This window comes from Gossypium hirsutum, chromosome A11 (assembly GCF_007990345.1).
Source record: "Gossypium hirsutum isolate 1008001.06 chromosome A11, Gossypium_hirsutum_v2.1, whole genome shotgun sequence".
Classification (NCBI taxonomy): Eukaryota; Viridiplantae; Streptophyta; class Magnoliopsida; order Malvales; family Malvaceae; genus Gossypium; species Gossypium hirsutum.
The window spans coordinates 954,575-1,022,583 of NC_053434.1; the positions used below are offsets into that span (position 1 = coordinate 954,575).

Below are 68,009 nucleotides of genomic sequence, written 5' to 3' on the forward strand. Positions count from 1 at the left end.
TTTTTGGTTGATATTAGGTTAAAGGAGGAAAAGGTGAACGAAATGAAGTCCGGTAAATTTGCTCGTAACAGGCAGAATGCCAGCAGTAGGGGGGTAGAAGGAAGGAAGGATAAGAGGGTGAAAGTGACTTAAGGAGAAGAAGATCACTGTTGTCTCCTTCTCTCATATGCTTATATCTGGTAGAGACACCTCCATCTTTTAACATGTGAAATAATAAAATTGTACAAGATTTTAATTTTGTAATGTATAAAATTACATTTTGATCATAAAAATTATAAAATTTTAATTTAATAATTTAAAAATGATAAAGATATAAGTTATTAAAATTATAAAATTACATTGTAGCTCTCGTAAAATTATATTTTGACTCCAAAAATTCTTTTTAACTTCACTCTTGATATAGAAGGTCATCCCTTGTTTCATAGTGTCACAAGGCAAGTTGTACGGTTGTGCAAACGATGTTAATAATGATTGATTTTGGATTAGAATTTCACAAACTTGATTCTTACCATGCTTACTTACACATGCATGAGTTCTCGATCCAAATTTTATTTTGTATTTGAGTCCTTCCACGTGTGGATCCTGTCAAGATTTATTCTAATATATATTCTAATATATGATTAAATATATTCCCATTAATACTTTGAAATAATTTAATTCATACAAATGCATAATTTGAAAATGTGTTTAAACATCTTTGAAAACGTCAGTTAGAAACTTTGGTCCTACAATTTTCTTTTACCTTCAAAAAATATTTAATTTAATTTTCGCTTATAAACGACTAATTTGCTAAGAGTTGGACAATTTTCATGGATTTACATTTTTGTTGAACCTTAGCCTATTAGTATTGGGCTATAGTTTGGTATATCATTTACTATTGATTTTTCAGAAATTCTAAAAAGGAGTTGGATTTGTTGAAAGATTAAGTTATCTCATTTTGAAAATCTATTTTTTTCATTGAGATGATTAAAAAAATAAATTTAGATAATTAGGTTCTAATTATATTCGACAATATTTAAAATTACTGATGCGGTCGTTGAGAGCACCAAAAATATCCTATTCCCTGTAAAATAATGAAAAAGAAATAGTAAATGGGAAGTAAGGTCGAATCCTCAGGGACCGGATTATATGAATGCTTGTCTCTCGAAATCCTGGGCAGAATCGTGCCCAAGAAAACCTGCGTTCCTGGAAAAAAAAATAAAAAACAGAATTTAAGAATTGATTTTGGAAGCGAAAATAAAATAAAAACAGAATTTAAAGTTTACTGAAATTATGATTACGAAAATAATAAAAATAATAAAGAGAGTTTTAAGAGAAAAGAAATTCTTATAGGAAAGTTCCAGCCTCCGGTTGTCTCATTCCGCCTTGGGCTCAATCCTTGGCTTTTGGATGATCCTTCTCGACTCAAGTAAGCCAGTTATAGTGGAAGAGGACGCCTACGACCACCAGCTCCAAAGATTAGATTTACGATTTTTAGGGAACCTGACTTTAGCCAGTAATCTATGCTAGATCAACGCTTCTCAATGGCGAATCCCACGCCATCTTGTCTCTTTGGCTCGCCAACCTCTGACGCAGTAAGTTAACGAACCGACTACGCAGTCCTTCCAAAACATACAAAGCTGCCGCCTTTGCATATGCAGAAAAGCTTACTTCTTAAGGGCTATGGACGGAAGCGTCAGCCCGTAGTGCGGAGAAACGAAGAATACTTGGCGAGAAGGCTAAGTACGGATTCTAGGCCTCAAGAACCCTTTTTGGGGAAATATTGTCAACTTTTGGCTAGAAGGGTTTTTTAGTGGCTCATGATAATGGAGGGAAAGCAAATAAATAAAAATATGGAAAAAGAAATTTTATTGAAAAGAAATATGAAAGAACAAAAGACTTTTGGGGGAGAGTGTTGACAGAAAAAGATGCTCCAAATAGAGTCACTTCACCCCCTATTTATAGTGCTAGGGAGATAGTCTAATTGAACTTAAATTCTAAAAAGATAAATACATTTAATTAAAGATAAATAAAGATAATTAAAATAAAATCCTAAAATTAAATAATCCTAATATTTATCTTAATATTAATTATCCTAATATAAATAAAATAAAATAAAATAGAGTCTTCCAAAATAAAATCTCTTCTATTTGCTTTTAAGTCCTTGTGCCTTCCATGTTCGCACTTTTGGCACCATATTTGTCCCACGTTGCATATTGGCCCATTTAATCTCCAAATTGACGCTTTTTCCTTTGAATTTACTTTTTGCCTCCAATTAGTCCCTAAAAGATAAAAAGACATAAATAACTCGAATTAGTAGGCTCAAGCTCAAAATAAACACATGATTAATATATAAAAACACGCCATTTTAGAATATTATCAAATTCCCCCTACTTAGCCCATGCTTGCCCTCAAGTATGGTTCCTATTCACTGTGAAAGTTAGATTCTGCCATAAAAGAAATACCACTCCAAAGTTTCATAAAAATTAGTTAAAAACACATATGAAAAATAAAGAGACCTCTAAGCTTGCTTTAAGTAAAATAGAAAAAGTATTCCAATTATTTCACACAAAAATTAAGATCGACTTGAGTTATGCCATTTAGGTAAATTACCAAACCTACTAAGACACCTTAATTATTTCCTCCTTTAGTCCCCGAAGTGCAACTTTATTAGTACTTATTTTTTTCTTCTCTTATTTTTTTCCTTTTTTGATTTTTTTGATTTTTTTTAAATTTTATTATTATTTATTTACTTAGGAATATATTAAACCTTTTGACGCGAAGAGAGATGACAACCCAAGCACCCCACCCCGGTTACTCAGCCCAACATACTCCTAAAATTATTTATTTCCGGTTAGCGGAGTTTTACCCAACACGTCACACAACCTTTTGACGCGAAGTAGAATGACAACCCAAGCACCCTACTCCGGTTACTCAGTCAGTCACGATCTAAGCTGTACTCATAACCATGGAAAACATTTATTAAAAATTAAACGATATTTAAAATTCTTGAGAACTCAGGAAAGAAAAAAATTTAAGTGTCAAAAATAAGTTTCAATAATCACCTAATAGCCATGAACATTAATTAAGCATGCAATCATTTTAAGTGTTCACTTTATATTAAACTTGATTAATTTTACGAAAAGCAAGATAGAATTAACCCTATTAATCACAATTATTTTTAGCCTAATAAAAATAAAACAGTGGAGATAGAATCAATTATGGGAAAAATCATAACTTCCTTAGAAGGTAAGAATCATGCATGAAAGTCAAACACTAGGCAAGTATCGGTAAAATCTTGGGCATGAAAAGCAGCAGGATATTCTTAAAATAAATAGGCAGAAACGAGCACAAAACAACAGCAACAACAATATGACAGCAAAAATAGCAAATAATAACAGTAACAACGAAGAATGCCTCCCCCCACTTAAAACACATAGTCCTCGATGTGAAAGTAAAAGGAAAACAAATAGGTGGAGAAAAAAAAAGTTTAGAAAAACTCCCCATGTAGTTACCGTCGGTTGGCTCACACGGTGGAGAAGAAGATGGCGAAGCGGCAAGAGGTGGAGACGGGGTGGGTGACGTGTGCAATGTTGGTTCGGCTTCGGGTTCTCACCATGGTGGCTAAGAAATCGGCGGTGGGGAGGAGAAAGGAGTCGGCGGTTATGGAGAAATTTGGGGGAAAAAATGTAAGGTTTGGGGGTTTTATTTGCTGAAAAGGGGTGTTTGGCTGCAGGTTTTGGGGATTCTAAGGCTGGAATAGGACTGTTTGGCTGCAGAGATATGGCATTCTGGGCTGGAATAGAACTGTTTGGCAGCATGGATAGGGTTGTTTTGGTGCACACCTCGGTTGAGAATAAGCTTTCGTCGGGGAACTCATCCTTTATGGGATCATCATCAAATGGAGTTTTTATCCTACTCAAGTGGTCGGCCACCAGGTTTTCACACCCCTTTTTGTCACGAATCTCGATGTCAAATTCTTGGAGCAGTAAAATCCACCTAATGAGCATTGGCTTTGCTTCCTTCTTTGCGATTAAGTACCTAAGAGCTGCATGGTCAGAAAAAATAATCACCTTAGATCCCAGTAAATATTATCGAAATTTATCTAAAGCAAACACAATAGCTAAAAGTTCTTTTTCTGTGGTTGTGTAGTTGTTTTGTGCAGCATCTAGGGTCTTTGAGGCGTAACAGATAACATGAGGCTCTTTCGCTATCTTTTGTCCCAATACGGCTCCCACGCTACGTTCGCTTGCATCGCACATAATTTCAAAGGGATAGTTCTAGTCTGGTGCTTGTACTATAGGGGTGGTTACCAACTTTTGCTTAAGTGTATCAAAAGCCTCCTTGCATTTTGAGTCAAACTCAAATTTTTTGTCTTTCTGCAACAATTCGCACAATGGTTCAGCTATTTTTGAGAAGTTTTTTATAAAACGCCTGTAAAATCCTGCATGGCCAAGAAAAGAACGTATCTCTCTAACAGTAGAAGGATATGGCAAAGAATTTATAATGTCAATTTTGGCCTTATCAACCTCAATTCCCTTAGATGAGACTATATGACCTAGAATCAAACCTTTGTCTACCATAAAATGACACTTTTCATAGTTCAAGACAAGATTAAATTCTATGCACCTGTTCAAAATTATTGTAAAGTTTTCAAGGCATTCAGTAAAACAGTTTCCATACACGGTAAAATCATCCATAAAAACTTCAATAATTTTTTCTACATATTCAGAAAATATACTCATCATGCATCTCTGGAAGGTAGCTGGTGCGTTGCAAAGTCCAAATGGCATCCTCCTGTATGCAAACGTGTAACGACCCGAACTTTAAGGTTATCGAAAAATGTATTTTCGGGTCTCCGTTTTTGGAAAATTGATTAGTAAATATTTAAATATATATATTTATGAAGTTAGTAGAGTGGTTAATTAGAGTTTAATTAAGTGAATTTAGCTTAATTAAGAGTAATTCGGAAAATGACTAAATTGAATAAAGGATAAAAGTTGAATTGTAGATTAAAAGAAAATAAAAAGGACCAAAATGGAAAATAGACCATTTAGTATAGTTGAGGCGGCAAACAATGAAAAATCTAAAGATTTTTCTAGATTATTGTTGAATTATAAATTATAAATTATTATTAACTATTATTATTAAATAAATTTAAAAAAAGAAAAGTGACAAATGTATGGTTTTAAATAAATACACATGTATTAATAATATACACATGTATAAATAATAAATAAGTATTACTTATTATTTAAGTATAAATAATATTATATATATATGTATATAAAACAAAAGAAAAAAAAAAGAGAAGAAGGGAAGAAACAGAATAGTAGAAACGAAACAGAGAGGGAATGAAGGAAAGAAAGAAAAGAAAGAAAAAAAGGGAAAATATAAGGTTTGAAGCTTGAAGTTTAATTTGGTAAGTCAATTAAGTCATTTCCTCTTAAATTTGATGTTTTAGAAGCTTTAAAACAAGGTTTTATTGAAATTAAGTTGATATTTTGAGAGTTTATAGATTTTCAAGTATAGTTCATGTTGAATAAAATAATGAATCAAGGGTTTAATTGAGTGAATTTCAAGTTAGAATTGATAATAGGATCAAATTGTAAAGTTAGTTATAAGTTTTATGTTGTAGGAACTAAATTGATGAAATTTTGAAATTAGGAAAATATGCTGGAAATTTAATATTTAAATGAGAGTATGGATGAAATTTGAATAGAAATAGAATGTGAATTGAATTAGAAACGTAAGTGAAAATTAGTTAAGATTAAATTGAAATTAAAGTAGAAAATTGAATAGAAAATTCAATTAATTAGATATAAATTAGTAGTGAATTAATGAATATGAATTGTTTTAATTTCTGTAGCTAACGTTGTCTCGAGAAGTTTCGGCTAAGTAAGGAAATAGCAAAGTCGACGAGGAAAAGGTTGGAAAAGCTCGAAAAATACGGTTTGTATTTCTATAATCCGAACTCAGTCATTATTTGTTATATTTATATACATATGACAATTGTTAGTGTTAGAATTATGATGTTTTACAATTGAAATGGATTGATTTTGGTATGTGATGAATTTATCAAATTTATATTGATTGAAATCATTTTGATTGAATTTATATTGATTGAAATTATAATATATATATATATGATCTATGTAAAAATTTGAATATTGAATGAATGTTATATTGAAAAATTATATTGATTGGAAATATGAGTGAATTGATATGAATATATGAGATTTGTGATAATTGAATATTTGATATTGAAAAGTGAATTGAGTTGTATTGGATTATGAATTAATGTGAATAATTGAAATATATTTGTTGAATTGAATAAAAATGTATGAAATTGTGAAAATGTGTGAATATATGTGATTATTAGAATGGTATATTCATGAAAGATTCATTAAATTGAGAAAGTGAATCAAATACCCTATTAACAGTATTGGACCAGATTGGATACAAATGGCATGCCATTGGGTTTGTGATGTGATGAGGAGATTTGTAGTTCGGCCGAGAAGATGTTTCTGTTATTATATACTTCGGTTTATCCGAAGAGGCATTTAATGCCTTATTGGTGTGTTTGGGAGGATATGATATACTGGTGTGTTATGGAGGATTTATAATATTCTGGGTGTGTTTGGGTTGGATATTCTGGTGTGTTTGGGAGGAATCCGCGTATCTATCAGAGTCCGAGTCTTGTTAATAGGGGTAAATAACTGAAAAGATAAATCGAGTGAATTTGATTGATTGAGCTATTAGAATGAAATGAGAAATTGAATTGAGAATTGAAATTGAGATATGAGATTGGAAACATGAACCAAAAGGTTCATGAAATGAGTGAAGTTCAAATGGATGATGATTGATGTTAGAATGAATTAAAATGGTATATTGTTAAGAAGTAAAGTGTGAATACAAGTGAATTGTGAATATATTGTATAGAATTTATACGGTAAGTAAATGAAATTCATCTATAAAATAAATAAATGAATACTTATAATTGTTATTGTGATTTTAAGTTTAATTGTTATATTATTAAGTGTTCGGATTATGAAAATACCACTGAGTATACCATACTCAGCGTACGGTTTGTTTCCGTGCGCAGGTTAAGTAAAGATAGAACGTTGAATCAGCATCCCAGGCCGATCCCAAATTCAATGAGGTAAAGTGTGTTAATTATGGGTAATGGCATGTACCTAGGATGCCTTATGTGTGTGTCATTTTGAAATTGTAAATGTAAGGATGAAATAAATAAATTTAAGGTTTGGTTATGGTATAAAATAGGATTTGAATAATTTGGTATGAATTTGAATTTTTATGAGACAATGTCAGATTGATTTCGGATTCCCTATTCTGAATTGGGAAAGTCATTAAAAATTGTATAAAAATAATTATGGGCTATAATTTATATTCTTAGAATCCTTAATGAGTCTATTTTCAAGATAAATAAACAGGAACATCACCCGAGTCCTGTGCTATGGGATAATCAAATTTTAGTAAAGAAAGGTCGAAGCTGTCAAATAGCAGACCAGGGGTAACTTTGAGGAATAAACTGTACTAATTGGCTAAACCAAAAATTCTTAAATTTTTATGGTAGAAAGGTATATGAGTCTAGTTTCAAGGAAAATTAACGGAACTTAATTTGGAGCTTCGTAGCTCCAGATATAAATATTTTAGTGACTGTTGCTCAAGAAGACAGCTTTGAATGAACATAAGAAAATAATGGAATTGTGTGTAATTATTCTGTAAACTCCGGTAATGCTCCATAACTCTCTTCCGGTGATGGTTTAGGGTTAGGGGGTGTTACTAAACGTGCATAATGGGTATTATAATGGGTAAGGTATTACCTTTTCCTAAAAATGCATACTTGAGATGCGCGGGAAGTGGTTTCAATTCCAAATCTGGAGCCTGTACAACAGAAGATAGAAGTTTAGTTTCTGATGGTGATAATAATGTCTTAACAAATTCATAATCATCATATCTATATTCAGATTCGTCTTCATAAGTTGACTCAAAAGTCTCGTCCACTAATGAGTCAATCAGGTCGACGCGGTTTACGCTCAAGATTTCGCTTGGATGGCTAATGGCATCGTAAACATTGAATTTCACGGTCTCTATATCAAATTCCATCGTAAGAGTGCCGCTTCGGACATCGATCTTGGTGCTAGCAGTACTAAGGAAGGGTCGGCCCAACAGGAGGTCTGAAGATCCAGCAGTGTTGTCCTCCTCCATCTTAATTACGTAGAAATCTGCAGGGAAAATAAGTTCATTAACTTTTACCAAGACGTCCTCGAGGACTCCTTCGGGATGCACAATAGACCTGTCTGCCAATTGAATAATAACACATGTCTTTGTCAAAAAACCCGCGTTAAGTGATTCATAAATAGAATAAGGCATTACATTTATTGAGGCCCCTAGATCACACATAGCCTTCTTAATTCCCAAATGGCCAATTTTGCATGGAATAGCGAACATACCCCTATCTTTGCATTTAAACGGCATTTTTCACTGTAGAACTGCGGAAACATTCTCACCAACACTTACCTTTTCATTACCTGTTAGTTTTCGTTTGTTGGTGCAAAGTTCTTTGAGGAACTTGGCATACCGCGGAATCTGTCTAATGGCATCTAACAGTGGTAAGTTGATCTCAACATTCCTGAATGTTTCAAGGATCTCCTTGTCTTCCTTACTTTTTCGACACTGATTTAATCGTCCTGGGAATGGAGGTTGGATTTTCGACAGTGGGGGTTTCGCTCAGATCTGTTTGTCGTTTCCTGGAGTTTCCTGGGCGATTTCTTGACCAAGATTCTTGCCAGGAACTAGTTCTAGGATCTTTCTGCTTCGTAACATTACTGCATTCGCATTCTGCCTCGGGTTTGGTTCTATTTGTGATGGCAGTTTCCCTTGAGAGTTTAATTTCTCAATTGATGTGGTCAACTCCCTTATGGATGCTTCAGTTTTCTGCTGAAAACCCTTCATTTCTCTTTGGAAATTGAGAGTTTGCTGTTGAAAATCAAGGACATTTGTTGCTAATTTATTGACCAAAGTTTCTAAAGAATTACCTGAATCTTGCGACTGTTGTGGGGCTCGATTTTGGTATGACTGTTTATATCGTGGATTAGCCCCATAACTAAAATTAGGGTGGTCCCTCCATCCTGGGTTGTAGGTATTGGCGTAAGGGTCGTATCGTCTTTGTGGTGGCCCAGGAAAATTTCCCACAGCATCTAAATGGGCCATAGAATCGTCACACAGACTAGGGCACGCATCAGTCGTATGTTCAGGTGTAGCACATATTCCACATACTCCGGCTGGTTTCGATTTTTCTATAACAAGGGAATTCACAATATTAGTAAGTCTATCAAGTCTATCTTCAATGGTAGAATTACTTAGCTGGTGAACCCTTTTAGGGGGTTCAGGATTGGCTCGAAATTGCTGGGAATTCGCAGCCATTGTGGAGATTAAGTCTCTTGTTTGTTGTGGAGTCATGTTGACTAACGCTCCTCCACTCGCGACATCTACCATATTCATCTCCATGGGTTTCAAGCCTTCATAAAAGTACTGGAGCAAAGACTGTTCCGTTATACCGTGTTGTGGGCAACTTGCACACAACTTCTTAAATCGCTCCCAATAGTCGTATAGAGTCTCTGCGTCTTTTTGCCTTATGCCCACGATTTCTTTTCTTAACTCAGCCACTCGTGATGCAGGGGAAAACCTGTTAAGGAATAAACGAGATAGATCAGCCCAAGTTGTAATGGATCCAGGAGGTAAATAAAATAACCATTCCTTGGCTGAATCTGTTAGTGAAAAAGGGAAAGCGCGCAATTTAATTTGATCATCAGTTACCCCCTGAGGTTTCATACTCAAACAAATCATATGGAATTCTTTTAAATGCTTGTGTGGGTTTTTATTTTGTAACCCACGGAAAGTTGGCAGTAGCTGAATCAAGCCTGACTTTAATTCAAAATCAGTATCCATAGTAGGATACGCGATGCATAGTAACGGTTGTTCTGTCGGCGCTTCGGCCAGTTGCCGAATTGTCTGAGCCATAAGTTGAAGTGTTAAATTAGGGTTTTCGTCAACCCTAGTGTTCAGCACTTCTTCTTCTTTACTTTCTAACGTTTGAGTAGGGTTTTCGTTAACCCTAGACTCTACTTCGTCGTCGATTCTAATTTCTGGCGGTGGATTGCTTTGAGTTCCAACCACCACTGACTGCTTTTTCCTTGGTTTTGTTTCCTTTCGATTAGCTTTCGCAGTCTTTTCGATTTCTGAATCGAACGCAAGAGTACTTGGAGCAGATATGGTAATAGAAAACAAAGAAAAACAAGATTAGTATGTTACCGATCCCCAGCAACGGCGCCAAAATTTGATGCGGTCGTTGAGAGCACCAAAAATATCCTATTCCTTATAAAATAATGAAAAAGAAATAGTAAAGGGGAAGTAGGGTCGAATCCTCAGGGACCGGATTATACGAATGCTTGTCTCTCGAAATCCTGGGTAGAATCGTGCCCAAGAAAGCCTGCGTTCCTGGAAAAAAAATAAAAAACAGAATTTAAGAATTGATTTTGGAAGCGAAAATAAAATAAAAACAGAATTTAAAGTTTACTGAAATTATGATTACGAAAATAATAAAAATAATAAAGAGAGTTTTAAGAGAAAAGAAATTCTTATAGGAAAGTTCCAGCCTCCGGTTGTCTCATTCCGCCTTGAGCTCAATCATTGGCTTTTGGATGATCCTTCTCGACTCAAGTAAGCCAGTTATAGTGGAAGAGGATGCCTACGACCACCAGCTCCAAAGATTAGATTTACGATTTTTAGGGAACCTGACTCTAGCCAGTAATCTATGCTAGATCAACGCTTCTCAATGGCGAATCCCACGCCATCTTGTCTCTTTGGCTCGCCAACCTCTGACGCAGTAAGTTAACGAACCGACTATGCAGTCCTTCCAAAACATACAAAGCGGTCGCCTTTGCATATGCTGAAAAGCTTACTTCTTAAGGGCTATGGACGAAAGCGTCAGCCCGTAGTGCGGAGAAACGATGAATACTTGGCGAGAAGGCAAAGTACGGATTCTAGGCCTCAAGAACCATTTTTGGGGAAATATTGACAACTTTTGGCTAGAAGGGTTTTTTAGTGGCTCATGATAATGGAGGGAAAGCAAATAAATAAAAATATGGAAAAAGAAATTTTATTAAAAAAAATGAAAGAACAAAAGACTTTTAGGGGAGAGTGTTTACAGAAAAAGATGCTCCAAATAGAGTCACTTCACCCCCTATTTATAGTGCTAGGGAGATAGTCTAATTGAAATTAAATTCTAAAAAGATAAATACATTTAATTAAAGATAAATAAAGATAATTAAAATAAAATCCTAAAATTAAATAATCCTAATATTTATCTTAATATTAATTATCTTGATATAAATAAAATAAAATAAAATAGAGTCTTCCAAAATAAAATCTCTTCTATTTGCTTTTAAGTTCTTGTGCTGTCCATGTTCGCACTTTTGGCACCATATTTGTCCCACGTTGCATATTGGCCCATTTAATCTCCAAATTGACGCTTTTTCCCTTGAATTTACTTTTCGCCTCCAATTAGTCCCTAAAAGATAAAAAGACATAAATAGCTCGAATTAGTAGGTTCAAGCTCAAAATAAACACATGATTAATATATAATTAGGTTCTAATTATATTCGACAATATTTAAAATTACTCATAATAAATCAGAAGATAATACGTTTCATTGCACTAAAATTCACGTTTTTCTACATTGATAACAATGCCATGCCAATTGAGCTAATACTCAATTGATAAATATATAGCATTTATTTTTATATATTAACTAATTTATATTATATAAATATTAAATGCTTTTATAATATTATTTGTAAACATTCTAAAACATGTTGATGTTGTAAAAATAAATGGTAAGTGTTACATGTTTGGTAAAAATAAATTAATATGAATTATTTATATATGAGGGTTACTAAAAATATATACTAAATTCAATTTAATGATACAAACTTTTTTATGTTTTGGTATAATCAGTGTCGTTATTTGTATTATGGTTTGAGTATAATCACCCTAAATAAGTGGTTACTAAAAATATATACTAAAGTAATATGATTGCATTAATATTTGTCATTTTAGTTTTAATTCTAAAAAAATTAATAAATTTGGCCATTAATATTTACAAAATCTATTAATTTAGTCCTAACTCTAAAAATTAAGAAATTATTTTAAAATTTTTATTTTTAACCCTTTATAACCCATCAGCTAAGTCATATGAGATATTAAAAAAAGAAAAAGAAAAAAGAGTAAACTCTTCACATTTGACCAAATCAATTAATTTAAAACCTATCTGGAATAATTGGTTGCATTAATACCCAAACTGATAATATTTTTTAATGGCTTTATTTTTTTTGGATCTTTTTTTTTAACTAAAATGACAAATTTTGTAAATATTGAGGGCTAAATTTGTTGAACTTTTCTAAAAATAAGATCAAATTGATAGAATGTATAACATTAGAGGGCTAATTTTGGTACTAGAACTATCAAAAAAAGTTCATATATGCTCAGAGTGACTAAAATATTTAATTTTGAAAAGTTCAATGACTAAATTGAAAAAAATTATAGTTGGGTGACAAAAATAGAACTAAAGGCATAGTTCTTTCATATATATGGCGCAACCCGATTTGTGTTTTTCAAGTTTATAATTCCTTTTTTTTAATCAAAATTCTAAATGCAAATGAAATAAATGAAATAGAAATATATAAATAATATAAAATTAATATTAATATAATATTCTAATATATTATAAATAAAATATATAAATAAATTTTAGATGACCATTTTAGTTTACCCATTAAAAATTAATTTTCAGCATGTTGACATCATCATTTAATAGAAATAATTTAACAGAGGGACTAATTTTCATATTCGAAATGTATAAGAGCTAATTTATCAGTTTTTTCAATAAAGAGATCCAAATGTAATCACCCTCTAAGTATAGAGGCTTTCTTGATACTTTTAATGTGATATATTATATTTTTATTTATGGTATGAAAAGTTCTAGATTCAAAATTACAAATTACACATAAATTTTAAGATTTATACACCATAATTGACGGGCTCGAAAAAAGAAAGTTGAAATTTGGTCACAAGCCAAAAATTTACTGGAAAATAAAATTTATAAGTCTCGGTTTAATAAAATTTCTAACAAGCAATGATGGAACAGATACATGTTGATGGCTTACGAATTGTATATTTTTCGGTTTAATATATTATTTGGTACTTAAATTTTTTAAAATTTTATCAGGTTTTTTTCAAAATTTACATAAAATTGTTACCAATATAATTTGTTTATTTTTTTAAAACATACTATCAAACAAATCGTTACTAAAAATATACATTTAAAACAATGTGTATAGAAATTATGTATTTAGAATACATGAGTGTATTTAAAAATAACATACAATCAAAATGAAACATATGATTTGAAACTAATTAATAATAACACATGCATCATTTAATTATGATATTAAAATGTAAATATCATATTAAAATAAAATTTTGGTTTAGTAACAAATTAATGTTTTATTGATGTAAATAACACATATTCAAATCCTACCACATTTAATTTTTATTGGTTTTTTTTTAAAGATTAAGCTACCATCAAATAATATAACTTAATTTAATTGCGGAAAAATATTTTCGTAAATTTTCTAATCAAGTTGATATCTAGTTAACTCATGATACTAACTCAATAAAAAATTTAAATAATAACTGTTAACCAATAAAGTGAACAAAGGGAAGAAGATGTTGGTCTAGTTAAGAAAGGAAGGAGTGTGAAGGTTAGAATGAAACTTGGAGATAGTTCAAAAGTTCAGTGAGGGAAGTATATGAGAATAGATCTACATGAGTTGTTTGCGTGATCTTTTTATAGTTGGGGACAAACTTAGTTACATAGTTTAAGATTGTTGAAACGAAAGTCTAATTTGATATCTTAACAAATGTGTTCAGTTCTAGAATTCATCAAGTAATGATTCGTGAACCATTTACTGATTTGCAAACTAATTATAGCTATACAATAAAACCAAAAAAAATTACGAGTCAAAATTCATGAATTTTATTGCATAAAATATAACAATAATATAAATATAAAACTGGATGATAGTAACTTGTAATATGAAACTAAGAAATTAAATATTCAAAACTCATGGATGGATATGTTTAAAATTCTATTGATTACATTCAATTTTTAAATATTTTTTTTATCAATTTAATTTTCCAAATTTAACCAATTATTGACTTTATATACCATACGAAATTGGAAAAAAAAAGAAAGAAAAAAAGAACAAGCTGAAATTTACTGGAAAACAAATTTAAAGTCAAACATATATATTTCTGATATAATAAAATTTCTAGCTAGCAATGATGGAACAAATACGTGTTAGATATCATAGGAATTGGATAATTGTCAGTTTAATATATTATTTGGTATTTAAATTTGATATTTTATACATATTTCTTTTATATTTTATATTTAATATAATATTTATATTTGATAAAAATTATATATGTTGGCATGTAAAAGTAATCGTGTGACTCTTTTAATAATTAATTCAAATTTTAGAATGAACTTGATTTAAATTAACAACTAATATTATTAAATATAATTGAATTGTTATAAATTTTAAAAAAAATAAAGTTAATTATAAAATTTAATTGTTAATTTTATTAATTAATTTAATTAAATTAACCTAAAACTTAAAATCTACAACTTTTTGCCATGATAAATATCATATTAGCTAAAATAAATAAATACAAATACGATATTATAAAAAGTTTCCAAATGAAGTATAAAATAATGTATTAAATCTATATTGTGGTATCCATATTTTATTCCCGTTGAGGAAACTTTAGAAAATCAATACTATTTGTTTGATTTCGACCGCTGTTAATGGAACCTTCACTATTATTAATGCTAAAAAGATAAATTTTAAAATTATATATAAATTTGACTTTAATTTAATATAGTTATATATATAATTTTTATTTTTATTTAAATTTTACATTTATCAGTACTGTTATTTATTGGGCACTATTTTAAGTTTATTATGTGAAAATTGTTAATATAACGTTTTATTAAATTAAAATAGAAATAAATAAATTTAAATTATTTTCTTTTTTATAATTATATAAATAAAAAAAATTCTAATTACTTCAAAAAAATATTTTTTAATTTATATAAAAATATTAAAATTTACTCGAAGTAAAATGTAACAACCCTAACTCATATCCGTCGCCGAAACAGAGTTACGGAGCATTACCGGGATTATACAGATCAAATACAGACTTTTCATATTATTTAACAATCATGTCAGAAATTATTCAAAAAGTCCCTTATATGAGCCCTTGAGACCCAAAACATGTATTAGAATCAAGTCGAGACTAAATCGGGTACTTAACGAATTTTTTGCAAAATTTTAAAATTTTTTCAAGGTACACACCTGTGTGGTCAGGCCGTGTGGGCATTTGAAATAGGGTACACGACATGTAACTCTCTGACTTGGGTCACACTGCTAAGTCACACGCCCGTGTGCTAGGCTGTAATACCCCCTACCCGTATTTATCTCCGGAATAGGGTACGAGGTATTACCGGAGGTTACGAATTAATTTTTTTTTAACTTAATATAATCCCTTTATAGATATCTAACCTTCCCTGCAATTTTAAACCAAAAATAATCCACATCAACCAATCCAAATTAACATATTTTCAAGATAGATTAACGCATATAGATTCACGCATATTTATAAGATAACGTCATCACATACCAAAACCAAGTTTGTTAACCATACCAATGGCTAACTTTATATTCATTTCACGTTAACATTTACTTTATTAACTTATACATGCCATTGATTTCCAAAATAAAATTTCTTGATATACCGAAATCTTGAAGTTGATAGTGTGATGTGTCTCCGACCAAATCCGACCTCCGAGCTCTTAACACTACAAAACAGGGAAAAAGGAAATAGGGTAAGCACTTTGTGCTTAGTAAGCTCATGTAACAAGAATTATACTTACCTAATATTTTCAATACAATGCAATAAACATTTAAATAAACATTCAAATATCCATTCAATGCATTATTGCCCTAACATGTACAAACTCAACATTCAAGTTAGTACAATAATTTTCATGTGTCAATAATATATATACCATGATTTCCATTCCCTTATTATTTTTCCATACTTATCCCGTTGAATTTCTCGAAATTTTCGATGGATTTTCAGAGGTACACTTTTAGTGTACATTTTCGGGTCCGTCAATTCATATTCATGTGCGCACATTTCCATTTCAGAGAATACACTCCCGCGAACCTCATCCTTACAGCGGGATTACCAGTCCAGACTAAATCCCCTGTAATATAAACTCATAGAGTATTGTCGGGATTACCAGTCCAGGCTAAATTCCCTGCAACGACAATTACTCTAATGAGCTTGGATCTGAATTACCACTCCAGGCTAAATTCCCTGCAACGACAATTACTCTAATGATGCTTGGATCTGAATTACCAGTCCAAGCTAAATTCAAACCCTAATTCGGATTACCCGTCCGGGCTAAATCCATTTTACACATATTCTTTGGGAGAGCTATATCAGGATAGGATCACCCATCCCGGCTAGTTCCTTTTTACCGTCAATTCCTTTTCAGAGATCCATCAAATTTTCCTTTTATTCAACCGGGATTTCTTCCCATTTTATCAAATATATCAGTGTTTCATTAATTTTCATACAATGAACATTCAAATTATATTCACATCAATAACATACATTTCAAGCATTTAAGAATATAATTCAAGTTACACGAACTTACCTTGATACTTGTTCGTGTACAAAAATCTATTAATCTCGAACTTTTTCCTTTCCCTGATCTAGCTTCGTATTTGAATCTTCTGGATATAAATAAATAAATTTAATTATCAATTTAATACATTTCATGTTCATATGCAACATTCTCTATAATTCCACTATTACTTATAGTTCATTCAAAGCTGTCTACTTGAGTCATAGTCACTAAATTATTTTTATTTTGAGCTAAAAAAACTCCAAATTAGAATCAGCTAATTTTTCCTGAAACTAGACTCACATATCTTCTTACCATAAAATTTTCAAGATTTTTTGTTTATCCAGTAAGTAAAGTTTATTCTTTAAAGTCACCACTGTTCTGCTGTCCAACAGTTCTGACCTCTCTTCACTACAAATTAATCATCTCTTCATACAGGATTCAAATGATATTATCGTTTATTTTTCTTAAAAATAGACTCATTCAGGAATCTATAAATATAAATTTAAGCCCATAATTATTTTTATGAAATTTTTTATGATTTTTCAAAGTTAGAACAGGGGAACCCGAATTCATTCTGACATTGTCTCACAAAATTTATTATATCTCAATATTTAAAAATCCATTGCTTACACCGTTTCTTCTATGAGAAACTAGACTTAATAATATTTAATTCCATGTTTTGTTCATCTTCTAATTCTATTTATAAAATTTATGGTGATTTTTCAAAGTTAGTATACTGTTGCTATCTAAAACTGTTTTAGTGCAAGCTGTTTATTACCATTTTTCCCCTAAGCTTTTAATAAATAATAATTTCGTCTCTACTCAATTAGCCTCTCAATTGAGCGTATTTTTCTCAATTAACAAATTAGTCCATCACCTAAACTACTTTATAACCTTTAGGAATCAAAATTTCAGCAATAGGCTTTAATTTCAAACATTTTCACAATTAGGTCCTAAAAATTAATTTCTATTGAAATTACCTAATAAAATCATCTCATAAACAAATTAAAGCTTCAATTTCATTCTATTTCATCATAAAATTATAGAACTCAACCATGGTGACTTTCAATTTCATCCATGAAATCAAAAACTAATGAATTTAATAGTAGGACCTAGTTGTAAAAGTCTTAGAAACACAAAAATTACAAGAAAAAGGCAAGGATTAACTCACTTGGTGCAAAAATTATGAAATACCTGTTGTAGTCCAATTTTAACCCATTTACATCAAAACCCAATTTAGCCTTACCTAACCCACCAAAATTAAACCCAAAACCCAAAATCTTAATTACCCAAAGCCCAATTTACATCAAAACCTCAATGGCCCAAACCCTAAGCCCAAATTAAAATAAAAAAACCTAGCCCACAACCTAAACTTTTCTCAACTAAATCCTAGCCTTTGTCACCACCAATTCTACTAGCCACACTTGCTCCACCACCAACTTCACTAGCCACACTTGCTCCACTACCTACTCCACTAGCCATTTTTACCCGAAAGTAAAAATAAAAGGAGGAAGCTCATCTATTTTTACCGAAAAGTTTTTTTGAGGTCCGGCTGCCGTGTACGGTGGCGCCAACGGCGGCCGGCCTTGTGGCCGGAAATCACCCACTCTCTCCCTCTCTCTTTTTTTTTGTTATTATTATATTTCTTAATATTATATTATATATATTCTTTTAATATATTAGGTATATTCTAAATTCTATATTACGTATATATATTATACTATTTTATGTATATATCTTTAATACTATATTATTTATATATATACATGTTATCTTATGTATATATTTTAATTATATTATGTATGTATTTTTTACACTATATTATGTACATATTTTTAATATTATCACGTATTTATTTTTTATATATGTACATATTTATGTAGTATTATTAATAGTATTATTTTTAAACATCATTGTTATTTCTAATATATATATTATGTACACTTTTTTATTTTTATTTTATTTTTTTATTTGTCAATATTAATTATTATTATTCTAATATTTTGGTATTTTAATATTTTATATTATTCACATTACTATTCGCATTTTTTACAATAATATTCTTAGATTTTTTTACTATCATTTTAGAAACTTTTTACATTTTAATTTTAAGAATAAGACAATGTACCGATTTTAACATTAAGTCATTGATTTCATCGCTATGTTGGGTGAAGTTAGTCGGCTCGTGTTAAAAACGGGATATCCTTCTAAAAAACCAAAAACTTACAACTTCTCATTTCCTTCAATCGGATCACACTTAAATGTCAAATTGAATTCGTATTTTTGAAAATCAAGACAACACGTGTTTAATAAGATACCAATTTTGGGCGTCGCAAGGGTGTTAATACCTTCCTCGAGCGTAACCGACTCCCGAACTCAACGTTACTCTGGCTTTTGATGTAGACCTAAATTCGGTCTTCATTTTTGTGCAAGAATAAGTTTTCTTTTCTAAAAAAGGATGATTTATTAGGTGTCCGGTCACACCTAGAAAAAAGATCGGTGGCGACTCCCTTTTTTAATAAAATCGAAAGTCGATTTTTTTAAATTTTCAAATAATCGCCTCAATTAGCGACCGAAAGCGAAATTTTTATGTCGCTACAATACCAGCTTAGAGAACCCCTCCCATGGTGTTTTGGCTGATTAGAATGAAGAAAAATGAAGAGAAATCTAGATATTTCCTATTTAGTCCTATCTTTATTTAGTTAATTATGCAATATTCTAATTTTGCCCTTAAATCATCAATTTTCCTGCTGATTTCATGCCCTTGACGTCCAGCCCAAATAAATTTTGGTTCTAAGTGCCTTTTAAATCCTTTATCATTAGACACTTAAGCTATTTAATCATTCTAGCAACTTTTACACCTTTTCCAATTTAGTCCTTTTCATTTAATTACCTACCCAAACGTTAAAATTTTCTAACGAAATTTTAATACCACTTCACTAACATTTTATAAATATTTATAAAAATATTTCCTACTCAGTTTTATGAGATCAAGGTCTCGATACTTTGTTTTTACCCAATTCCTTCAATAATTTCTAACTAACCACTAAATCGGTAAAAAAAAATTATCGATATTTTCATACGATTTTCCTATTATATAAATATTCATGAAAAAATGTTAAAATAAATTTTCTCTTTAAATTGAATTTGTGGTTACAAAACTACTGTTCCGATAACCTTGAATTTAGGCCATTACATAGGCCGTGTGTAGGTGCAGGTGTTACACGGCCAAATCACACGCCTATGTGCCAGGCCGTGTGAACAATTTTGAGCATTCTTTTTTGAAATTTTTAAGATGCAGGGAACACACGACCAAAACACACACCCATGTGTGACACACGGCTGAGACACACGCTCGTGTCTCTGCCTGTGTGGACAAAATAAGGTCATTTCCAAGCCTTATTTCTTACCCAATTTGTCTTCTACTTACATAAACATTTTAACACTTCACAAGCCAATCCAATACATTTAAACCCAACCAAAATCAAGTCATAAACATGTCATATATCTCGTATCTTAATATTCAAGATTTACCATATTAATCAAAACATCTATTTGCTTACCTGTACCAACTATACTATCTCATCTCATATATCAATATGCCTATAACTTATCCATCACTCAACCACATCAAACACAACAAACATAAAGAGGTCACACATGTATATATATAACAAAAGTATGTCCAACTCAAGCCATTCCAATGGCTAATTATAACCAAAACACATATTTTCCATCAATGGCCCAATTGAACCTATACATGCTATTATACCAAAATTTAGTGCGTTACATATACCGAAATGAGCCAAAGGATAGTGTGATGATACTCCGACCAACTTCCAACCAATTCAAGCTTCCAGATTACTATAAAACAGATGAAATAAAACAAAGTAAGAATTTAATGCTTAGTAAGTTCGTATAACAGAAAATTAACTTACCATTCATTTACATTTAAGGTAAGTATGCAAAATATATCCATAGAAAATTGGCAAATTGCCTAAGCACACATAACATCATCAAACATGTTAGGCATATATTTCATGTGAATATCAAGAAATAAGGATGAGCTCATCAAATATCAATTTTCCATGTGTTTTCAGGTGTATATAGATAGTATCTCATTCAGAATTCATTTTAACTTATATAAGAACTTTGCCCGTTGAACCATTCGAAATATCGATGGGTACACGGGTAGTACACACGAAGTGCACACAACTATAATCCGTCAATACATATTCAGGAGTGTTTATTAGGGTACATAATCGGGAAGCCCTCTGTCTCGGGAGTGTTCTACCATTTTGTTTTATTTTATTATCTATCATCTTTATTTTTCATCTTTCCAATTTTATCATTTTCTTTTCTTAATTTTCCATGGATGAATCATTATACTTATATACTAACTGCTCTTAATGGTCTATTTATCATATAAGGACCTCAAATTTTGAATTTCATAGCTATTTGATACTTATAGCTACTAGAACTCAACTTTTACATTTTATGCAATTCGTTCCTTTCCATCTAAATAAACATGTAATCGGTAAAATTTTCTTAACGAAATTTTCATACAACATTCCTATCATAATACAGGTCATGTATTAATATTAAAATAATTTTTCTTATGGACTCGAATTTGTGGTTTCAAAACTACTGTTCTGATTTCACTAAAAATGGGCAGTTACATAAAATGTCATCAAGCAATTTTCACACGATTCCAAAAATAATAATGTCAAGGTTGCAAGTGTTAAAAATTAAAGTAGACCAAATCAAAATTTATTTATAATATTAAGATTTATCATTAAAAAAATAATCCCATCAAAAGTGCTCTCATCACTTTAGTTGAAAAAACATGGACATTTTCATCTAGATGTTTTCAAATGCTTTGATATAATAGGCTATTTTACACATCTAACCCAAAAAAAAATAATTTATAAAAATGACATTGGTTCAAAAATATTCAACTAAATAACTTGAAATAAACAGTAAATTTAGATTATGATAACCCAAATAGCCCTTTTTATTTTGACCCATGATTGCCTGATGATTAGTACAATATAAATATGGAGTCTCTTAATCCATATTCTACAGTCCTAGAGGTATATAAAGTTATAGGTTAAAAAATGAAGTTCCTACAGTTTTCAATGTTACTGCTCCCTATTCTTTTGGATGCTCTTTTGTCGTTTTCAATGGGGACTTCGTATCATGAAGATTTTCTTCAATGCCTTTCCCTTCGTTCAAATGACTCTACTTCCATTTCCAATGTGGTTTACACACGAAATAATTCTTCTTATTCATCTGTTCTGGAATCTACAATACGAAATCTTAGGTTCAATTCGACTGATACCCCAAAGCCTTTGGTCATTGTAACACCCTCTCGAACATCCCATTTTCAAGCAACGATTTACTGTGCGAGAAAACATAGGCTCCAAATTAGGACCCGAAGTGGTGGCCATGATTATGAAGGTCTTTCGTATGTTGCCAAAGTCCCATTTGTTCTCGTTGACTTGGTTAATTTTCGATCGGTGGATGTTGACGCTGAGAATAGAGTTGCATGGGTTCAAGCTAGTGCGATTGTCGGTGAAGTTTATTACAGAATTGCAAAAAAAAAATAGGACCCTTGCCTTCCCAGGTGGTGTTTACTATACAATCGGACTCGGCAGTTTTATTAGCAACAGAGGTTTCGGGTTATTGTTCAGAAAATACGATACTGGCGGTGATAATGTTATCGATGCTCAATTGATCGACGTAAACAGAAGGATTCTCGACAGGAAATCTATGGGGGAAGATTTGTTTTGGGCAATTTGAGGTGGTGGTGGTGGAAACTTCGGGATCGTCCTGGCATGGAAGCTAAAACTTGTTCCAGTTCCTGCAACCGTAACGGTGTTTGAGGTCATCCGAACTGTAACGCCTCTAACCTGAATCCGTCACCAGAATAGAGTTACGGAGCATTACCGGAGTTACCAATTTATTTATCAGATATTTCATTAATCTGATATCTTTTCTTCTCCACGTTTAAGTCTTGTATTCAAGTCATCCGGATCTTTATAAAAAAATTTGATCGTTGTTTTCATTTATTTCATGTTATAATACATTCAACTAATGCTCTAAACAAAATTATCATTATACCCCTAAACTTTTAATTAATGACGATTTCATCCTTAGGTTAAAATAAAATAAAATTATTGCAATTTAATCCTTATTTCTAGCCGTTATTCTCACACAAATTGATGACAACCTATTAATTCTATAAAATATCAGAATTTTTCATAATTTCAACACTTTTCAATTTAATCCTTAAAACATGTTTTTCCCCGATCTTGAGCTAAATTAATAACTTCATTCAATTTTGTAATTTAAATAATAAAATAATCCATTTCATGCAAATTGGTCATTTCTAACATTTTTTTTACAAAATTGCCCATAAAAATTTACTTTTATTCAATTTAGTCCATGAGCCTAAAACATACAAATTAGCCATGCTAGCTGAATATTCATACATATTTTCCTCCTCCTCCTCTCCATTCCATATCCTTAATTTATATAACATGCAACAAGTAACATTATCAATAATTTCACTATTTACTTATGTATATTCAAAACTGTCCATTTGCATCATAGTCACTAAATTATTTATATCTTAAGCTACAGAACTCGAAATTAAGATCCGCTAATTTTCCCTAAAACTAGACTTACTTATCTTATTACCATAAAATTTTCAGAATTTTTGGTTTATCCAATAAGTACAGTTTATTCTTTAAAGTTTCCCCTGTTCTGCTGTCTGACAATTCTGACCCTTTTTCACTAAGAATTAATTATCTCATCGTACGAGATTCGGATGATGTTCCCGCTTATTTCTATTGAAAATAGACTGTTTAAGGATTTTAAAAATATAAATTTAATCCCTTAATTATTTTTATCCAATTTTTGATGATTTTCCAAAGTCAGAACAGGGGAACCCGAAATCATTCTGACATTGTCTCACAAAACTTATTATATCTCATGATTTACAATTCCATTGCTTACACCGTTTCTTCTATAAGAAACTAGACTCAATAAGCTTTAATTTCATATTTTATTCATCCTCTAATTAGATTTCTAAAATTTTTAGAGATTTTTCAAAGTTAAACTATTGCTGCTGTCCAAAACTGTTTTAGTGCAAAATGTTGATTTTCATTTTGCCCCAAGTTTCACAGTTCATACAATTCAGTCCTTACTTAATTAACCCCTCAATTAAACTAATTTTCTCAATTAATACTTTTCCTAGACATTATAAGTTATTTCATAACTATTGAAATTCAGAATTTCCACATAAAACTCTAACTTCAAACTCTTTGACAATTTAGGTCCCAAACATTCACTTTCTATTCAATTTTTTCAATAAAATCAGCATATAAACAATTTAAAGCTCTAATTCTATGTCAAATCATCATATACTTCAAGCACATATTCATAGAAACTTTCAATTTCGTTCATAGAATCAAGAACTATTGAATTCAACAAATGGACCTAGTTGTAAAAGTCACAAAAACACAAAAATTTTAAGAAATAATCAAGAACTGAACTTACTTGCAGTAAAAATATGAAAAACCAGCTTAAAGGAACTCTTGCATGGTGTTTTTGCTGATGAGAATGCAGAAAAATAAAGAGAAATCTAGATAATTCCACTTTAGTCCTAGCTTTATTAAGTAAATTTTGCAATTTTCTAATTTTGCCCTTAATTCCCCTTATTTTCTTGTGATTTCATGCTCTTGCCGTCCAGCCCAAATAGACGTTGGGTCTATTTTCCTTTTAAACCCTCTTTCTTTTATCATTTAAGCTATTTAATCATTTCCCACAATTTTGCATTTGATACAATTTAGTCCTTTTTGTTCAATTAGCTATCAGTACTTTAAAATTTCTTGACGAAACTTTAATACTAACTTATTAACACTCCATAAATATTTATAAAAATATTTATGGCTCGATTTAAAATTCTCGAGGTATCGATAGCACGTTTTCAATTTTAATTATTTTAATATATATATGTCGAAACCATTTTTTTGAAAACAGGAATCGACCTTATTCTAAAATTAAAATTAAAACGGGAGTCGCCACTGATTTTTATTGGGTGTGATCGGATCACCCTTGTTTTAATAAAACATTTTAGTTTACTAAAACGACATTTTGATCTACGAAATTTGAGAAAACGGGTTCGGGAGTCGGTTACGTACGAGGAAGGATTAGCACCCTCGTAACACCCAAAATTGGTACCTAATTGATTAATTAATGTCTTAATATCAAAAATTGAAAAGATTTAAAATAAATTTGAAATACGATCCCTTTTTTATGAATGTTGAGTTTAAAAGTGCTTGAATTGGATCAAAACGATTGCTAAAGATTTCCTTGTCTCGAGACATCGGAGAATCACATCCCGTAAGTTAGGACGCGATACCTTGAACTTCCGAGCGCAAGTTTATCTTTAATTTTAATTGAAATTTCATGTGTTTTAAAACTCGAAAGGATATTTGGCTATTTAGAATCAATGAGAGAATCGAAACCCCGTAAGTTAGGGCACAATTCCTCGGTGTTCCAAAACGCGAAACATTGCCTTATTTTCAAAATTTCTTTTGTTTTAAATTTGGTCCTAAAAATTTTAATGAAATATTTAAGAGGTATACGTTAGAAACAAATCGCGAAGAATAATCCAAATAATGAAACGAATATACACCATAAAAGTCATAATATCGAAATGTTTGGACGCGGTTGGGATGACAAGACTTTACAAATCAATATATGTTTTAAACATATGGGCCACTCGATGAATGGGTAAACAGGGTAAGCGTACATGGTTTTGAGCATACACATTTCGCAGTAGAAATAATATATAAATAACATAAATAATGAAAAGACAAATAAAACAATATGGTAAATGAATAAATAACAATAACAGGTAAAGTGTTGAACTAGAAACATAAAACATATAAGGGTATAATAAACGAACAAATAAGACAAAATATAATGAAAGTGCAGTCATCTAAAACCCAAACATAATTTAACCGATTTTGCAATGGAATTTGGAACAAAAGGAATATACATGTATATATATATAAAATTCAAAATGGTGAAAAATGTAAAGAATTTTAAAGTAAATAACATAAAAAATAATTTAAACCAAGTAATTCATATAAAACTCTAAAATAGAATATACACAAAGATTTAAAATAAATCATGTATATAAAAATTTAAAATAAATAATGTAAAAATAATCTTCCAAAATACATAACGTATAAGAAGTATGTGAAAAAATTTAATATAAGTAATATATGAAGTCTTAAGGTAAATAATGATAAAATGCTTGTAATAAATAATAACAGAATTTAAAATTGTTTACATATAAAATAGTATAACGAAAGAACATGTAAAAAAAAAAACTTAAAATATGCAAGATGGTTTATCATACATAATGTATAAGATATTGAGAATAAATGGGATAAAAAGAAAATTTTGAGACAAAACATTGTATGAAAATCATTTAAAAAAGTATGTATATATATGTACATAATAATTTAGAGTACAAAGATACATATAAAAATTTAAAATGAATACTACGTATGATGATTCAAAAAAAATAACATATATGCAAAATTTTTAAAATTGATAATGATTTAAATATATGATATATCCAAAATAATGCCAATAATAATAGTAATAATAATGTAGATAAGAAACAAGAAAATAAAATAATATAATATGACAAATTTAATATAAAATTGATTGATTTGATGACATACTGGTGATACTAATGATAACACAATAATAATGACATAGAAAACAATGATATCAATAAAATAATAAGGACAAAAATAACTCCAATATTAACAATAACGACAATAATAGAATAACAACAATAACAAATAAAGAATAATAATGATTATAACTATAATGTAAAACAGTGATATAAATAGTAACAACAATAATGATAACATATAAGAAATAATAGAATAATGGCAATAATAATAAGTAGTAATAATAGAATTAATAATAAAAATAAAGTTGATTAATTAATAAAAAAATGGTTGATTAATTAAAAAAGGACTATATTGAATTTTGGAACACAAATTTGGGGCGAATTCGAAATAAAAAAGGAAGGAAGGACCACATTGAAATGCACCAAGAAAGTAGAGGGATCCCATGCGCAAATAGACCATTCGATCAAAATGCGCGGATCCTCCATGGGCGTAGGTCGGGTCGCGTGTGGGAGGTCCAAAACGGTGTCGTTTTGGCACCTGGACCCCCCACTCCCAAACGGCGTCGTTTGCCTCTAGTATTTAAGTTAGTTTCTTTTCTTCATTTCAGTTTCTTTTTAAAAAAACTAAGGGCCTTTTGCCCTCTCTCCCTCTCCCTTTGCTTCAGCCAATCGGGCTATCTCACTGTCCACTGTATCGCCACTATTTTCGGTGCCCGGCGATGTGCGACCATGGGTATTTAAACCCCGCTTGGGAGCCCTTCGAAGGCCAAGCACCTCGACGTCCTTTGGGAGCCAAGAGAGAAACCCGTGGCCCTCTTATTCGAACCCAATCGCCACGATGGAGAAGGTTCTCCGGCGACGCGTCCGTGGTTTCAAGTGAGGTTTCCTTATTTCTTTCCTTTTACTTTTGTCTATTTTCGTATATAAAAAAGAAAAATAAAAAAAAACAGAATAAATGAACTCAGATCTTAGAACGAAAGTGAAAATCAACCTTTTTTGATTTCTTGCTCCCCTTTGTTTATGTTTGTTTCGATCTCTAATATCTGTGTTACAAAATCTTTTTTTTCTATCAAAAAAGAAGAACCCCCCTTTTAAACACCCCCTTCAATCGGGTTCCTCCCAAGGCTTTATAGCCGATTTCGCTATTGTTTCTCTGCTATCTCCTTTGCTGTTTGCACATGGTTTTTGTCTTTTTGTGTCCTATTTTCTTGCTTGTTTGCAGGCTTTGAGGGGTGTCAGACGCATGGAGGAGAGGGGCATGCGTGGGGCGTGCGACGGTGGTAGTGCGCAAGGTGGCCAATGGTTGGCCTAGAGGTTCGACAGCACACCTGGGGGCTGAGCTGTGGCTGAAGGTTGATTGCTGAAAAATTTTAAGATAGTTGGGCTAGGGTTTTGAATTGGGCTTGGGTATTGGGTTAATTTGTAATGGGTTTTTTGTGTGTGTGTGTGTGTTTTTTTAGGCTGGTAATTGGGTTTTAATTGGGTATTAGGTTTATTATTTATTGGACTGTTTTTGTTGTTTTTTTTTGTGATTTGGGCTCGGGCTAATTAGTTTTATTATATCGGGCCTGGGCAAAATTAGGCCCGTACAATATATATATATTTTAGTACATTTCACTATTTCAAAATTTTTTCTAACTTCACATTTAACTTATACTCACTAAATTAATAATATTTCCTACTCATTTGTCGGATTTAGTGATCTCGAATCACTGTTCCGACACCACTGAAAATTAGGCTGTTACACGAACACTCGAACAAAACGCCACCCAACTTATCTTTCAATGGCAAAACATTGCTCATCAACTTCCCGATGAAATAAATCCCGATCTTATAATGCTTAACTTCAATTCAACTCAAAACGGGAGTAGAACATTTCAAGCTTTGTTTACTTCATTGTTCCTCGGCACCATTAACGAACTTCTCCCAATTATGCAACAAAGATTCCCCCAGCTCAGATTATCAAGACAAGATTGCACCGAAATGAGTTGGATCGAAGCGATCATTTACTTCAACCAACTCAAAAACCAACCCTTGGAGAGTTTGCTTAACAGAACTTTCCTAAAACCCCTTGGCAGCCAATACTACAAATCCAAATCTGACTACGTAAAGGAACCCATCTCCGAAACTGCATTGAATGGTTTAATTTCAAGACTTACCGACGAACAAGCCCCGTCGGCCTACATTATCTTCATGGCCTATGGAGGAATCATCGATCGGATTCCTGAGGACGTAACACCATTCCCGCATCGAGCCGGCAATTTGTACAAAATCCATTACACCGTGAAATGGCAAGAACAAGACAACGTGAACTCGCAAAGATACATTGATTGGACAAGAAGAAGTTATAGGTATATGACTCCATTTGTTTCAAAATTTCCACGAGAGGCTTACGTTAATTATCGAGACCTCGACATTGGCTCCAACAACGTGAATCATACAAGCTATGCACACGCGAGGATTTGGGGTCGTAAATATTTTAAAAACTACTTTGATCGATTGGTGCAAGTGAAGACAGAAATTGATCCTAAGAATTTTTTTAGGCATGAACAAAGCATCCCTCCTTTTCCTTAAAATGTTAAAAAAACATCATTAAGGAAATTAAGTTAAATAAAAGTCAATGTATTCGATCCATACAAACATAAATATAAAACGATAATATTATACAATATAATATAAACATGAATGTGTCAATCTATATATTTAAATAATATTATATCTTACAAAATACATAAGGCTTGTATAATATTAAGTACATAGAATTAAAATTTACATAATTGAAAAAAATTAGACTTTATAAATATCTTAATTATAAAAATAAGTACATAAGCATGAAATGGATTCACATATACATGTTTACATCTATTCGAAACAGATACATAACATATAAAACTATTGATTTAATTATTATTTCGTTGTTGACTAAGGCTTAGTTTGGATAGGCGATTGGGTGGGGTGCGGTGCAGTGCGTTTAGCTTACTTTTTGTCTCACGCTACAGTATCGCTACAATATCTAATCTCACCGCCACCGCTGTTTTTATACTAACCGCAGGTAAACGTACCGCCCATCCAAACTCACCCTAAAGCTTTTCCTAAAACTCAAGTAACCAGTCTTGAATGGAAAGAATGGTCCACAATTATGATTACTTTTTTTTAATATATTCACTTTCATATTCTTTTTAATGTATATAATCGTAACTTTTATTTTCTCTTTTTTTTGGATTTTGAATGTCAAAAATACTTTATTATGAGGCTGGGTTCGTTTTTTGAACATATTTTATTTTTTTGTTTAAATTTATTTTTTGAGCTTATATTTTTTCAATCATTTATTTTTGAGTTTACTTTATTTGTATTTTTTTTTATTTTTTTTATTTTCTAATATTCAAGCACTTTTTCTTCTTTTTATTCTCAGATCGATGTGATTACTTCATTGTTATCAAATTGATCAAAAATATGTAAAAAGTTTACTTTAATGTGCTTTTCATTTCAATCTGTCTAATGATCAAGCACTTTTTCTTCTTTTTTTCTCAGTCGATGTGATTACTTCATTGTTAGTCAAAATTACAAAACACTCAAATAAATAAGCAAACAAGACATCTTACCTTTGACTAAACTCCTAATAATTAATTAAAAATATTTCACCACCAAACTTTAAATAACTCTAATCTTCTCACCCTAGTAATAAACAAACTTTAAATAACTCTGATCTTCTCACCCTAGCAATAGCCAACGCTGCAGCCATACTATTACCTTGCGTCTTAACCACTGAGTTTTTACGTGTAATGATCAAGCTACTTAATTGACTTGATAGATTTGATTAATTCAGATTAGTCTTTGGAAAAAATAGTTAATTTAATTTATAAATATTAATAAATTTAGAAAAAATTTTAAGATCATATTTCAAATAGCAAGATATAATTTAGGCATTGCTCAAAACCAAGTAAACTATTGATGAATGGTCTAGTTTGTCAATGTTGGTCTTCTAGAATTATATCCCGTCAGCTTAATTATTGTTTGATTTCAACATCCTAATCTACAAATCCTTAGGCAAAGACACAATAAAACCTAATGGTCAAGGGATGAACTCGACCACCATGTCTGTATGAAAAGTCTTAGAATAATTGATAATACTCTAAAATGACGTGTTTTTATATATTAATCATGTGTTTATTTTGAGCTTGAGCCTACTAATTTGAGCTATTTATGTCTTTTTATCTTTTAGGGACTAAATTGGAGGCGAAAAGTAAATTCAAGGGAAAAAACGTCAATTCGGAGATTAAATGAGCCAATATGCAACGTGGGACAAATATGGTGCCAAAAGTGCGAACATGGAAGGCACAAGGACTTAAAAGCAAATAGAAGAGATTTTATTTTGGAAGACTCTATTTTATTTTATTCTATTAGGATAATTAATATTAAGATAATTATTAGGATTATTCAAATTTAGGATTTTATTTTAATTATCTTTGTTTATTTTTAATTAAATGTATTTATCTTTTTAGAATTTAAGTTCAATTAGACTATCTCCCTAGCACTATAAATAGGGGGTGAAGTGACTCTATTTGGAAGGATCTTTTTCTGTAAACACTCTCCCCCAAAAGTCTTTTGTTCTTTCATATTTCTTTTCAATAAAATTTCTTTTTCCATATTTTTATTTATTTTCTTTCCCACAATTATCATGAGCCACTAAAACCCTTCTAGCCAAAAGTTGTCAATATTTCCCCAAAAAAGGTTCTTGAGGCCTAGAATCCGTACTTAGCCTTCTCGCCAAGTATTCATCATTTCTCCGCACTACGGGCTGACGCTTCCGTCCATGGCCCTTAAGAAGTAAGCTTTTCAGCATATGCAAAGGCGGCCGCTTTGTATGTTTTGGAAGGATTGCATAGTCGGTTCGTTAACTTACTGCGTCAGAGGTTGGCGAGCCAAGGAGACAAAATGGTGTGGGATTCGCCATTGAGAAGCGTTGATCTAGCATAGATTACTGGCTAGAGTCAGGTTCCCTAAAAATCGTAAGTCTAATATTTGGAGCTGGTGGTCGTAGGCGTCCTCTTCCACTATAACTGGCTTACTCGAGTCGAGAAGGATCATCCAAAAGCCAAGGATTGAGCCCAAGGTGGAATGAGACAACCGGAGGCTAGAACTTTCCCATAAGAATTTCTTTTCACTTAAAACTCTCTTTATTATTTTTATTATTTTCGTAATCATAATTTCAGTAAACTTTAAACTCTATTTTTATTTTATTTTCGCTTCCAAAATCAATTCTTAAAATCTGTTTTTTTTTTTATTTTTTCCAGTAACGCAGGTTTTCTTGGGCACGATTCTGCCCAGGATTTCGAGAAACAAGCATTCGTATAATCCGGTCCCTGAGGATTCGACCCTACATCCCCTTTACTGTTCTTTTTCTATTTTTATTATTTTACAGGGAATAGGTTATTTTTGGTGCTCTCAACGACCGCATCAATAATCCTCTTGAATTGGGTCAACTTTCAATTTTGATGAAAAGTCCGTTGATATGAAGTGTTAGTGGTAACTAGGCACCATGTGTGGTGACACGTTATTTCCCCTAGAGATTACACGAGTCTTAGATACATTTCAAAAGATTATGAGCGAGTAGGTGATACCATACAAGTGGCGGACACTCATAACGGGCGAGCCTTTGAGGAAAGCACCAAGTTGGTAAGTCGCCAAGTTGGCAATGAACAAACTTACTTGTCAGGCATTTTATATTACTTGTCTAACAAAACACAACAGAGTTCATACATTGAACCGGCAATTTGTACAAAATATATTGCAATGTGAATTGATAAGAAGAAAACAACATGAATTCACAAAAATAAATCGATTGGTCAACAAGTGTTAATAATTATATGAATTTATTCGTTTTGAAATCTCCACGAGAAACTTATGTTAATTATCCAAATTTCGACATTGACTCCAACAATGTGAGTTATTCGAGCTCTGCACAATCGAGCGTTTGAGATCGTAAAGATTTCAAGTACAAATGAAAATAAAAATTGATGCTGAGAAAATTTTCAAACATAAACAAACATCTCTCCCCTACATTAAAACTAACAAAAAAAAATCATTAAGAAAATTAAGTTAGAAAGGTGTCAATACAAATTAGATTGCTAAATAAAAATCATTTATGGTGCGATAGTTGAACCGTAGTTTAATAAATTATGTGCCAATAAATTACATTATTCATTGAAACAGTTTGGATGTAGGATTTGTGCTGTATAACATACAATTTTTTTCTCCCATTTATTTTGTATTTCATGCTATAAAGTTTGATAAATTTAGTCCTTATATTATAAAAAAAATTAGAATTTTGAACATATTACTTTCATAGTATTAAGTTATAGAATGGTTGAGGTTATCTCTTGTTATCCCTTTATTGAGAGTAACTCTTTTATATTTATAAGGTATGATCTCTTGATGTGGCATGTTAAGAGATAGTTAGGTGCCAAGGTCAAGACACATTCACCCCTTAAGCTTGAAATGTACTCTGAAACATGTCTCTCCCCACAAGGTGGTGAAATGATCACACATTGCATGCTGTTTGTGATGGGTGGCTTGTGACCTTACGAGGTGGTGAGGCGAGATGATGATAGCGAAATGGTTAAATGGTCATGCCTTGGCGAGGACATCTTCACAAGATGGTGAGGAACTTCGATGGCCTGCGAGGCAAGCTCGCGAGATAGTGCGAGGTGGCAAAGATTGGCTCATGAAGCGAGAAGGCAACAACTGGCTTGCGAGAGCTCACAAAGTAGTGTTGGACGCGAGATGACAAGGCAACGTGGGACTCAAAATATATGCCTTGCAAATGAATATGGGCTTGCAAGATGGCAAGGAACCATGGCCTGCTGACGAGATGGGTTGGGCTTCCTATTTCATGTGGGCTTCCTATTTCATGTGACCAGGTTAGATTTTGAATTTCTGAAATATTCTTATAGCTACGTAAAAATTTGCTTTGGTCACTAATTGAGGTGATTATTTAAAAATTTGAAAATAAAATTTCAGTTTTAAAGAGAAAAAGAGTCGCTACCAATCTTTTTTTCTAGGTGTGATCGGACACCTAATAAATCCTCTCTCTTTTTTTTTTTTTAAAAAAAAGAAAATTTATTTTTGAACAAAAATGAAGGCCGAATTTGGGTCTACGTGAAAATTCAGAGAAAAATAGGGTTCGGGAGTCGGTTACGCATGAGGAAGGTATTAGCACCCTCACGACGCCCAAAATTGGTATCTTGTTAAACACGCATTATCTTAATTCTCAAAAATACAAGTTTAATTTAGTATTTAATCGCGATTCGATTGAAATACGAGAATTTGAAATTTTTGGTTTTTTAGAAGGACGTCTCATTTTTAACACGAGCCAATGATATTCACCGAACATAGCGATGAAATTAGCGATTTAGTGTTGAAATCGGTACGTTGCCTTATTTATTGAAATTAATTAAAAATATAAAAAAATATCATTTGCAATAGGAATTCGTAAATAATGCAAACGATGTTACAATTAATGAAAAAATATTAAAATATAATATTAGAATAAAAATAACAATAATATTCACAATAAAGAAAATAATAATAAAAAATAATGTTCTAATAATATAATAAAAGAAATAATATATTTGTAATAATAGTAGAAAATACTAGTATGTACATGAAAAATACACATGTATATATATATGTTAATAATGATGATGTGTTAATAAGGACGATAATAAATAATAATTAGCAATACTAAATTGACTAATAATAAAACAATAAATAAACACGAAAGAAAACATATAATATAATAATAACAATATGAACTTAATTAATTTAACACTAAAATAAAAATAAAAGTAATAACATCAATACGTTAGATTAATAATAAAGTAAGAATAATGATGATAATAATGTATTAAGTAATAATAATGGAATAATAATAGTAAATATAATAATTTTAAACCAATTAATTTAATTAAAATATTGAATATAACAAAAAGGACTAAAATGAACCTAAAGTAAAAGTTCGGGGCCAATTCGAAAATTAATAAAGAAGAGAAGGACCAATTTGGACACACGGATAACAAGGGAGGACCAAAATGAGTAATATCCCCTCCTCCCAAAATGCACAGCACCAAGAGGGACCAAATTGAAGGTCAAAATAAATTACGGGGCAAAATTATAAATAATGAAAAATTTAATTTCAAAACAATAAAAAAGCAGAAGGGCTAAAAGTGCAATTAGCCCTTCCATTAAAAACACTCGGATCCTAGGCCTGGAGCGGGTCGGATTCGGGTCGGCCAAGGCAAAACGACGTCGTTTTGGGCATTTAAGGCCAATCCCAAAACGCGTCGTTTTGGAAGCCTATATAAGTCAAATTTTTTTAAAAAACTCATTCTTCCTTTGTTTTTTTTTTTAAAAAAAACTTCAAAAAACTCTCTATTCTCTCTCAAGGCCCTCTCCCTCCGGCCAAGCTCCGGCTCCGTCCACTGCCGTCGACTGCCGCGCTGGTCACCGTACACGGTGGCCGGAAATTGCCAAAAGATAAATTTTTTATTTAAATTTTTTGCTATATTTATATATATATTATTTTTTAAATATATATATGTGTACATATATTCGAAGGAAAGAAGAAGAAAAAAAATAAAAAAGAAAAAATAAACTTAAAAAGAAAATCTAGACCTTTGCACGTTTTTTGAACCTTTTTTTCCGATTTCTTCTTTCGATTTGCTATTTGTTGTTTATATATTTGAACTTGTTTTTTTTTGTGCTAAAAAATCTATTGCTTGTATTGCTTCAAAAAAAATCCCCTTTTTACATGGTTTTGTTCGGCTTATATAGCCGTTTACATTGCTTTTTTAATCCATTTTTTTGCTGCTTGCGTGTCTGCTTCATTTTGCAGAGTCGTTGATGACGGTGGAGTGGTGGTATGGTCGCACCTAGGGTTTAAAATTTTTGTTTTTTCCTGTTATGGTTTGGGCTAGGGTTTAGTTTTATTTGGGTTGAAATTTTGGGCTTCGGGTTTGGGTATTTTACTTTGGTGGGGTAATTGGGTTCTGAGTTGTTTCTTGGGCTGACCGGGTATTTGGGTTTTGATGTAATTGGTTAAATGGGTTTAAATTGAGTGTGGGTTTTATGTATATAAGGTCAAAATTGGCCTACAACAATTCTATAATAAGAATTATAGGTTTCATATTGAATAATTCTAGAGTTTGAGTTGTAACATCTAGAATTCATTCTTTTACCTTCTAATTAAGTTTTTTTAATATTAAAGATATTTTCAAAAAATTACTTGAAAGTATTGTCTTTATATTTATTTAAATCAAGTTACTTAATTCACTTGATAAATTTGATTAATTCCTATATTACCTTGAATAAGAGAGTTGACCTAATCAACCCAAAATTTCTATTAACAATAAAAATACTATTTTAGTTAAATTAAATTATTAAAAAATATAAAAGTTATTATTTTATTGGTACAAATTTATAAAAAAAAAATATATGCTTCAATTCTATTACAAAAGTGATTGCCATAAAATTATAACTAAATCTATCCGTAAGTCAAACCTCCGTAAATAAAGATAATAAAATATTAAACTCAAAAAAGAAATTTAAATAAGGATTATACATCATCAATGGCTTTTTTTTACCTTGATAATACTAAAAAAATTAATTAAATGTCAAAATAGTATTCTTATAACATTATTTACCAAAATGAGGTGAAATAAACAGTGCTGAGAGGTGGCAGCATCACCTTTTTTTTTCTGCCCAATCATACCTTCATTATTAGCTCATGATACATTTTTTTTAAAATAATTTTTTAACGGTGGAGGGACACCAATATACAGAATAAAATATGAGGCAAAATACGGATAAAAAGGGGTGGAGGGTGTTAAACTAGCGGCATCAGCTTAATTCTCCCACCTTGAATATTTTATAAAATTGAATATAAATACTCATTGTGGAATGGATAGACATTTTTCAAATTCACACTCGGTCTTACTTTTAATTAATATATTATTTATAATAATGGCATTATGTTAGAACTTATAAAACAAAACATTGTGATAAAAAAATCTTGATTGCAAAAAATAACCAACTTAATTCCCCCTCCCGGTAAAGGGACTTTTATCGCTTTATTTATAATCTGGACTATAATCACAGCTGTTGAAATTGTAAAATATTAAAAAATTATAAAATATTCAAGCTAAGGGAATTAAGCCAGTATGATTGGGCAAAAAATTCCTCCGCACTGTTTATTTGATAAATAATATAATGGAAATTTAATTAGTTTTTTTAGTTTTATTAGAGTTTAAAAAAAGAAACCATCATCAATAAACCAAAATGACTTAATTCAAAAAAGATTTTTAAAAAAAAAAAGTAAAAGTACAAATGAGGTTGTTGTATTATATATTTTGCCTATTTTATTCAAAAAATGAACAATTTAGTCTATGTATGTTATACTAGAAAGAAAATTGGTTCTCTTATTAAAAACTCTATCAATTTTAATTAAAAATTGATCACTATACATCAGAATGAGATGCACGTAACAACTGTCAATAATGTTATTTTTTAATAGTAAAAATAAATGAAGTTCTTAACAGAAATGGCTGATTTACTATTTGATTTAACTTATAAGGACTGATTTGTTCATTTTTTTTGAGCAAAAGATGCAAAATACAATATGACTACTAATACAGAAGACTTTATAATATTTTTACCAAAAGAAATATACTATTTAAAAGTACATATTTCAAGTTTGAATATTGAAAATAGTTACCTAATTCATTTTTTTGAGTAAAAGTTTATTCATATTAAAAATGAAGGTACAAGTACTTCGAAACTTGCAATCAGAATAATTAATTCTGGAAACCAACAACAAAATGGAATTGCCAACATGCCAACAACCAACATGCCTCAAAATGGAATTGCCCTCTCTTAGTACTTGTTGGCCAATAATTCTTGTATTCGTATTTACTAGGATAATGACTTGAGATTGTATGAAGAATTTTTTTTTATAATAGTTTCTATATTTTAATTTTGATATATTAAGTTTTATACTTTCTTTAATTTAAAAATTCAAGTCTCCTCTTCAATTTTGAAGTTAGCATTGTTAATGTAACTATTATAAAAAAAAAGTAAAATAAATATTTTAACCTTTATTATTTATATTTTTTTTGTTAATTTGGTCATTACTTTTTAAAATTAATTTTTCTTTGTATTTTTAATAAAAAATATAAAAAATTGTGAAACTCTTTAAAATAAAAAAATTAAAAAATCATTTTAAATAATTTAAAAATATGAAAAATATAAAAAATTCAAAAAAAAATTATTTCTGTGAATGGTTTCATTCCGCTATATTAAATAAAATTTGAACTAGTTTTTTATTATTATTTTAATTTAGATTATTCATATTTCAAAAGTATTTTTATGTAAATTTAATTATAATCTATATAAAATATAAAATATTAGTGTAAAATAAACTTTTAAATATTGATACGAACTTTGAATCAGTTGAAATTAAATATATTGTTTAATTTTTTAAAAAATACATTATATCAAAAGAACTGTATATAAAAATGGACCCATTTTGGTAAAATATATAGGTGATAATTTAAGTGTTGAAATTTTTATATAATGTATTTTGGAAAAAATTCACAATAAATTTAAATTTAAGATCAAATTTAACCATCATATTTGAAACAATTTAAATAAAAATATTAGACTTAAAAATTAAATTTTAACGAGTAATGATGGAACCTATTCCATGGGTTAGGAATTGTAACTTTCTCGGTATATATTATTTAGTATTTAAATTTAATAATTTTTATATGTATTATCTGTATGTTGTGTTTAATAAAATATTTATATTTGATAAAAATTTTATATATTAATATATAAAAGTAGTCGTGTGAACTTTTTAATAATTAATTTAAATTTAAAGATGGGTTTGATTTAAGATAACAACTAATATTATTAAATATAATCGGATGGTTGTAAGTTTTTTTAAAAAAAGTTTAAAGTTAATTATAAAAATTAATTATTAATTTTATCAATTAATTACTAATTTTAATTAAATTAACTCTAAAACTTGAAATTTATAACTTTTGCCATGATAAATATCATATTAGCTAAAAAATCAATCCAAATACCATATTATAAGAAGTGTCAAAATAAAATATAAAATAATGTATTAGATCTACATTGTCGTATACATATATTATTCTCATTCCAAGCATTACAAACTCAATACCATTTGTTTGATTTCGACCGTCATTAATGGAACCTTCACAACTATTCATAGTCAACCATAAATCTTAAAATTATATAAAATTGACTTTAATTTAATATAATTATATATATACAATTTTAATTTTAATTTAATTTAAATTTTACATTTTATTAGCACCGTTGCTTATGTGACACTATGATAAAGAATGAGACAAATGAATGCGGAAGTGGATCGTAAAATTTGTTAAAGTCGCAGATTTGACTTAGGGCTCTAGACGTTCGGAAAAAAACTTGAATTTTTGATACAACCTGAAACGCAATCAAATTCAATTTAAATAAAACAATTAAAATAAATAACTAAGATAATTAAAATAGAATAATAAATTTACGATTAAAACAATAATGAAGCAAATAAGGAAGATAGATGAAAAGATAGAATGTGGTATGTAGAAATCTTAAGAAGCCTTAGAAATATGAATAATCCACAACCCCAAAGATTGTTAAAACTCTTCTAAAAGAAACTCGATAGAAATTCTTAAAAAAAAAACTCAAAGAAAATTTATTAACTCAAGAGAGAAGTTGAATAATAATAATAATGATTTGTGTACAAGCTAGCTAAATAAATCTAAATAAAACTCTATTTTAATCTAAACAATAAGTAGTTTTAAACTAAACTTTCTTGTTAACATAAAACTTCTAAATAACTTAAAATAATAATAAAATAATAAGAGCTGATAAATACAATATTGGACTCATATATAATAAAAATTAAGCCTAAAACCCGAACTCAATATGATTTAAACTCAAATTAAAAGTTCAAAACTCGTAATTCCCGTCATAATCTCGTTCAGAAGTTTTGTTTTCATAAACTTATAATTTACGCAGTATTCACTAAAACAATCATAACTTGAGCTCCTGAACTCAAAATCGAGTGATTCAAATTGCATTTTGAAGCTAAGAGATATATCTTCAAACGCCATGGGGACATCTCAACCCCAAAATGCTAGGATTCCATCCAAAAAGTCATTGCAATCCTGCTGATTTTTCAAGTTTGAAAATTGACAGCTTTGGTGAATGGAATTTAATAAATTTCATCTCATCCGTACATCTATCATACTATTTTTCGTTTGTTATGTAAAAATTATTAATATCACATTTTACTAAACTAAAACATAAACAAATAAATTTAAAGTGTTTTCCCATCAATTAAAAATACATGCTTTTTATCATTATATAAATGAAAAAGTAATTCTAATTATTTTAAAAAAACATAATTTTAACTTATGTGAAAATATTAAAACAATTTTCACATGATTCCAAAGAAAATAATCACATAAAAAACATTGTAAATATTACGTTTGAATCAAAGTTAAAATATAATATATAAAATTATATAAAATCAAAATTTATATATAATATTCTTCTTAAAATAAAAATTCGAGATTTATCTTTAAAAATATAATTCCCTTTAACAGTGTGGTAATTTTTTTTTTCCCGCTAATTCGATCATTGTAGTTGACAAAAACGTGGACATTTTATTCGAGATGTTTTCATATGCTTTGATAAAACATGAAAAATTTTTACTTTATTGTTCTCTGCAAATGAACAGTATAAATATGGAGTCTCTTAATCCATATTCTACAGTCCTAGAGGTATTTAAAGTTATAGGTTCAAAAATGAAGTTCCTACAGTTTTCAATGTTACTGCTCCCTATTCTTTTGGATGCTCTTTTGTCGTTTTCAATGGGGGCATCGACTCATCAAGATTTTCTTCAATGCCTTTCCCTTCGTTCAAATGATTCTACTTCCATTTCCAATGTGATTTACACACGAAATAATTCTTCTTATTCATTTGTTCTGGAATCTACGATACGAAATCTTAGGTTTAATTCGACGGATACCCCAAAGCCTTTGGTCATTATAACACCCTCGCGAACGTCCCATTTTCAAGCAACGATTTACTGTGCGAGGAAACATGGGCTCCAAATTAGGACCCGAAGTGGCGGCCATGACTACGAAGGTCTTTCGTATGTTGCCAGAGTCCCCTTTGTTGTCGTCGACTTGGTTAATTTCCGATCGGTGGATGTAGATGTTGAGAATAGAGTTGCATGGGTTCAAGCCGGTGCAATTCTCGGTGAAGTTTATTACAGAATTGCAGAAAAAAGTAGGACCCTTGGCTTCGCAGGTGGTATTTACTTTACAGTCGGAGTCGGCGGTCATATTAGCGGCGGAGGTTTTGGGTTATTGTTCAGAAAATACGGTCTTGCCTGTGATAATGTCATCGATGCTCAATTCATTGACGTAAACGGAAGGATTCTCGACAGGAAATCTATGGGGAAAGATTTGTTTTGGGCGATTCGAGGTGGTGGTGGTGGCAGCTTCGGGATCGTCCTGGCATGGAAGGTAGCACTCGTTCCAGTTCCGCCAACCGTGACAGCGTTTTCCATCAGTCGAACACTCGAACAAAATGCGACCCAACTTATCCTTCGATGGCAAGACATTGCTCATCAACTTCCCGATGAAATGAATCCCGACGTTACAATGTTTAGCTTCAATTCAACTCAAGACGGGAGGAAAACAATTCTAGTTTCGTTTAGTTCATTGTTTCTTGGCACCATTGACGAACTTCTCCCAATTATGCAACAAAGATTCCCCGAGCTCGGATTATCAGGACAAGATTGTATCGAAATGAGTTGGATTGAAGCGGTCCTTTACTACAACCAACTCCAAAACCAACCCTTGGAGACTTTGCTTAACAGAACTTTCCGAACTCCCAGTGGCGGCCAATACTACAAAATCAAATCTGACTACGTAAAGGAACCCATCTCCGAAACTGGATTGAATGGTTTATTTTCAAGACTTTCCGACGAAGAAGCCTCGTCAGCCGTCATTATCTTCATGGCTTATGGCGGAATCATGGGTCGGATTCCTGAGGACGCAACACCATACGCGCATCGAGCCGGTAATTTGTTCAAAATTTATTACAACGTGAATTGGCAAGAACAAGACAACGTGAATTCGCAAAAATACATCGATTGGTCAAGAAGAGTTTATAAAGATATGACTCCATTTGTTTCGAAATCTCCCCGAGAGGCTTATGCCAATTATCGAGATCTTGACCTTGGCTCCAACAATGTGGGTATCACAAGCTATACGCAAGCAAGCATTTGGGGTCGTAAATATTTCAAAAACAACTTTGATCGATTGGTGCAAGTGAAGACAAAAATTGATCCCGAGAATTTTTTTAAGCATGAACAAAGCATCCCTCCTTTGTTTTAGAATGTTGAAAAAGAAAATTAAGAAAAATAAAACGTCTTCAATACAAATAAAAGAGTATCGGGCATTTATGGTGTGATAGTTGAACCATAAACTAATAAATCATGCGCCAGAAAATTGTATTATTCTTTTTTATATAGTAATAGGGATCGGGATGGACTATCCTAATTTAAATCCCTATCAAATGAATTTCTAATAAAAATTTACCACCACAGAATAAATTATTTTATTCTTTACAAATTATTTATAAGTAAATTTTGTAACATGTAATAAAGAAATTTCTTTCTCGATACTATAAAAGTCGATGAATTTGACCAATATAAATATAAATATAATACGGTAATGTTATACAAATACAACATAAAAATAATACAAACACGTATGTATCAAAATATATATTTAAATAATATTATATCTTAAAAATACATAAGGCTTGTAAGCATGCTACACTAAAAAAAAAATACATAATCAATAAATATTAAGTTCATAGAATTAAAATTACATTAATTGAAAAAATTAGACATTATAAATTCTTAATTATAAAAATAAGTACATAACCATGACATGGATTCACATCTATTCGAAACAGATACATAACCTACAAAATTATTGATTTAATTATTATTTCTTTGTTGACTAAAGCTTTCCCTAAAACTCAAGTAACCATTCTTGAACGGAAAGGATGGTCCACAATTATGGTTACTTTTTTTTTTTAATATATTCTTTTTAATGTATACAATCATAACTTTCATATTGGCTATTTTTTTATTTTGAATAGTGGTATCTACAATTCCTTTTATTTTCTAACTGTGAATTTCTTTATAGTAAAAATATTGTAATGTGTTTTTTTTTAATCTGTCTAATCATTTTAATTGACTTAATAGATTTGATTAATTTATTAATATTCTAATATCATATTTCAAAGACACACAGCAAAGGATGAAGTCGACCGGCATGTATGTAAGAAAAGTCTTACAATAATCCTATTGAATTGGATCATCTTCCAATTTTGATTTTTTGGGTTTATTCGATCAAAAGTCTTGCAATTTCCTGTAGTTAGCATCCTATTTTCAAGTAACTATTTATTATGCCAAACAACATGAGTCAAACTTTTGAAGACGTGTTGAATTATATGACGATATCGATATGCAAAATAAAATACGAGTAAAAAAAGATGGAGAGTGCTAGACTGACGACACCTGTTAATTTCTAAAATTGAATATAAATACACATTGTGAAATGGATATATATTTTTCAAATTCGCACTCGCCCTTACTTTTAATTAATATATTATTTATAATAATGACATTATGTTAGAACTTATAAAATAACATTGTGATACAAAAAATTTTGATTCCAAATAATAATTAAAAATAACCAACTTATTCCCCCGCCCCCACGTAAAATCTGTCTAGTTTATAGATAGACCAGATAGATTGAGATCAACACTACAATCAAAATTTCAAAAAAAAAAAACACACATAAAAATGGCCCAAAAACATTAAATAAAATTTTAAGTATTTCAATTTTTAATTTAATTCATTAATGATGTAGAGAACTGTGATTTATAAATTTTATGTATTAATATTGCATCAAATATAATCTTAGAAAACTTAATTTTGAAAAGTTTTAGTTTGGTTAAACTTATTTTTTCAATAATAAAATATTATTTATCTTTATATTAAGCAATTACAAATATATACATAAAAGATAATATTTTATTTTGGAAAAAAAAAAGAGTGGCTTTGGAATTTCCATATACAAATCATAAATGAAGCTTAACTGTATTTAAAGTTAATATTTTAGATAAAATCGTATGTAAATTCCAACCTACCGTCAATCCCTCAAATACAAGTGCTGTTATGCTTGTCGAAATTTAAATTTTTATTCAACTTTGAGTTGGTTTGATGGTTAATGTGTTCATCGTCTCAAGTGTAATATTTGAGATTCGAGTTATGTTAATTGTTTTACTGTTTTCCCTTATAATTCATCACTTTTTTAAATAATAATAATAATTATTATTATTCATAATTTCTATAGACATTATATTCGGTAATACATTGAAATTTCTGGGAAAATTTAAATTCAAGCAAATGTGGCCTTAACGAGTAACGATGGAACTACATATCGATGGCCTGATGGAGTTTATCTTCTTCCATACATATTTCGTTCCCATTTGCCATCCCATTAGAAATTCAAGTTTGATTTCAACATTCTCAACTACAGCAAAACCTCATGGTCAAGGATAAACTGGACCGCTATGTATGAAGACAACTAGTCATGGTAAAGGATATAATGATAAACATGGACATTTTCCAATATTTTTTATAAACTTGAATTTTTCTTCTTCTTCTTCTCTGCAAACGAATACTATAAATATGGAGCCTCCGTATTCATCTTCATCATATCCTCAGCCATATTAATTTATAGCTCAAAAAATGAAGTCCCTACAGTTCTCAATGTTACTGCTTTCTCTTGTTTTGGCTGCTCTTTTGTCATTTTCAACGGGGGCTTTGCCTCAGGAAGATTTTCTTCGATGCCTTTCCCTTCGTTCAAATGATTCTTCTACTATTTCCAGTGTGATTTACACACGAAATAATCCTTCTTATTCAACTGTTTTGGAATCTACAATACGAAATCTTCGGTTCAATTCGACTAATACCCCAAAGCCTTTGGTCATCGTAACACCATCGCGAACATCCCATTTTCAAGCAACGATTTACTGTTCGAGGAAACATGGGCTCCAAATTAGGACCCGAAGTGGCGGCCATGATTACGAAGGTCTTTCGTATGTTGCCAAAGTCCCCTTTGTTGTCGTCGACTTGGTTAATTTCCGAACGGTGGATGTTGACGTTGAAAACAGAGTTGCATGGGTTCAAGCTGGTGCGATTCTCGGTGAAATTTATTATAGAATTGCAGAAAAAAGTAGAACACTCGCCTTTGCGGGTGGCATTTTTCATTCAATTGGAGTTGGCGGTTATATTAGCGGCGGAGGATTCGGGTTATTGTTCAGAAAATATGGTACTGCCGGTGATAACGTGATTGACGCTCAATTCATCGACGTAAATGGAAGAATTCTTGATAGGAAATCTATGGGGGAAGATTTGTTTTGGGCAATTCGAGGTGGTGGTGGTGGTAGTTTTGGGATCGTACTTGCCTGGAAACTAAAACTTGTTCCAGTTCCTGCAATTGTGACGGTATTTTCCGTCAACCGAACACTCGAACAAAACGCTACCCAACTCATCCTTCGATGGCAAGAGATCGCTCATCAACTTCCCGATGAAATGAATCCCGACGTTACAATGTTGAGCGTTAATTCAACTCAAGACGGGAGGAAAACAATTCTTGCTTCGTTCAGTTCATTGTTCCTCGGCACCATTGACGAGCTTCTCCCAATTATGCAACAAAGATTCCCCGAGCTTGGATTATCAAGACAGGATTGCTCCGAAATGAGTTGGATCGAATCGGTCCTTTACTTCAACCAACTCCAAAACCAACCCTTGGAAATTTTGCTTAACAGAACTTTCCGAACCTCTGTTGGCGGCCAATACTACAAAATCAAATCTGACTACGTAAAGGAACCCATCTCCGAAACTGCATTGAATGGTTTATTTTCAAGACTTTCCGATGAAGAAGCCTCGTCGGCCTTCATTATCTTCATGGCTTATGGCGGAATCATGGATCGGATTCCTGAGGACGCAACACCATTCCCACATCGAGCTGGCAATTTGTACAAAATCTATTACGACGTGAATTGGCAAGAACAAGACAACGTCAACTCGCAAAAATACATCGATTGGTCAAGAAGAGTTTATAATTATATGACTCCATTTGTTTCGAAATCTCCCCGAGAGGCTTATGCCAATTATCGAGATCTTGACATTGGCTCCAACAATGTGGGTATCACAAGCTATAGGCAAGCAAGCGTTTGGGGTCGTAAATATTTCAAAAACAACTTTGATCGATTGGTGCAAGTGAAGACAAAAATTGATCCTCAAAACTTTTTCAAGCATGAACAAAGCATTCCTCCCCTGCATTAGCATGCTGAAAAAAAGAAAGAATTATGTGTCATTGAAGAAAATTAAGTAAAATAAAAGGGTTTCAATACAAATTAGATTTGTCAGATTGCTAAATAGAGAGTTTAGGGCATTTATAGTGTGATCGTAGAACCCTGGACTAATAAATTATGTGTCAATAAATTACCTTAGTTCTTCGGAACAATTTGGAAGTAGGCTTTATCGGTTCTTTCTCCCAATTATTTTGTATTTGATGCTTTAAATTTTGATGCAATATCTGATGTTATATTATATTGAAAGAGTATTTAGGTTAGAATAAAACCATATTCAAATGGTACTATAAAAACAATAAAAATAAAAATATATGAAATCCATTTTTTAATAGTTTAATATTATATCAGCATTTTTATAAATTTAAAGAAAATCTTAAAATTCAAGATAAAATTATTAAAAAAGGATAACATCCATTAAAAATATAAATTTAATGATACATCGTTTCATGCATAATAAATAAAATTAATAGTATTTATTTTTAAATAAAATTAATAGTATTCATCTAATTTTTTACGTAATTATTATTTTTATTTATATCTTTAAATCAAACGATAATACACATTTAAATTTATATTTATCTGATTCATATACTAAGTGTACACTTTTAATATATATAATTAGGATGGTATAAACTTTTAATATGAAACTAAGAAATCATATATAAAAAGTTGGGACGACATAAAAATTTGGTCACAAGCCGAAATTTGCGGAAAATTTTCAATCAGATATCACCTCGTCACAAGTAATGAAGCACCTGATACACGTTGATGGCTTGTGGAATTGCATCCTATAGAATTGATGATAGAATGTTCTTTAGAACATAGACTTTCTTATGCATTTAAGTCATAATTTACTTAAGTATTTAATTTTAGGATAATTTATGTTTTGATCACTTGACTTTAAAAAGTTATAAAATAGTTATTGAACTGTTTAAAATTTTCATTTAAGTCATTGAATTGTTAAGTTTTTTTCTTAAAAATTTTAGCTAGCGAACTCTAAGCAATAATTTGACAATTTGTACGATGGATTAGTACCTATTGATGAGTAGAATCTATCTTACATCTAAGTTAATTTGACATTCAGTGCTAGAGATCGGCTAAAAAAATTATTTGGATTTTAATTTGTAAATTCGTAACGTTTAAAGTTGTTTTACGAAAAAATAAATCATAGAAAAGAATAGAAATGAAAACTTTCGATTAGTGTAGGTAGTACGAACAAAAAATTCATGAAACAACGGTTTCAACAATGACTTTCAAATAATTCAAAAATTATTTTATAACTTTTTAAAACTAAAATCTTCAAAACTTCAACATATTAATAATTTTATTTTTAGTGAATCAAGAAGAAGACAAAATCCTACTATAACCTGAATTTAAGCCGCACATGAAGCGATGAATATTCTAATTATCAACCGTACATAATCTAATATACTAATAATATAATAAAAATTAGTCTAATTTACTCTTTAAACCAGTTATAAAAGAATGACAAATGCCACGTCATTATAATAATGACATAATTTTTTCTTTCTGAAAGGACAACTTAAAATTTAATGGCCTAGTTACAATCTAAAAATTTAGTCAATGTTGAAACCGAGCAACAGCTGGAACCATCAAAGCAGGATATGAACCGAACCAAATGACTGTTTAAGTAAATTTGATAAACATTGAGGGTAAAGATTCAAACAAAGCTACCCGTAACCCTCATTTCGCCTATAAAAGAAAGCTGAGATTGTCATTTCCAAACCACTAATTTTATCGAGGCTTTAACCATTCTTGAATCCAAGAAGCTTCCAATGGAGCTTTCGTTTATCTTTTTAGATTTGATTTTATAAGATTAAACTTATAGTCAAATTTCTCCCGTATCTAAAATGATGAATTTATAAAGAAAAAAGATCATAATGTTTTAAAGGTTTAGTTTTTGAGGGTTGTTTTACGAGCTGCTATTATCTGTTTTACGACATTTTCCCGGGTAAAGCTGAGTTTTTCTATCAAAGGTTTGGAATATGAGTGTTGTTTTGTAGTAAGTGCAGCGATGATTAAAATGAGGTTTAGGGTTAACGAGGCAAGGCTTTGCCTTAGCTTTGATTACAATATAATCCCTAATGAGCTGCCTTTATCTTTCTTACGACGTTTTTCCGATTGAATGTTCAAGATTTATAAACAAATGTTTGGTTTTCGAGTGTTGTTTTGTAGTGGTTGCAGCGATGATTAAAATGAGGTTTAGGGTTGTAACGAGCCAAGTTTTTGCCTAAGCCATGAATACAATATAATCTCTAATGAGCTGCCGTTATCTTTTTTACAACGTTTTTCCGACCGAATGTTCAAAATTTTAAACAAATGTTTGGTTTTTTGAGTGTTGTTTTGTGGTAAGCGAAGCGATGATTTAAAATAAATTGAGGTGTAGGGTTGTAACGAGCGAAGGATGTGCCTAAGCTATGTTCCCAATATAATCACTAATTAGGTGCCGTTAGTCTTTTTTACGGCGTTTTTCCAATTTGAAGTTCAAGATTTTCAAACAATTGTTTGTTTTTGAATGTTGTTTTGTAGTAATCGCAGCCATGATTAAAACAAGGTTTAGGGTTAACGAGCGAAGTCTTGTCTTTGCTTTGATTTCATTTTAATCTCTTATGAGCTGCTGTTATCTCTTCTATGGTGTTTTTTTTCCCACTGAGTTTGTTACCTTCAGGTGGAGGTTTGGTTTTCAAGCATTGTTTTGTAGTCAATGCAGCAGTGATTAAGTTCCAAGTTCAGCACTTTTGCTTCGATTACATTTTTAATCACTTGTGAGCTGCAGCTACTTTTTAAGATTGTAAATTTACTTTGTTCTCGTTTTGAAATTAGAGGTTTTTTTTGTTAGTTTGTTTTTTATATAATAATTTAGTTTTCAATCGAAGCTTGAAAGATCTTTAAGCCTGTCTTAAAGATCCTGTCTTTTGTTCTTTTTTTCTTTTAATATTATCTTTTTATCTTAAAATGACGCAATAAATCCTCAAAAATTCGACCCTAATGAAAATGAAAATATTTAAGGGAAATTATATAGTATAATCTCAAATTTTCATAGGTCTTCAAACCCTATTCTGACAAGATGTAATGATTGATAATGACATAGCCGCTTGGATTTGGATCCAACATATTGATTGAGATCCTCCTCGGTGATCTAGCCGAGCTAATGGTGATCGTCGGACGACCCGATCTTACGCGTGGGTTTTTATTTTAGTTCTTAAATATGTTAGCTATTGTAGGTTTGTACTTTACTTAGCTATTGTAGGTTTGTGCTTTACTAATCAAAGTTAATTATCCCTTGTAAAGACTATAAAAAAGAAAAATAAAACATGCCTATGTCGGTAATGAGGCAGCCCCACAGTTTCTTTGGTTAACTTGATCATGCATCTTTGTTGCCCATCGATTATAACCGTTCTTGGCAAGATATTTTAGCCCAACTTTTTGCTTTCAGACCCCAAAAACAGCCCTCTGAAAACACAAGCGACGCACAATTCTAAGGGCTAACATCATCCCTTGAGTCGTTTTCACGGCTTCGTTGAAGCCTATACGGACATACCGTGTGATTTTTTTGGTCGAGTTGGATTTATTAATTTTTTAAAGTTTGTCTAATTTAAATTAAAAAATCATTAATGTTTTATAAAAATTAAGAACAAGTGTTAGCATCTTTATTCTAAAAAATGGAAACAAAATTGAATTCAGTTTAATATAAAATCGAACTAAATGCTGATTCAGCAAATGTTTGGAGAGTTCTCGTAAGCTTCAATCGGGCTTCAACTCAACCCTTTTCCCAAACATAGCACTTAAACAGGTCAAGCGAGTTGAGCCATTTTCATTTCACCCTCGTCTAATTCAAATTTTAATATTCAAAAAAATTTAAACAGAAAAAATATTTTGAAAGTTACATTTGCATAGTGTCAAATAAATGTTTTTTTATAATTGTTTATATGATTAATATTAAATATTTTAATTGTTAAATTTATTAATATAATTGTGTTGTATGTCAATTTTAACCCATTTATATCAAAATTTAATTTAGTCTTACCTAACCTACTAAAATTAAACTTAAAACTCAAAATCTTAACTACTCAAAGCTCAATTTACATTAAAACTTTCAATGGCTCAAACTCTAAGTCCAAATCAAAATAAAAAACCTTAGCTCACAACTTAAATTTTTCTCAACTAAATCCTAGCCTTTGCCACCACCAACTCCACTAGTCACAATTGCTCCACCACCAACTCTATTAGCCACACTTGCTCCACTACCACTTGTACCTACAAATGAAGACATAAACAATAAAAAAATATTTTGTAAATGACTATATAAGTCTTCTCATATTTTGTATTTAAAGGAGAAAAAAGTTTTTGGAGAGAAAGTTATTATAAAGGATTTTTGGAGAGGTTTTTTGGAGAGTAATCAAGGAGAAGAGTTATTGTAAAGGCTAGTTTTTTGGAGAGGCTGGTTCTTTTTTTTGGAGATTAATCGAAGATCAAAGCAAAATAGATTTCTTTGTCTATTCTCGTTTTAAGTTCTTTGTTTGTTTATTGTTTTCCTTTTAATTTTATTTTGTTTTTTATACGAAAGTAAAAATAAAAGAAAGAAGCTTACCCATTTTAGAATTACCGAAAAAGGGTTTTTTTTGAGGTCCGGCTGCTGTTTACGGTGGCGCCAACGGCGGCCCGGCGACCGGACGGTGACCGGCCTTGTGGCCGGAAATCACCCACCCTCTCCCTCTCTTTTTTTTTCTTCACCCACCCTCTCCCTCTCTTTTTTTTTCTTTCCTTTCAAGTGCAAAAATGGTTTTTTTTAAAGAAAATTGGCCTTTTATAGCCCTCCAAAACGACGTCATCTTGGGGTTGGCTATTAAACCCCAAAACAACGTCGTTTTGACTTGGACTGGATCGACCCGACCCGACCCTCCTAGGATCCGCGTGTTTTTTAATGGAAGGGCTAATTGCGCTTTTAGCCCTTCTGCTTTTTTTATTTACTTTGCAATTAAGTCATTTTTTATTTTTAATTTAGTCCCGAAGTTTGTCGCAATTTTCAATTTAGTCATCGCTGATGTACTGCGTTTTGATGGGAAGGAATAATTACTGTTTCGGTCCCCCTATCAGATCACATCTTATTTTAACATTGATATTAGTTTTTTCTTTTTATTTTTATTCGTTTTTTTATTTCAATAAATAAGGCAACGCGCCGATTTAACATTAAGTCGTAGATTTCATCGCTATATTGGGTGAATATCAATCGGCTTGTGTTAAAAACGGAATGTCTTTTTCAAAAGAAATCGAAATTATAAAAATTCTCGTGTTTTGATCGGATCATGATTAAATGTCACATTGAACTCGTATTTTTGAAAATTAAGACAACACATGTTTAACGAGATACCAATTTTGAGCGTCGCGAGGGTGCTAATACCTTTCTCGTGCATAACCGACTCCCGAACCCTATTTTTTTCTCTGGCTTTAAACGTAAACCTAAACTCAGCCTTCTTTTTGTTTAAAAAATAAATTTTCTTTTGAAAAAGAGGATTTATTAGGTGTCCGATCACACCTAGGAAAAATGATCGGTGGCGACTCTCTTTTTTAATAAAATCAAAAGTCGATTTTTAAATTTCCAATAAATCACCTCAATTAGTGACCAAAAGAAGAAATTTTTACGTCGCTACAACTGGCGACTCCACTAGGGACAAAATTTTTGAGAGTCGAGTCGAATTAAACGCGTGTTGTCAAAATTTTCAAATTTCCTTGTTCAAATTAATATTTAGTTGTGATCCTCAAATTTTGTTTTAAAAAAAAATCATGCATTTGCATCATGTTGTAAATATTTTTCTAACTTGTTTTATCTTTTGCTTTTCAGCTCTAAGTTTTTATAGTTTTAGTTTCGTAGTTTTAAAATAAGATGAAAGGTTTGTGAGTTTCTCCCCACACACCGTGCACTTCCATTTTGCATAACATAAGCTCTTGCCCGGGCTCCGTCCGTTTAAGTGAAAGTAAACGCTATGCCTTCGTGAGTTAACTCGTCCCTCTGCACAAGCTAGTGAATACTTTCGGGTTACATATGACTTATGCTTTCGTGAGTTAACTTGTCCCTTCGCATAGGCATAAGTAAATGTGATCCCTCGAATTGAACTCGCAAGCTTGTGATAGGCAATGACCGAGGCTTCGTACTAATCTTAGCAGATGACAGTACGGACAATTCGAGTACCTGGCTAGAACCAAAACCGCATATAGTGAACCGTACGAGCCACTTGACTAGAGCCATGCTGAACCTCCGTCTGTTTAGTAGTCACCAAAATAAGTACACGGGAAAAACACCTCTCACATTCTGTTTCTTTTACATTTATGCCTGTTGCAAAGGAATCTGGTCCATTGGACCAAGTAGCTTAATTTGTTAGATTTTCCACAGTCTTTCTCTGGTCATTTTTGTTGTACTAACCAACGTTGTTTGTCTGTATTTCTATTTTTCACCATGCATCATAGGCATCTTGTTAGGAAGATGTTGATTAGAGATTGGTTGCCAAAAATGGGTTTCTGATGGAGGAGTCAATTACACAAGTGACCGAAACGTTTTATAATAGACTCTTTTGATTAATGAAATGCCTAAGTAGGGACCATCTTGGAATCAACACCAAATTCTTGCATATTCAATCATGACTAACATTCATTTGTCATTCATCCATTTATCTATTCATTGCATGTACACATCACCATAATCATTCATTGAGGGTAAAACCGTATAATCCGCAGTTGCGACATTCCAAGTCTGGAATCACGCCATTCTTATAGGATGCGCCAAAAAGCTAGAATTATGAAAGCCGAGTTTAATGAGAGAATTGAAAGGATGGAAAAGACCCAAAAAGGATTGCAAAAGCCTTAGGCCGAGAATTAGAATGGGAACCCATAACGTACCCTCTTTTGTCAAAAATATTTATATCTGCAGGAATGATATACCCCAGGCAAGATAATCCACGAAGCACACTGTTATTAATTGAAAGGGGTTTTCAGAATGTCAGTATAAATGTCATTGGCAAAGGAGATGATGTAATTAAAGATGTTTCAACGATACACCTGGATTCGTTTTGAACAATTGGACTGCTGTTGATCTCCTTGTAGTTTCTAAGTCTTCTCCAGAGTAATGCTCAATGTTAACACTCTTCTTTTTGTGTGTCCCTAAGTAATAGAGGGATTCTTTTGTAAGAGCTTATGATTTGCTATTTATCATTTAAATGAACATTAATGAAGATGCATTTTGTCCTGGTCTTTACATCCTCATTAACTTCATAATTTTTTTCCTTTTCTCATAGCCTGTCATTGCATATATCTCACGTCATACCATGCTTGTTGGTCCTAATATTTTGATGCTCCTCTACGTTTTCTTTTCCATTCAATTTTCATGTGCTTAGATATCAACGATATGAACAAACCCGTTACAAATCTTGAAATCGATTTCTAGAAGGCTATTTGTTTAGGAGAGTTTGAAGCTAAGGAAAATGCTAAAGACTATGTCTCGTCTCCTGACTTACTAAGAATGGTAAAACAAGAAGATAAACAGATTCTACCTCATCAAGAATCTGTTGAGATAGTAAACTTGGGAAATGAAGAAAAGAAACAAGAAGTGAAGATTGGGACCTCTATTTCAGATAACACCAAACATGATTTGATCACTTTGCTCCATGAGTACAAAAATGCATTTGCATGGTCGTATCAGGACATGCCAGGATTGGATGAGGATGTAGTAGTCCACAAACTCCCACTGAAACCAGAATGCAAACCCATTCAACAGAAGCTAAAACGAATGAGACCTGGAATGCTCTAAAAGATAAAAGAAAAAGTCAAGAAACAATTTGATGCTGGCTTCCTACAAGTATCCAAGTATCCATAATGGGTAGTTAACATAGTTCCAGTACCGAAGAAAGACGGCAAAGTAAGAATGTGTGTGGATTATCGCGATTTGAATCGAGCAAGTCCTAAATATAATTTTCCTTTGCCACACATCGAAACATTGGTGGATAACACAACCAAACATTCATTGTTTTCGTTCATGGATGGATTCTCGGGTTATAATCAGATAAAGATGGATCCTGAGTACATGGAGAAAATTACTTTCTTAACGATGTGGGGAACATTCTGCTATAAGGTGATACCGTTCAGATTAAAGAATGCTGAGGAAACATATCAAAGGGCCATGGTGATGTTATTTCATGACATGATGCACAAAGAAATATAAGTCTACGTTGATGATATGATCGCCAAATCCAAGAGGGAAAGAGAGCATGTAGGAAACCTCAGGAAGTTGTTCGAAAGATTGAGAAAGTTCCAGCTGAAGCTTAATCCAACCAAGTGTACGTTTGAGGTTACCTCGGGATAATTGCTAAGCTTTATCATCAGCGAGAGAGGTATCGAAATTGTTCCAGATAAGATAAAAGCCATACAAGAACTACGACCTCCGCGCATGCAAAAAGAAGTCAGAGGATTTTTAGGGAGGTTGAACTACATCGCTCGGTTCATTGCTCAACTTACCAACCAATATGACCCAATTTTTCGACTCATTCGAAAACATAATTCGGGAGAATGGAACGAAGAGTGTCAAGTGGCTTTTGACAAGATAAAACAGTATTTGTCTAGTCCTCCGATGCTAGTGCCACCAACTCTAGGAAGACCGTTAATATTGTATCTGACTGTGTTTGAGAATTCAATGGGTTGCGTACTAGGGCAACATGATGAGTCAGGGAAAAGAGAAAAGGCGATTTACTATCTCAACAAAAAGTTCACAGAGTATGAGGCAAAGTCTCGTTAATTGAAAATTTTTGTTGCGCTTTGGTTTGGGTAGTTCGGAGGCTCAGGCAATATATGTTGTATCATACAACATGGTTAATTTTAAAGCTGGACCCAATAAAGTACATGATGGAATCACCTGCACTCTCAAGAAAAATGGCACGATGACAGATCCTACTTGTAATGACCCAAAATTCACAGGCACCGGAAAAAGTACATTATCGGGCCTCCGTCTTAGTAAATCGAGTTCGAAATAATTACTAGAAATATTTATGAGTCTAGCGATGTGTTTAATTAGGTTTAAATTAGGTGAATTTAGCTTAATTTAGAGTAATTAGTAAAAATGACTAAATTGAATAAAGGATGAAAGTTAAATTGTAGATTAAAAGAAAATGAAGAGGACCAAAATGGCAATTATGCCATTTGTCCTAAGTGAGGCGGCATAAGCATAAAAATCTGAGATTTTTATGTGTTAAAATATATATTAAATTATTATTATTAAAAGTAAAGTAAATAGAAAGAAAATAAAGTAAAGAACAAAGAAAAGAAACAGAATAGGCAAACGAAAAGCAGGGGAAGGAAAGAAAGAAAGAAGAAAGAAAAGAAAAAGGGAGAATTAGGGTTTGAAGGTTTGAAAGTTTAATAGGTAAATTAATTTAGCCATTTTTACTTAATTTTAATGTTTTAAAAGCTTTAGAACAAAGTTTTGATGAAATTAAATTAATATTTTGAAAGTTACTAGAATTCTAAATATTGTTTATGTTGAATAAAAAAAATGAAATAGGGGTTTAATTGAATGAAATTCAAGTTAAAATAGATATAAGGATTGAATTGCAAAGTAAGCTATAAGTTTTGTGTTTTAGGGACTAAATTGAGGAAAATTTCGGAATTAAGAAAATATGTTGAAAATTTAATAGTTAAATTTGAGTTTAAATGAAATTTGAATAGACATAAGGTGTGAATTGGTGTTATAAATTTGGTTATTAACATTTTACATCAAAACAGTTTTGGGAAGTAGCAATGGTCTGACTTTGAAAATTCACTAAAAATTGTATAAATTGAACTTTAGGATGAACAAAATATGTAATTAAATCTTATTGAGTCTAATTTCTTATAGTATAAATATTGTAAGCAATGAATTGATGAATCAAGAGATATTTGAAATTTTGTAAGACTGGTTTGGGGTGATTTCGAGATGCCCTGTTTTAACTTTGGAAAATCATTATAAATTGTACAAAAATTATTATGGAGTGTAATTTATATGTGTGAACTCCTTAATGAATCTAGTTTCAAAATAAGTAAACAAGAACCTTATTCGAGTTCTGTACAATGAGATAATTTATTTTTAGTAGAGAGAGGTCAGAACTGTCAAATGAAATAACAGGGGAGTATTTAATGAATAAACTGTACTAATTGGCTAGACCAAAAATTCTGAAAATCTTATGGTGAGAAGATATATGAGTCTAGTTTTAAGGAAAATTTATGGATATTAATTTGGAGTTTCCTAGCTCAAGATATAAATGATTTAGTAACAATGACTCAAGTAGACAGCTTTGAATGAACATATAAGTAAATAGTGGAATTATGTGTATAAAAATGGTTAAATTTGCATGTTTAGGCTCATGAATTAAATTGAATTGTGTTATATTGATGATTACAAATTATTATTATTTTCGTAGTTAACAAAGAACCCAAGACATCGGTGCACAAAGGAAAGGAGAAAGCTATCGAGGATTAAAACAAGAAATTCACGGTTTGTATTACTATAATTCAAATTTCTTTTTATTAAATGTTTTATATCAATTCTATATTTAATAAGTGAATTATAAGGTAAGTATTGATATTTGAGTTGAATGAGAATTGAATTGAATGGTGAATGTGTATGTATAATTGAATTGTAAATTGATTTGAATGTGAAAGTTTTAATTGAAAAGTAATCTTGGAATGGAAATGAAAGTGAATTGAGAATAGAAATACCCTATTAACTAGTCGGGCTGAGTCGGATATAATTGGCATGCCATAGGATATGGAAGTGTACGGGATTTGCCGGCTTTACTGATCAGGCACTTTATGTGTCGTATTTCAGGCACCTCGTGTGTCGTTTTAGGCACTTTATGTGTCGTATACTGATTAGGTACTATGTACCGTTTTAGGCACAATGTGCCGTACTGGTGTGTTTGGGTTGGAATCCGTGTATCCGTTAAAGTCCGAAATGTTAATAGGGTGAATAATTGAAATGAGAAGTTCAAATGAATTTGATCGACTGTACTAGTGAATATGAAAGAAATTAAAATTGTGGACTGAAAGTTTAGATTGGAAATGAAATGCATGGATTTAAAATGATTGTGGTGATTAAAACCTGGTAAATGTGATTTGTAACTAAAATTGAATAATGGCTAAAGATTGTTTATTTATTGTTATTTAATGATAACTTAAAAAAAAGAATTGTTATTTGATGCTGAGTTCTTATTTTATTTTATTTTAATTGCTATTGCAATTTGAATTATGGTAATATCACTGAGTATGAAATACTCAGCGTACGGTTGTTTCCGTGCGCAAGTTAATAGAAGTCTAGTGTCCTGGTCCAGCATCCGAGTGATCCCGACTTCAACGTAAAGATTTTGGGTGATGTTTTCTTTCTTAATTGAAAGTGGCATGTACTAGGTGATTTATAAGTTATATAGATATACTTGTAAAGTTAGTTATAAGAATGGTATACCATATTTTGTTATTAGTTTGATAAAATGGTAAATATTATATTATATAGTTTGGTATAAGTTGGAATGAAAAAAAATGAATGAAGTTATTAGTTAATTTGGATTAATATTATGAATGTTTAGTTATTAAATGACTATGTTAATGAATTGGTTATGATTTAGATATATTTAGGTTTAAATTGTTTTTGATTGTGCCATTGGTTTTGGATTAGGTGGTTTTTGGTTTGAATTTGCAGGGGGTTTTATGTAAAAATTAAGAAGAAATGCTGTCGAAATTTTTGTAAAAAAAATAAAATAAAATAAATATATATTTCCCTGAATACTCGAACAAGTCACGTTTCATTCCACTTTAATACTTGTGTTGGGCTTCGAAAGTCCATTATAGGGACATGATTTTTCAATTATACTATGAATGTTATAATAATTGTAAAATATCCATAAGTTGTCTGATATATCCAGTAATGCCTCGTAGCCCTGTTCCGGCGACGGTTTGGGGTTAGGGGGTGTTACACTACTATCAGAATACGACATCATCTATGTGAGCCAAAAGTCGATAAAAGGGAGTGCAATAGCTGATTTATTAGCAACTCGAATAACGGAGGAATACGAGCTATTGAGATTTGACTTTCCAGATGAAGACTTGATGTGCATTTCAGAAAAAGAATGTGAATCATCCAAAAAAGAAGTCATGGAAGATGAGCTTTGATGGTGCATCGAACGCATTGGGGCATGGGATTGGAGCAGTCTTAGTATTGCCGGAAGGGAACCATTACCCACTCACTGCCACGCTAAACTTCTTCTGTACCAATAACATAGCGGAATATGAGGCATGTATCATGGGACTTCGTGTAGCTATTGAACGAAATGTCAAAACTTTAGAGGTATACGGAGACTCAGCCTTGGTGATTTACCAAATCCGTGGAGATTGGGAAGTGAGAGACTCGAAACTGGTTAAATACAGTGATCTAGTGGCAGATTTGATTAAAGAATTCAAAGAAATAACTTTTAATTACCTCCGATGAGAAGAAAACCAATTGGCTGATGCCCTGGCCACTTTGGCTTCAATGTTCAAAGCAAACAGAGAAACAGAAATAATGCCTCTCCAAATGAGCATATATGAAGTCCCTGCACATTGTTTCAGCATTGAAAAAGAGCCAGATGGACGGCCATGGTTCCATGATGTCTTAAAATATATCAAGAATAAAAAATATCCCGAACAAGCAAACGAGAACGACAAAAGAACAATCAGAAGAATGGCAGTGGGATTCGTTCTTGATGGGGACATCCTGTACAAAAGAGGAAAATATCAAGTGCTCTTGAGATGCGTAGATGATGTTGAAGCCAGAAAAATAATTGAAGATATCCATGAGGGAATTTGCGGGACATATGCCAATGGTTTCACTATGGCTAGGAAGATTATGAAACTAAGATATTACTGGTTGACGATGGAAAGCAACTGCATTAATTTCGCACAAAAATGCCACAAATGTCAAATTTATGGTGATAAAATTCATGTAGCCCCTTTGCCCCTTCACGTCATGACTTCTCCGTGGCCTTTTTCTATGTGGGGCATGGATGTTATAGGGCCAATTTCCTCAAAATTTTCTGATGGACACCGATTCATTTTTGTGGTTATTGATTACTTCACAAAATGGATAGAAGCCGCATCGTTTACCAATGTGATGAAGACTGCAGTTTGTAAGTTTTTGAAAAAGGAAATCATTTGTCGATATGGTTTGTCTGAAAGAATCATTTCAGATAACGCCTTGAATTTGAACAACAAGATGATGAAAGAAGTGTGTGAACGATTCCAAATAAAGCATCATAACTCCTCGCCCTATCGCCCAAAGATGAACGGAGCTGTTGAAGCAGCCGACAAGAATATTAAAAAGATTATTGGGAAAATGACCGAGACATGTAAAGACTGGCACGAGAAGCTACCATTTGCTTTGTATGCATATCGCACATCTGTACGAACATCTACGGGGGCAACTCCTTTCTCTCTGGTCTATGAAATGAAAGCTGTGCTACCTATCGAAGTTGAGATCCCCTCTCTACGAATCTTAATGAAGTCGAAATTAAAGGAAGCAGAATGGGTTCGAGCTTGATATGACCAGTTAAACCTCATCGAAGAAAAACGTCTAAAGGCAATTTGTCATGGACAGATGTACCAGAAGAGAATGATCGCGGCTCATGATAAGAAGGTACGGCCAAGAGAATTCCATGAAGGAGAACTCGTGCTAAGAAAGATTCTCTCAATACAAAGAGACCTGCGAGGAAAATGGGCACCAAATTGGGAAGGACCATACGTCGTAAAGAAGGTATTCTCGGGTGGAGCTTTGATTCTCACTGAGATAGATGGGAAGGAGTTACCGAATCCAGTGAACTCAGATGCTATGAAGAAATATTATGCCTAAAAAAAAAGAAAAGAAAAGAAAAGAAAGAAGAGGGATCAATGTGAAAACCCAAAAAGGGTGTCTTGATTAACACAAAAGATTAGGATGAAAACCCGAAAGGGCGTTCTAATGAAGCAAACACTAGCTTAAAAAGTAAGGCGTTTTGAATGGTGGGTCAAATCAGTGAGACTATAGTATTTGAAGCATTTCTGAAAGCTCGAAATCTTCTACGTAAGAAGTCATGCTCGAAAAGATTCTTGATTGAGGAACGTGGAAGAGTTCATGCGCTGAATATCTAAAGCATTTGTATTCGTTGAAATGCGATCCCTTTTCTCTTTATGAGATTTTTTACTATCATTGGTTAACTTTCTTTTTTTGCTACATTTGAAATAAATAAATGTGAGTTATCATTTTGTCCCTACCTGACCATTTTCATGCATTTCATTATGTGGTTCATTTATATGATAAATAGTGAAATGACATACTCTAAACAAAAAAAATGTTTAAGCATTACCCGGATAAGAATTGGATAAGTACAAGAACCTCAAAGTAAGGACAAAGTTCAATCAGAGGCAAAAGAGCGATATCTGAGAAACGTGGATTACTCGTGAAGTTTGAGGACAGGTACAGGGCCTGAAGAGAGAGTCAAGAGTCAAAGCAATGAACACAGATCATCAAAAATCATGACGAAAAAGGACATATGACAAACAAGCCCAAGGCACAAAGCATAATCATGTACGCATAAGGGCATTTAAGACCAACATGTGCATATCATGATAACATCATGCATGACATATACAGGTACTTCAGTAGAGCGAGAGGATGTGATGATAGCTGTACTAAATCAAAGGAAAAGACACCTGAGTTCTACCAAATGACAGGTTTTGGTATTTTGATGTTGTTACTTCCGTTTTCAAAAATCAACTCATATTGCGAGAGGTGAGTAGAGCCTCAGTTCACATGCTGAGGTATTTTCAATTTCTGTTTTCAAAATTCAACTTATATTGCGAGAAATGAGTTGAGCTTCAAGACACGTTGAGGTATTTTCAATTTATGTTTTCAAAAATCAAATCATATTGCAAGAGGTGAGTTGAGCCTCGGTTCACATACTGAGGCATTTTCAATTTCTACCTTTCAAAAAAATCAACTCATATTGCGAGAAATGAGTTGAGCCTCAAGACACATTGAGGTATTTTCAATTTCAGTTTTTAAAATTCAACTCATATTGCGAGAAATGAGTTGAGCCTCAAGACATGCTGAGGTATTTTCAATTTCTGTTTTTCAAAAAAAAAATCAACTCATATTGCGAGAAATGAGTTGAGCCTCAAGACATGCTGAGGTATTTTCAATTTCTGTCTTTCAAAAAAATCAACTCATATTGCGAGAGGTGAGTTGAGCCTCAGGACACGCTGAAGTAATTTCAATTTCTGTTGTCAAAAAAATCAACTTGCGAGAAATGAGTTGAGCCTCAAGACACGTTGAGGTATTTTCAATTTCTGTTTTCAAAATTCAACTCATATTGCGAGAAATGAGTTGAGCCTCAAGACACGTTGAGGTAATTTTAATTTCTGTTTTCAAAATTCAACTCATATTGCGAGAAATGAGTTGAGCCTCATGACATGCTGAGGTATTTTCAATTTCTGTTTTTCAAAAAAAAAATCAACTCATATTGCGAGAAATGAGTTAAGCCTCAAGACATGCTGAGGTATTTTCAATTTCTGTCTTTCAAAAAAATCAACTCATATTGCGAGAGGTGAGTTGAGCCTCAGGACACGCTGAGGTAATTTTAATTTCTGTTGTCCAAAAAATCAACTTGTATTGCGAGAGGCGAGTTGAGCCTCAAGACAAGTTGAGGTATTTTCAATTTCTGTTTTCAAAAATCAACTCATATTGCCAGAGGTGAGTTGAGCCTCGGTTCACATGCTGAGGTATTTTCAATTTCTGCCTTTCAAAAAAAAATCGACTCATATTGCGAGAGGTGAGTTGAGCCTTGGCTCACGCGCTGAGCTATTTTCAATTTCTGTCTTTCAAAAAAAATCAACTCATATTGCGAGAGGTGAGTTGAGCTTCAGATCACACACTGAGGTATTTTTTTCAATTTATATTTTTCAAAAAAATCAACTCACATTGAGAAATGTGAGTTGAGCCTCAGGTCACATGTCGAGGTATTTTCAAAATCTGTTTTTCAAATTCTGTTTTCAAAAATCAACTCATATTGCGAGAAGTGAGTTAAGCCTTTTAATTTCTGTTTTCAAAAATCAACTCATATTGCGAGAGGTGATTTGAGCTTTTTAATTTCTGCGAGAGGTGAGTTGAGCCTTTTAATTTCTGTTTTTCAAAAATCAACTCATATTATGAGAGGTGAGTTGAGCCTCGAGTCACATATCGAGGTATTTTCAAAATTTGCTTTTCAAGTTAAGTTTCAAAAATTAACTCATATTGCGAGAGGTGAGTTGAGCCTTGGCTCACGCGCTGAACTATTTTCAATTTCTGTTTTTAATGTCTGTTTTTAGAGAGTCAATTCATATTGCGAGAAATGAGTTGAGCTCAGGATCACATGCCGAGTAAAGAATCAATATTAGAGCTGATTGAAGACACCAGATTTTGTTTCCCTGAAGTTACAGTGGAGTTGATCGAGGATATCAGATCTTGCCTTTCTAAAGTGGCAGAAGAGAAGACCAAAACCTTATCTCACTGAAGCGATAGAAGAGCATATTGAAGTTGTAGATCTTATCTTTCTGAAGTTACAGTGAAGCAGATCGAAACCACAAATCTTATATCCTTGAAGTTACATTGGAACAGATTGAAGCTACAAGGCATATCTCCGAATTTGCAGTGGATTGAACCAAAGCTACAAGATGCGGTGGACTGGAAAGAGACTACCTGGATGAGAAGAGCACCAAAGAAGTCCATACTTAGTAAGACCGGGCAAAATTGGCCTTTCTTTATGCCTTTGCTTTATTCCCGTTACACGATAATAAGCAAAGAGGGGCAGCTGTTGTAGGCCAATTTTAACCCATTTACATCAAAACCCAATTTAGCCTTACCTAACCCACCAAATTTAAACCCAAAACCCAAAATCTTAACTACCCAAAGCCCAATTTACATCAAAACCCCAATGGCCCAAACCCTAAGCCCAAATCAAAATAAAAAACCCTAGCCCACAACCTAAACTTTCCTCAACTAAATCCTAGCCTTTGCCACCACAAACTCCATTAGCCACAATTGCTCCACCACCAACTCCACCACCAACTCCACTAGCCACACTTGCTCCACTACCTACTCCACTAGCCACACTTGCTCCACTACCACTTGTACCTACAAATGAAGACATAAACAATAAAAAAATATTTTGTAAATGGCTATATAAGCCTTCTCATATTTTGTATTTAAAGAAGGAGAAAAAATTTTTTGGAGAGAAAGTTATTGTAAAGGATTTTTGGAGAGTAATCAATGAGAAGAGTTATTGTAGAGGCTAGTTTTTTGGAGAGGCTGGTTCTTTTTTTTGGAGATTAATCGAAGATCAAAGCAAAAGAGGTTCCTTTGTCTATTCTCGTTTTAAGTTCTTTGTTTATTTATTGTTTTCCTTTTAATTTTATTTTGTTTTTTATACGAAAGTAAAAATAAAAGAAAGAAGTTTACCCATTTTAGAATTACCGAAAAAGGGTTTTTTTTAGGTCCGGCTGCCGTGTACGGTGGCACCAACGGTGGCCGACTGCGGTCCGGCGACCGGCCTTGTGGCCGGAAATCACCCACCCTCTCCCTCTCTCTTTTTTTTTCTTTCTTTTCAAGTGCAAAAATGATTTTTTTTAAAGAAAATGGGCCTTTTATAGCCTCCAAAACGACGTCATCTTGGGGTTGGCCATTAAACCCCAAAACAACGTCGTTTTGACTTGGACTGGATCAACCCGACTCGACCCTCGTAGGATCCGCATGTTTTTTCACGGAAGGGCTAATTGCACTTTTAGCCCTTCCGTTTTTTTGTTTACTTTGCAATTAAGTCATTTTTTATTTTTAATTTGGTCCAAAGTTTGTCGCAATTTTCAATTTAGTCCCCGCTGATGTACTGCATTTTGATGGGAAGGAATAATTACTGTTTCGGTCCCCCTATCAGATCACATCTTATTTCAACATCGATATTAGTTTTTTCTTTTTCTTTTTATTTATTTTTTATTTCAATAAATAAGGTAACGCGCCGATTTAACATTAAGTCGTAGATTTCATTGCTATGTTGGGTGAATATCAATCGGCTTGTGTTAAAAACGGAACGTCCTTTTCAAAAGAAATCGAAATTATAAAAATTCTCGTGTTTTGATCGGATCATGATTAAATGTCACATTGAACTCGTATTTTTGAAAATTAAGACAACGCATGTTTAACGAGATACCAATTTTGGGCATCGCGAGGGTGCTAATACCTTCCTCGTGCGTAACCGACTCCCGAACCCTATTTTTTTCTCTGGCTTTAAACGTAGACCTAAACTCGGCCTTCCTTCTGTTTAAAAAATAAATTTTCTTTTGAAAAAGAGGATTTATTAGGTGTCCGATCACACCTAGGAAAAAGGATCGGTGGCGACTCCCTTTTTTAATAAAATCGAAATTCGATTTTTAAATTTCTAATAAATCGCCTCAATTAGTGACCAAAAGAAGAAATTTTTACGTCGCTATGAAAATAAAAAGGAAAAAAAATAAAAACCTTAACGCGTTTGAATCTTTTCTTCTTCAATACTCGTTTTTTTTATTTCATATTTGCTTGAAAACCTTTTGCTTTTACATTCTTCTCTTTTGTATCAAGAAAACCTTTCAAAAATGCAATTGTTCCCCCCCTTTACAATGATTTTAGTATGGCCTTTTTATAGCCATTTACAAACTTATTATCTATATATTTAGTATCTTTTTCTTTTTTTTGTATGGCAGGCAAACGGTGGTGGAGAAGTGCTATTCGCACTATCATTGTAAAGAGGGGGGAAACAATTGTATTTTTGAAAGGTTTTCTTGATACAAAAGAGAATAATGTAAAAGCAAAAGGTTTTCAAGCAACTATGAAATAAAAAAAAAGCGAGTATTGAAGAAGAAAAGATTCAAACGCGTTAAGGTTTTTATTTTATTTTTTTCCTTTCTATTTTCATAGCGACGTAAAAATTTCTTCTTTTGTTCACTAATTGAGGCGATTTATTGGAAATTTAAAAACTGACTTTCGATTTTATTAAAAAAGGGATTCGCCACCGATCCTTTTTCCTAGGTGTGATCGGACACCTAATAAATCCTCTTTTTCAAAAGAAAATTTATTTTTTAAACAAAAAGAAGGCCGAGTTTAGGTCTACGTTTAAAGCCAGAGAAAAAAATAGGGTTCGAGAGTCGGTTACGCACGAGGAAGGTATTAGCACCCTCGCGATGCCCAAAATTGGTATCTCGTTAAACATGTGTTGTCTTAATTTTCAAAAATACGAGTTCAATGTGACATTTAATCATGATCCGATCAAAACACGAGAATTTTTATAATTTCGATTTCTTTTGAAAAGGACGTTCCGTTTTTAACACAAGCCGATTGATATTCACCCAACATAGCAATGAAATCTATGACTTAATGTTAAATCGGCGCGTTGCCTTATTTATTGAAATAAAAAAATGAATAAAAATAAAAAGAAAAAACTAATATCGATGTTGAAATAAGATGTGATCTGATAGGGGGACCGAAACAGTAATTATTCCTTCCCATCAAAACGCAGTACATCAGCGGGGACTAAATTGAAAATTGCAACAAACTTCGGGACCAAATTAAAAATAAAAAATGACTTAATTGTAAAGTAAATAAAAAAAGCGGAAGGGCTAAAAGCGCAATTAGCCCTTCCGTTAAAAAACACGCGGATCCTAGGAGGGTCGGGTCGGGTCGATCCAGTCCAAGTCAAAACGATGTTGTTTTGGGGTTTAATGGCCAACCCCAAGATGACGTCGTTTTGGAGGGCTATAAAAGGCCATTTTCTTCAAAAAAAATCATTTTTGCACTTGAAAGGAAAGAAAAAAAAAGAGAGAGAGGGAGAGGGTGGGTGATTTCCGGCCACAAGGCCGATCACCGTCCGGTCGCCGGACCGCCGTCGGCCGTCGTTGGCGCCACCGTACACGGCAGCCGGGCCTCAAAAAAAACCCTTTTTCGGTAATTCTAAAATGGGTAAGCTTCTTTCTTTTATTTTTACTTTCGTATAAAAAACAAAATAAAATTAAAAGGAAAACAATAAATAAACAAAGAACTTAAAACGAGAATAGACAAAGGAACCTCTTTTGCTTTGATCTTCGATTAATCTCCAAAAAAAAGAACCAGCCTCTCCAAAAAACTAGCCTTTACAATAACTCTTCTCCTTGATTACTCTCCAAAAAACCTCTATAAAAATCCTTTACAATAACTTTCTCTCCAAAAACTTTTTTCTCCTTCTTTAAATACAAAATATGAGAAGGCTTATATAGCCATTTACAAAATATTTTTTTATTGTTTATGTCTTCATTTGTAGGTACAAGTGGCAGTGGAGCAAGTGTAGCTAGTGGAGTTGGTGGTGGAGCAATTGTGGCTAGTGGAGTTGGTGGTGGCAAATGCTAGAATTTAGTTGAGGAAAGTTTAGGTTGTGGGCTAGGGTTTTTTATTTTGATTTGGGCTTAGGGTTTGGGCCATTAGAGTTTTGATGTAAATTGGGCTTTGGGTAGTTAAGATTTTGGGTTTTGGGTTTAATTTTGATGGGTTAGGTAAAACTAAATTGGATTTTAATGTAAATAGGTTAAAATTGGCCTACAACAAGTTGTATATGTTATGCAAGTTTAAGTAAAAAAAAAAACTACATCGTATCTACTGTAACCTTAAACCCAAAATCATGTATAATAAATATTAATGACAAAAAGTGAATTACTGATGTAAAATATTGTTGACTGATCTCAGTTGTCATGGGGAGAAGAACGGCTCCAGGGCATTAGGGTCGACATCTGTTAATCGGCAAGTGTGTGTATACATATACATGGAGCGTGTTAGCATAGAGATGTTTCTGTACACGTAGGTAGCTTAATTAAGTATTGACTGTAAGGCTTTATGTATATTGACAGACAGAGATACGGTCGGGAAGTACTGCTCCACTGTCTCATTCATTTTCTATCATAATCTGTCTCTTGCTGACTTTTATGGCAATTACATATATAATATTGCCGTTTTACATTCCAAGCTCCCTCGTTGGCTCTCTGGTTTGGTGATGATGTTTGATGGACGCGTATATATACATATGGCAAAGTAACAAGTCTCCTTTTATTGGTTTTAAATCTAAATATTAGTGAGATTGTTATATTAAGAATTTGATTGTATTAAGAGAAACATGTGTATGGAATTTTATATTTTTTTTAATCTCAATACATGAACTTATATAATCTGTTCTAAGTCACTTGCTAACTACCTATATGTATATATAATGTCAATATTCAGTAACATATAGAGTTTAATCCAATAATTTTGGAACACATTTCATGTTCCAATTGAACACATTAATCAACCTCTCTTTTATCTATTTATAATATAATCAATTTAATGTTTTGTACTTGAGTGATTGGAGCATCATTAATTAAGTTTAAAATAGTTTAACTGGAGATTAAATAATTGAACTATTTTTTTATTCAACAAATAATTGAACTATTTTCTTTGTAAAAAGGCACGTATCTATAAATACGTAATATATATATATTTGTATTCAAATATTAAAGAAATTAAAAATATTTAATTATTTATTTTACGTAAAAAAAATAACCATTAAGAATATTCATGTTATTACTATTTTTGAAAGCCCTAATTTGACTTTACATATCAAATTAAAAGAGAAACAAAAATAGGGGAGGTAGGTCGAGGTTGAAATTGTGTGAGGCGGCGTCATCTTGTTATATTTTAATGGAAGTTGGTATGAAAAAGTACTGACATAAGCATATTGTGTAAGCACCACGAAATCAAGGGGTTAGAATTAAATCTTAATTTTT

General features: G+C 31.8%; 3 protein-coding genes and 1 long non-coding RNA gene across 4 annotated transcripts; all 4 read left to right on the forward strand.

The window, feature by feature from the left end:
- Nucleotides 1-5,298: 5,298 nt before the first annotated feature.
- Nucleotides 5,299-7,285, forward strand: LOC107923824 (uncharacterized). Its single transcript, XR_001691656.2, has 3 exons — nucleotides 5,299-5,401; nucleotides 5,849-5,931; nucleotides 7,085-7,285. It is a non-coding gene; the product is annotated as an uncharacterized lncRNA (long non-coding RNA).
- Nucleotides 7,286-27,271: 19,986 nt separating this feature from the next.
- LOC107923485 (berberine bridge enzyme-like 24) lies at nucleotides 27,272-29,126 on the forward strand. Its single transcript, XM_016853682.1, has 3 exons — nucleotides 27,272-27,433; nucleotides 27,775-27,854; nucleotides 28,631-29,126. The coding sequence occupies exons 1-3, from the start codon at nucleotides 27,272-27,274 to the stop codon at nucleotides 29,124-29,126; spliced, it is 738 nt and encodes a 245-aa protein (XP_016709171.1).
- Nucleotides 29,127-40,407: 11,281 nt separating this feature from the next.
- Nucleotides 40,408-42,174, forward strand: LOC107923484 (berberine bridge enzyme-like 8). Its single transcript, XM_016853681.2, has one exon. It carries the CDS (start codon nucleotides 40,451-40,453, stop codon nucleotides 42,050-42,052), a length of 1,602 nt encoding a protein of 533 aa, XP_016709170.2. The 5' UTR covers nucleotides 40,408-40,450; the 3' UTR covers nucleotides 42,053-42,174.
- Nucleotides 42,175-44,440: 2,266 nt separating this feature from the next.
- LOC107922719 (berberine bridge enzyme-like 8) lies at nucleotides 44,441-46,304 on the forward strand. Its single transcript, XM_016852866.2, has one exon. The coding sequence runs from the start codon at nucleotides 44,488-44,490 to the stop codon at nucleotides 46,087-46,089; it is 1,602 nt and encodes a 533-aa protein (XP_016708355.1). The 5' UTR covers nucleotides 44,441-44,487; the 3' UTR covers nucleotides 46,090-46,304.
- Nucleotides 46,305-68,009: the final 21,705 nt, after the last annotated feature.

Coding starts and splice junctions, on each gene's coding strand:
- LOC107922719 (XM_016852866.2), top strand. CDS start 44,488: ATGAAGTCCCTACAGTTCTCAATGTTACTGCTTTCTCTTGTTTTGGCT.
- LOC107923485 (XM_016853682.1), top strand. CDS start 27,272: ATGTGCGACCATGGGTATTTAAACCCCGCTTGGGAGCCCTTCGAAGGC. Junction 27,434..27,774: donor CGTCCGTGGTTTCAAGTGAG/GTTTCCTTATTT, acceptor GCTTGTTTGCAG/GCTTTGAGGGGTGTCAGACG. Junction 27,855..28,630: donor AGTGCGCAAGGTGGCCAATG/GTTGGCCTAGAG, acceptor ACCCCTTGGCAG/CCAATACTACAAATCCAAAT.
- LOC107923484 (XM_016853681.2), top strand. CDS start 40,451: ATGAAGTTCCTACAGTTTTCAATGTTACTGCTCCCTATTCTTTTGGAT.